We start from the raw sequence: 72,089 nt of genomic DNA on the forward strand, positions 1-72,089 counted from the left end.
TTTGTTGAACTCATACTTGGGGGAGTATGGAGTGAACTCTTTTCCCTTCTTACTTGACGGCTGACCAGTGGAGTCGGCCATCCAAACATCATTTCTCTTCTTCTCTTCCTTGGGGGCCGCTTTCTGTGAGCGACCCTCCTTTTTCTCGGACCTTTTCTGGTCCCCTTGCTTCCCCATGTGACAGAGGTCGACTGCCTGTATGTAGGTCTCGGCCTCCATCATTGCCTCTTGGAGAGTAGCTACTCTTTTTCTGACTAAATCGAACTTGAAGTTCGACCCGTCCTTCAATCCCTTGAAGAAGTCGGTATAGGCTACTTCATCCGGCAAGTTGGGTATTTGTATCCTCATCAGATTGAATCTCTTTATATAGGAGTGTAACCCCTCCTTTTCTCCCTGCTGGACGGCTCCTAGATCAAGAGTCGTCTTCCTGGCACGTATGTTCATGGAAAAGTTTGATGCAAACAAATAAGCCAATGTTCTAAAGTTGTTGACACAGCCGGCTGGCAGATTGCCGAACCACTGCTGGGCGACTCCCTTCAGAGTGGCAGGAAAACACCTACACCATGTGGCATCGTCCAATCCTTGAAGGTACATTAGATTGGTGAAGGCCATAAGGTGATCCTCTGGGTTAGCAGTGCCATCATAGGCGCCTATTAACACATTTTTCACTTTAGCCGGCTGGGCGGCTTGTAAAATTTCCTTTGAGAAGGCGGTTGGCTGTTCTCCTAGTTGGAGCAGCCGTAACTGCTAGTCCAAAGGCTGGACATTCTTAGCCATCTGACCTCCAAAAGGAGTTGGTGGCAAAAAGTAGTGAGTTTACGGCACATATGGCGGTTGAGTGACATATGGTGCCGACTGTTGTTGGTGAGAGCTAGAACCGGAGTGTGTACTGCCTGTCCGGATCTCATAGTTTGACTTTGAATGATTCATAGAAGTGTTTTGTATACTGTCAAGAAAATCAGAAGTGGAGGCCGACTCAGACTGCTGTTGGCTCCTTTTCTACTTAATCAGCAGCCGGGCGTCTGAGTAGGATTTTTTTGAGCCGTCTGGTTGGACCAGGCAGATTGGTTTCCTTCCCAATGAGGCAGGGATACGGTTCTTGGACAAATTGACTAGAGGTACCCGCCTCTCCTCTTGGCGAGGGTGGGGGGTTGCCTCACGGTCTTTCAATGACTTCTTCTTTCCTGAATAGGAAGGCTTTTTGCTCAACTGCCCTTTTTGGGGGACAGCCATCTTTTTGCCGATGAGATCTTTAATCTCACCTTTGAAACTTCTCATGATGGTCATAAGATCATTCCTCGAGACAGGAGCTGTCCAGTCGACCGCTTGGTGAGAGTCGGCCGAAGGTCCGACTGTTTGGCCTGGACCAGCCTGGTCTTGCCGTTCCTGCCTTTCACGAGGGGTAGTGCGTCGAGCTCTCAAGGACCCGTCTGGGGCCGTGCGAGTCTCAACTTCAGGCTCAGTGTCCTGATAAGAAGAAACGTGAGGCTCGTCTTCTTGGTAATCGTCCTCTGGACGCTTGTCACTATTAGTCGGTACAGATTGTGATGCCATCTCAAAGGTATTCTCCCCTCAGACGGCGCCAAAATGTTCCAGGGTTTTTCTGTGTCCCTTGGGAGAGTTACAACTTCGAGACTGGAACCACGCGCCTGTACCTACAAGATAACGGAGACTCCTTGGGTAGGGAGCTCCGCCTCCAACGATCAAGTTAGTAGATGAAGGAGTTGTAAAGCAGAATGTAAATAGGTGCCGGATGCTAGGACGGGTCTAGCAGGCAGTACCGAGTGGTGTGTGATTGTCTTGGGATTTGTGCAATCCGAGTGTTTCTTGTGAACAGTCTCTATCATAAATGAGCATTTATGACCATATTTATAGCCTAGGGAAGCGTGCCAGGTTCTAGGGTTTTGGCCAACCTTAGGACTGACTGGGCTTTCTTGGGATTTGGGCCCAATCTATTACCTGTTTAGGCAAGGCTGAGAGGGCCACATGGCATTTCATAGGAGGTCCATGGGGGACCAGTGGAAGCGTGCCACGTGGCATGTCCTGATAAGTCAACTGGGTGACACTTGTCAAGCCCTGATTGGTCCACGTGGCGAGAGGTGATTAAGGGAAAATCCCTAAATCAACGATAGTACTATACTACTACCTGCTCTGTCTAGATCTGAGGGGACCAAATTTACCCCTTAATGAAACGGTTCTCCCTCCATTCCATGTTAAGAGTCCAAAATGAAATTCTTGTTGTTGTCAGTGTGAAGAGTCTCTAAGAAATATTTTTTGCTATTTCTGGGCTGCCGGGGCAAGTAGGCATTATGTGCTTGCAGAATCACTTTGAGAGAGTTAAATACATTGGTTATTTACTATTATATCACTGCTTTACATTGTGTCACAAGAAAGGAGGTGTGGGATCTTGTTGGTGACCGTGAGGATGCAAGCTTCTTTATTAGTGGAAGCACTGATTGCCTGGAATGTGAACATTTTTTCCTAACGTGTCAACTTTTAATACTGTTGTCTTATATTGGGGGCGTTATGAGTGGCAATATTTTGGGGGTGAGGGGGAATCTTTAAATGTTGGCTATAATGGTTGATGCTGAAGAAAACTTTAGCTGGGTTGGTAAATCTTGTTCCTTGAAAAGCATCCAGTGTCAAACATATATACGAAGTTGAATGTTGCCTGTTGAGCTCTTGGGAGCACTAATTGTCTAGGAGTGTTTATTTGTGTGCATTTACATCTTGACGAGGATATATTAATGATTGTTAAGATTTTGAAACTGATTTACCTTTCATTCACTTCAAAATCTTCCAGATTAAGATATGGGATCCAAGTCTTCGTGGTTTTGAGCTTCGCACGCCACTTTGCAAGGCCATACCGGGTAACTTCTACATCTTATATTTATTTCTTGTTTTCTCTTTGTCTTCTTTACATTTATTGATGTATATTCTTAAGTTTGCTGTCTTCCAGAGCCGCGCGTGCTATAAGCTCTGACTGAGGAGAGATAGTATCAAGATCAGACGATCAATCTCTCTTGGTATGGGATAAGCAAACACACCAAATTCTAGAAGAGCTCAAAGGGCATACTGCACCGATCAGCACTGTGCGCATGCTTTCAGGGATAATGCTCTCTACAATAAGCTCATGTTTGGTGATGTTGTCTAGGATAAAGTCGTCAATGTGAGGGGACATCCTGTTAGGCCCTACATTGTTGGGGATCGGTGTTTTCCATTGCTCTCTTTTTTGCTGACCCCATTTTCTAGAACTGGTAGAGGCACCCCTACCCAAAATATATTCAATGCTGCTCTAAATTGCTCTGATTTGCACCTCTAGTTCATGTTTCTACTTTGTCTATTCTAGTCTTCATGTTGATATTATTATGCATGCTTGTTGTATAGAGCACTAACTTTTAGGAGTGTACTTTACGATTGCATTTTGTCACATTATGTTGGTGAGTTATCTTATTTTATTTCTTAATAATTAATATAAAAAATAATTAACCATTCCTTAGGGGAGTTTGTGGTTTCTAAAATAGTGTAAGTGTTGTGTGTCAAGTATTTGTTTGTAGTTGCATTTTAGTTTACATAGTTTAAAATGTGTTTATCCTAACTTGTTTGATAGATGTATTAGCCAGTGTTCTGATTAATTTATGGAGTGGATATTGAATGCAATCTGCATTGGTGTAGTTAGGTTTATTGAGCTTTGTTCGGCAGGTTACCATTTTTAAAAAAAATGTGTAGGCTTCTCAGTGGTTTAAGAACTATGATAAATATGCTGAATTAGATCCTTAAGTTACGACTCTATGTTGTTGTTTGCTTAAATCTCAGCTTCTCAGTTGTTTAGGAACTATGATAAATATGCTGTTGTTTATGCTGTTTAATCATTAGAGTGTGATGTTAGATTTTTCCCAGTTTAGTGTGATAGTTATTAAGCCAGAAATGTATAGAGTTTGTTTAGCTGAGAGCAATGAAGTAAGAGTGCAACATGTTGTTGGTCTTATGTCTCAAATCACTCGAACTTACCAATGTATGGCTAAAAGCTATGTTACATGGACTTGGGAACAGGTGTCGGACACGGACACATGTCCAAGTGTCCGATCCGGCAAGTTCCAAAATTTTAGGACACGGGGATTCTGTTCGATATTTGGACACGGATACATAGACACGTCAATACGTCACTTAAATTTATATAAATAAATTACATATTACAAAAGCTTTGAATTTTTCATTACGTCCACCCCTATTTTTTTAATCTTAATTCTTTCCTCGGTAAATTATCCTAATATATGACAATCTTCTTCCCTCCATCTTCCCTTTATCAATGGTGGTCTTTGAACAAGATGTGTTTTTCTTTCATGTTTCTCCTCTTTTTTCCTCTCCACTCTTAATGGAAGTGTCCGAGTGCACCATGTAGGGTCGGACACGTGTCCGTGTCGTGTTGTGTCGACACGGATACTTCACGATTTTAGCCGTGTCCGATTAACATAGGCTAAAAGTATGCCTAGTATTTGTTTACTTTGGGTTGTGATCATGATTTGAAGCTCTTACATTGTTTAGGGTGCATTTGAGCAGATCCATTTTGCCCATGTAATTTGTTAGGACAAGATAGCATACCAGTTACATGTTGCTTCATAATTAAGGGGAACAAAATGGGTTTCTTAAGTTGCTTTCTCTCTAACATGATGTGTAATTCAATATTCATACCTTCTTAATTGTCGTGCTTAACTGAAATGGTTTGGTGATTCTAACTGAATAACAATTGCTGCAAACACTGAATTCTGAATGTGTGTTCTGTTGCCTTTTCTTTTACTTATATTCATAGCTTATAGATTCATCTCTTACAGATTTGGGTGTTTTATTTGCCATATTTGTTTTGGGGGGGAGGGGTTGGGGTGAGGCTGTTTTTCTTAAACTGAGATCGTGCAAGTTGCCTCAAATCTCTATTCTTCCTGCTTGTTTTCTTAGGCTGCTGTTTTGTCTGTTTTTTGCTGTTGTCATGGTTTTATGGTCAGGGTTTCAACTTGTTTTCCCTGTTCTGTGCTGATGCCTGACTTGCTGGTGCTGTGTTGCTGTGTTTCTTGTTGGTGGTGTGTGTTTCTATCTTGTTCAGGCTGTTAGGATACCTGGACTGAGCTTCTGGCTTTCTGTTTGTTGTCTGCTGGTCTGCTGTTCTGTTGTTCTGCCTACTGTCTGCTGTTGTGGTTGCGTTGCTGTGTTCAGTGCTGCTTTGCTGATAAGTTGTTGTATGTTTGTGCTGCTGTTGCACTGTTGTGCTGTTGGTCTGCTGGTTTTGACAGCTCGTACTGGGTCTGGTGCTGGCTGCCTAGCCGTAGTGTAGCTTCTGGTTGCTATTTTGCTTGTAGCTGCTGCTGGGGTTGCTGGTCGTGGTGTGGCTGTGCTGTCTCATTCTCTGTTGCAGGCTTGGGGTTAGTGGGAGCTGCTACAGTCTGCTGTTTTTTTTTGTCTTAGTTTTTATTCTATTTATCAAAGATGTAGTGCTCTTTAATGATGGTTAGGAAGGTATTCTATTTTTATTGACTTTGTGGTATATGCTGCCCTCATTGCTTCAATATGCATTTCTGAGCTTGATTTTTCATGTGATGATGATAAAGCTCCATCAGATGTATGACACAAATATTGAAGAAAATATATGTGTTTTATGTATATTATGATTATATATAAGTATTTGGTACAATTTAAGTGAAAAAATGCAAAAAAAAAAAAAAAAAAAAAAAAAAAATTATTTTTTTTGGGGCACTTTTGGTACCGATTTTGGAAAAGAACCGGTGCTAAAAGTTTTTTTAAAATATTTTTGGAGACTTTTGGCACTGGTGCAAAAAGTTTAGTTTTTGGCACCGGTGCAAAAAGTTTAGTTTTTGGCACCGGTTCTCCCCCGAAACCGGTGCGAAATGTATGGGGTTTTAGCACCCTCCTAAATCCCCACCGGTTCAAAACCGGTGCTAAATGGGGGGTTTGAACCGGTGGGGATTACGTATTTTCGCCTAGTGAATTGAGCAAACAATTACTTACTTATTTGTAAAATAAGCAAACATTTCTTTGACCATATGGAAAATGAGCAATCAATTTTTTGCTCATTTAGTAAATGAGCAAATAGTTAGTTGCTCATTTGTCAAATGAACAAATACTTAATTGCTAATTTAACAAATGAGCAAAAACTTAGTTTCTCATTTGTCAAATGAGCAAATAGTTAGTTGCTCATTTGTCAAATGAGCAAAAAAAAATTTAATCATTCATTAAATCAACAAGCATTTCTTTGCTCATTTGTGAAATGATCAATCAATTTTTGCTCACTTAACAAATAAGCAAATATTTCTGTACTCATTTGTCAATTGAGCAAATAGTTTGTTGCTCATTTGTAAAATGAGCAAAATAGTTCAAATAAACGGTAGGTATAAATGACAAAGTATTTCAAGTAAACACAAAAGATCCAATTTAAATACAACCACCACAAAAGTCACCATAATCAAAAGTCAACACAAAAGATCTAATTTCGATTCAAATATAACCACCATTTTTACATCATTCAAAAACTAACAAAAATCTAATTTTGATTCAAACTAATTATCTAATTTCGATTCAAATCAACACTACTAAACAACTTACAGGTTGATAAAATCATTGTTTCTCTACTTCCCTAAACCTGAAAAGCCATATCAACACCACCAAGTATCTAAATCAACACTACACCAAGCAAAATACTGAAGGTTACACTAACAAGTAGCTTTTTCTTCTTCACCCTTTTTTTCTTCAGGTTTTTCTTCTATAGTCTTAACAGAAACTTTCTTCTACTTTTTCTTCTTTTGAGGAATTTCTTTAACGGACTGAATTGTGTTTATTTCACTTGAAATTATTTCCAGGGTGTACTTCACAAGAAGTTTTTCTATGATTATCACATGTAAGAAATAGAAAAGAAAAAAATAAAACAACAAGAAAATTTTAAAAAAATATAAATGCAGGAAGGAGGGTGAAGCAGGAAGCAGAAGAATAGAATAAGTACTAAGAAACCCAAGTCTGATTTCCTTTACGGTTATTTGAAAAGAAAATTAGCTTGAAATCTTGCTAATAAGCTGCACAGACTATTTATATTCATATGCAGCATACTTGATATGTAAGCCAAGACTATTAAATGTTCTTATTACTTTATAAATTATATTCTAGGTTAATCTTGTATCAGAAGTTAAAGATATCAGTAGTAATGTGCAACAAATATATACAGAAGAAGAAAAATAAGTTAGATCCTCTTAAAATTGTGTTATTAATCCGATTTATATTGTGGTAGCATATCAATAAAGAATAATGTTTTACTACATTTAAAGGTTCACTGGGTTCACTGAACTTTGGCTCAATGGCTCTACAGTTCGTAGCCCAAGTTTCAGCCGAGGTGGAAAAGGGAAGGTACATGAATGGGTGTGCAAGGTCACTCCAAAGCATCTACTACGTATATTGGCCATAGCCAAAATTCAATAAAAGAGGAAAATGTCATAATTTGAGCAAAGAATAATTTGCTCATTTGAAAAATGAGCAAAGAACAATTTGCTCATTTGACAAATGAGCAAAGAACAATTTGCTCATTTGACAAATGAGCAAAGAACAATTTTCTCATTTGAAAAATGAGCAAATAATTGCTTGCTCATTTGAAAAATGAGCAAATTATTGGCTGCTCATTTGACAAATGAGCAAGATTTATTTAAACTTCTATTTAAGAATAATAAAATAATACTAACCTACTAGGTATATAAACTTGGTGGTGCATATAAAACTACTAATATCCTTTTATCATCATGAATTTTCTTTATCATTCAAATTTCAAATACTCCCCCCCCCCAACCCTCCTTAAAATACACTTATGCATGTGAGTGACACGTGGAGTGGCTACTGTAGATAAGTTAAAGTAGCTCTACTCCCACTTTTACAAAGGTTATTATAAATTCATGAGCTATCAATGTTGTTCTAAATATCACATAGACACATAATCACAAGGTAGTGAAGGTACCCCTTTACTACAGCGTCATTGAAAAAGTTCCTTAGCTACTACTGTAATGGCTATTGAAGTAAATTTACACTTTACATGTCCATATTCCTATAAACTCAGAGGGTACTAGAAATTAATAAGTAAACATTGTAGGCCTTGTAGCCAACCTTTTTTAGGCTTGGCACACACAAAATTTAATGAAGTCCAGCAAGAAGCCCATATAAAAATAGAATGGGAATCTATTAGGAAGAAAACAAGTATCTAAGGACATTCCATATAATATGAAAGACTTTCATTATTCTTCTTCAAACCTGAAGGCCACTTTGACAAACCCATGTATGTTTCCATAAGCCTCATCAATGCTATTCCGTAATGCAAATGATTTATACCTGTAGACTTCCAAGGAGAATCAATTGCAGAATACTCCATGCGCTTGATATCGCTTGACAACACAGAGCTCTGTACATTTCCTCCATATTGCATAAAATTGCAAAATGCACTTCTCTGAAAATAAACACATCAAATGAGCAAACATAATAGATATTTCTAAAATCTAATCATTTTACTGAAATAAGCAAACATAATGTTAATAGAAATTAACTTTTGAGTCGTACCAAATGTTTTAAAAGCTTTGTGTGATCTCCCGAATCTTCACTATAATCAATAACCTCGATATTACCATACTGTGTGGTAGTGTTGAAACATACCAAATAATAATGATCTCTTTCGTAAACTGGGAAGAAGAAAAGTTGAATGTCCTTCTTTGGGACAACACTTTGGTTGTATAACTTCTCAACAACCTCACAGAACATAGCATTCCGATGACTAACAGAATCAATCTCATAATGAACAAGACACTCCTACACATTTAAGAAAAAAATAAAATTAAATACAACAGGAATACTGTAGAATAATTCAATAGAACAAAATAAATGAAAGAATATGAACTTACAGTAGCACTAAGCTTAAAAAAGAAACGAGCAGGAGAATTTGAGTCTCTAAATTGCTCATTATAATTCACAATACTACACCAAACATTAATGATTTCTGAATCAACTTTATTTTGAGTATAAAGCTTTTCAAGTTGAAATCTCATGATTTCAACAGCATCCTTTCCATTAACTTTGGATAAAAAATACTTGTTCACTGCATAAAAGAATTAATAAAGTTAGTATCACTAAAACAAATGGGAGTTAGTGTACAAAATAGCAAATTCTATAAAAAAAAATACTTACAAATGATTTTTATCATCATCAAACAGAGCTTCCAAGACACTTTTCTGAACTTCTGATAATGTAGAGTAAATGTTGATAATCCGTGCCTTAAAAGGTGATCTAAGAAGAATTGATAATGTAGAGTAAATGTAGATTAAATGTTGAACTTTACGCTTTCTTTAGAACAGGAACATCAGCAGCACCTGCAGCAGAAGGACCAACATCTCCACTCAGAGGAACATCAGCATCAGCAACAACTGAAGGTCGTACAGGAACATCAGCATCAGCATCAACTAAAGGTTGTACATTAGTTGGGGAGTTCTCCAGATCATCACTATTTTGAGAATCAAATCCTAATCTGAAAGTAGGAGTTCCAAATCCTTTTTTAACCGAAGATCTCAAACTAGATCGAATACTTGAACCTCCTTCAACTTTTTCAGTTTCAACTACAATAGCAGGACCTTCATTTTCAGAAAGACTATTTGCTATCTGAACATTTTCAGCGGCAATCTTTGTAACATCAATGGCTTCTGTTACGGTTGGACAATCAGCCCTAGCAAAGACTGAGGATTCAACATTCTTCTCATTAGCTGAAATCTTGGAAAATCTATCCCAAGCTTCAATGACAGTCGAATCTTGCCAACACTCATCGTCTTGGCTTAAAGAAAGGCTATGTTTTTCTGGCATAGCTTGGGAACTCAATCTTTGCTCGTCACAAATACCCATGGTATCTTCCTTCAACGACTTCCGTATTTTCTCATTGTGAGGAAAATGCTTGACAGCTTGTTCATGCTCATTAAAGTCCATGTATGCCAACACCAGTTTAGTCGAAGCTGCTCCAAGATCCATAAGGCATTTCTAGAAATAAAAAAAAACATAAAAAACATAAATATAAATCAAAAGACTAAATAAGAAATAAGAAAAGTGAATATCAAATAACCAAAGTCATATAAAATGAGCAAATTAAATTTGTTTACACAAATCATTAGTAAAGTTTAGGCTCATTTAACAAATGAGCAAAAAATTAATTGCTCATTTGACAAATAAGCAAAGTGGATATGAAATAAGCAAAGTCATATAAAAATGAGCAAATTGAACTTTATTTAACAAATGAGCACTAAAGTTTTTGCTCATTTGACAAATGAGCAAAAATTAATTGCTCATTTGACAAATGAGCAAATATTTATTGCTGATTTAGGAGGTCCATTGATGCGCCCTATAGAGTGCCACATTGCATCATTATCCACCTGCTGCTGCTACTCCACACCCCTCAATTTTGCCAACCAGTTTCCAAACTTCACAGAATTGTACATTGAAAAACAAACTACATTAATATTAGATCTACATTGAAATATTAAAAATCATATAAATACCTTCTTTGGATCTACTTCAACATCTTCGTTGGATTGTGGAGCAGTTGGAATGGATGTTTCCTAAATGCAAAACACTAAAAAAAATGTCAGTATAAGTTGGGACCATTTGTGATCATACAAATACCTCAACAAATTATAGCCCAAGCTTATAAAATGAGATCTGACATATTGATACTTATTCTACAAGCAAAGGAAAGATTTGTTCCAATTTTATTTAGAAGCAATATAAATGAAAAGAGTAAATATCAAATGAGCAAAAGTCATATAAAAATGAGCAAATTGAACTTTATTTGACAAATGAGCAAAACGTTATTGCTCATTTAGGAGGTCCATTGGTGTGCCATATAGAGCTCACATTGCATCAATTTCCTAAAGGCAAGATTTGTTCCAATTGAATTCTACAAGCAATGCCAAAGGCATAGAAAACCTAAGTATTGGTTGAAAGTGAAATACCATTTTTGGTTGTTTGCTGCCAGAATGACCAACAACCTTTAGATTTTTATCAAAAAGTCCAAGCCTCCCCTTAAAAATTTCCAATTTCTCACAACTAGACAACATATTGGTTGTCCAACCTTTGAGAACCGGAGTTTCTCGTTTAGCTCTAACTTCCTCAATGACAAATTGATCAATATATAAAAGCTACAAATAAGTAAGATAGAAAAAATTAGTACATTAAAATTAAACAAATAAATAACAATTAATACAAAAAAAAAAACTTAGAAAATACCAGCCAAACCACCCACACAAACCTACCCACACATTTCAATTCAGTAGCTGATCAAAATTCTGATTTCAGAAACTGATTTCAAAATCTAATTTCTAAATCTAATTTCAGAATCTGATTTCAAATTCTATTACAAGTTGTGAGTGCGTGTATGTATGTGTATGTGTAGGTGTGTGTGTGTGTGCACGCGCGCACGCGCGTGTGTGTGCGTGCGTATGTGTGTGTGTGTGTGTGTGTGTGTGTGTGTATTTTCTTGTTAAAAAGTGTAATGATACTTTTATATACATATAAGATTTAATATTTTTAGCCAATAGTTATTTATCAATTTTTTGCTCAATTTACAAATGAGCAAATAGTTAGTTGCAATTATTTAGTTGCTAATTTAACAAATGAGCAAAAACTTAGGCGATGCTAGGCACGCATGACACGCATGGCTGGTGACAGGCTAAATTCGTATCACCTAATCAAAAGTAATTTCTAAAACCACTAACTAATATAGATAGGGAAGTAGGGTCGAATCCACAAAGAAACAAATATTTCTATTCCTAATTAATTAATATAATCTAAATTATCAAGTAACCAAATTGTTTTTTGTGAGAATTAAACTAATAACTAAACTGAAGCAAGTTAAATAAGGGAGGAAAACAATACAAAAAAAAGGCCTAGGGTATAGGTTCACCAATAAATAATATTCCAAGGTAAAACATAATAATCAATCATCAATGCATAGATTAATCAGATCATAAAGGGCTTTCGCTACATATTACGATCACAAAATTAATCTACCGGTATTAAATCGCATCTCTCGAATCTTGACTTAACCATTTATAAATTAACCAGCCTATTGAAACTAAGTCTAAACATCAATTCTCATCTCTTGAATCTCGAATCAATATTGCAAAACTCATACAATTAAACCTGCGCAAATCTAATTGCATAACATTAAATCAATCAATAGGAAATCAATCTAAAACATCAACAATCAACATTAATAAATTACCCCTTCACTCATATTATTCATGGATCCCCATAAACCCTAGAAAATAAACTACTCGCACATAATTAAACCTAAACTAATCAACGCAATTAGAGGAAGCATATTAACTCAAAGCAACTAAATTACTGAAAATAAAAGGGGAAGAAATCGTTACCAAAGTAAACGGAAAATAATGAATTGCATAAGTCAAAGGTGTAGAGAGAAAATAAGAGTATTAACCAAAGCTTAAAATCAGAAATCTGGTAATTAACTAACTAAAGAAGAAGTAATCGTATCTAGCTTAAAAACGTATTTATACTTAAGCACAAAATCCTATAAACAAATTAAATCGTCAAAACTTCTTCTTAGAAACATGCGCCTGGTCGGGCGGAGCTTCGCCCGGCCAGGCCCACCTTTTTGTTGGTGGCTTCTTCACTTGCGCCCGGTCGGGCGCGAGACAGGGTGAAGGGCGCCTTTCTTCTATATGCCTCGCCCGGCCGGGCGCTCCTCAGGGCGAGGGCCTACCCGGTCGGGCGAGCTCTTCGGGCAACCATGGACATCTCAATTGGGCTATTTTCTTAGCAGAATCCGAATTTCCTCTTGGATCTTGAAACACGGTCCATTGCCCCGAACTCTTCTTCTTCACCGAGCCCTTAATCATCGGTTTGATTACTCCAATGCGGTCTTGGGCTACGGAATATGGTCATATAATGAGACCTTACTCCAATGCTCATAGCGGCTCCAATTAATCCGGGAAAATGCTCCAAATCCGCAATTTCCTATAAAACAATACCAAATCTAGGAAAATCCTAGAAAACGCATATTAGTAATAAAAGTGGCTCCAAGGAGCCAACAATACTCCTAAATATTCCCAAGGGACGGGTGTAAATCTCTATATAAAATGAACATATCAAACTCCCCCAAGCCAAACCTTTGCTTGTCCCAAAGCAAAGAGCTCATCAATGAACATGAAAGGAATGGTGTCCTTCCAACAAGTGTATTCTTCCGGTAGAGGGTTCAAAATTATTACAGAGCTAATTCTTCAGTAAGGTCAAGTGATCGGAATGCCTAGGTGGAGGCCACTTCCGATCAATAATATCAATGTGCAATTGATGTTACAGCTTAATCTTAACTGAACCCTTCGGATCGAACCAAATCGAATCACCGATCCGAGACGACAAATTAATCCAAAAGGATTTAATGAGTCGATAGAGTTTTACGAATACAGACGTCGGACATCGAGCCTAGGGCGTCGAGACCGAGCGTCGCAAAATTACAATCGACAAGTATGAGCGTAGCCATAACTAGGCTAGGCTAGCTCATCATAGGCACTAGGCGCGCCATAGCAGCCCTAGCATCATGCCTAGGCACTATCGCAGCCTTAGCGTGATGGCTAGGCACCATGGTTGGCTATCGCTAGCACCAGGCGCGCCAACACAGCCCTGGCATCATGCATAGGCGCTATCGCAGCCCTAGCATGATGTTGGGCACCATCGCAGCCCATCGCAAGCCAAGAGCATCACTAGGCGCACCATGCGTGCCCTAGGATGGCTGGGCACCATCGCAGCCCAGGCAGCATCACTAGGCGCACCATGCGTGCCCTAGGATGTCCTGATGTCGTAGCGGCCCTAGAACAATGTTGGGCGCATGGCAGGACCACACGCACCAAGCACAACTAGTGCTAGGCACTAGCGCATGCGTGGTGCGTGGTGCTTGGGCGAGGCATGTGTGTGCATGGTGCACGGTGCATGGCCGAGGCTGATGCGTGTGGCTGTGCGAGTGTGTGCGAAGGGGCTAGCAAGCTAGCAACGTCAAGCCAAGCATGCGTGGCTTGCTAGCAGCACGCATGCTAGGTATTGCGTGCGAGAGGGACTGATGCGTGGCGCGCATGATGTGCGAGTGTGGTGCGAAGCGAGAGGCCAGCATGCGAAGGTCGCTAGCAGCACGCATGCTGGGCCATGCGAGCATATGGTGCAGCGATGATGCATGGGATGCTGGCACCAGCGCCAGCACGCACCAACATGCACCAGCGCCAGCACGCACCAGCAAGCACCAGCGCCAGCACAAGCAAGCACCAGCGCTGCTGCTGGGCTTGTGCTAGCATGCTGGGCTAGCTGGCACAGCCAGCTGGCAGCTAGCCAGCAGCCTTGGGTGATGCGGTTTTGTGAGGGTGAGGACCAAGGCTTTGGGAAAGCCTTGGGGAGCAAGGCATTGCCCCCCCCCCCCACCTCTCCATGGTCCTCACCTAATGCTCTCTCTCCCTTTGACACTTGTCGAATTGTGATTGCATTTATTTATTAATTTATTTTAGAAATAAATTAATTAGCAAATTAAACATTCTCCCACATTGGTTGGGGAATGAAATACAAGGGTTCATTTCCCTATAAATACTAAGCTTGGGTATTGGGAAATGAATAACCTTGAGTGGAATTAAAAAGGCAACTCTAAGAAAGAGTAAACCTTTGATTCGTAAAACTTATAGTTATTTTGTCCGGGTCTTGACTAACCTTCAAGACTTAGGACGCTCGGGTCGGGTCGAGGGTACGATCCGTCGGAGATCTCGTCTTTTCGGGATTTTGAAGTAAGAGCTCTTTGGGAGCGAAGCACGCATCAAAGGTATAATTCTTGTTCTTAATCTTGTTTGATTAAGTTTATTATGCTTGTTAATTGCTTTAATTAAGGGGCGGGTCTTGATGGGTTTCCTTCCACGTAGTGTCGGGTCACTACGAAACCCTACAGAACAAATAAAACATACTTCACCCCAAAAATCAATTAAAACCAAACATAACCAATTCAAGGCAAATCTAACAAATATGCATCAAAATCAACCAATCAAATCCATCCAACTACTCATCCTCCCTAACAATTGTCAAATAAAGCAAACCACAAGTGTATATGGAATTCAAGACTACTGTTCACGCACTCTTCACTCTTTTATGTGGCGGATAAAAAATGTATCCGATCACTCTCCATCCAACCCCTTTAATGTGAACAATGCCCTCCCAAACTCACAACACTGGTGTGTTTAAAAGACATACACTCAACCTAGTAGTCGACTCGAAATATATCAAATCATTCTTTGCATTGATAAACAACTAATATCACATTCATACAACTCTATGCATGAAGGTCGGAAGGTCTTCAAAGCTTCTAATGTAAGGCTTAGGTAAAGGGTAGGATAAATTTGGGAAAATGTGAGAGTAAAGCCATACTTAAGGGAGCCAAAATCCTAATAAATAAAACCAAGGTCAAAATTAAATAATGACCAAATCATCTCCAACACAACTCAACTCTACCAAAAATTCACCAAACATCCAATTATATCAACAATATTTCCAACACTTACAACTTCACTCATATATACAAAATATAAAATTATAGAACTTGAGTGAACAAACAAACTTTGAACTTTCTTTTTTTTTTTTTCCTTTTTTTCCTTTTGATCAATCTTCACTTAGAATATTTGAATATTGAAACATTTTTTTCTTTTGATCTTTTTTTTCTTTTTATCTCACATTGGAATTTTTCAACTCTGAACAACAATTTCTCAATTTTCCAATCCACGAAAATAAGAACAAATAAATAACTTCTCAAATCCACCCACATTGTGAAAATTATGTGCACACTACAACTTCCTCACCTTACTCACTAATAGCTCCCCCAAGCCAAGCTTGGGACTAGTAACCAATGGGACTTAAATAGGCTTGTAATGTGGCAAATAAACAATAAAAGGGCACAAGCAACAACATGGGCAGCAAGAAGGGAATAAATGTATCTAAAATCATCTGAAGGCCACCTAAAAGAACAAATGCCTTCGTCCTCCTCAATGTGCATAATAATGAGTCATACAAACATTACTCAAAGTTACAAATCAGTACTCAACTTCATTGACATACCAGGAACTAACACACATTCCTAACCAAATCAACTAGTCAAGCACTATATTCACAAGCAGTTGGGCAAAATTGACGCATGTTAAGACATCCAAGCAGTCAAACATCAAATCATGGCTAACCTATCCACAATACTCATCATTATATACCAAGAATCAAAACAATTTCATGAATGGGGCACAGGGAAGTATGATTTATCATTCGTTGGATCGTATTTTTGTATTTTTTTATTATTTTTATAAAGAAACATAAAATCTAAACTATAAAGCAATAATAATAAAATAAAAATAAAAAAAAAACTAAACTAAGCACACCAAAGAAAATAAAAAGAAAAAGGAAAGAAAGAAAACCTATATATACAAGAAATTCCCCCCAAGCCAAACCATACAATGTCCTCATTGGCTTAAAGAGAAGTTAGTAACCCAAGTAACTACCCCTCATCATCAAACTCGTATCCACCACCATTCCAAGCATTGCAATGCATCACCTTGGTACAATTCTGGACAAGAAAAAAACAAAATGTTAGTAGGTAAAGAGGTAAAAATGAGTCAGGCTCACTATTTTGTTCATAACTTGTTTTATACAAATGATAATGCAGTGATTCTAATTGCATTGGAAAGTAGAATTGAAGAGCTTTCCGAAGATAGGTCACACGCAACATTTCGTAAAGAAACGCAAAAGTTATGGCGTCTTAAAGTTGGCCCGTTTTGCTGTCCCGCTCACGCGCCCGGTCAGGCGAGTTTAACTCGATTTTCGACCTTTGTTCTCGCGCCCGGTCGGGTGAATTTTGGGCAAAAATCCTCTTTTCTCTTGCGCCCGTTCGGGCTCCATCTCGTCCGGTCGGGCGAAATTGCTCATATATGGACTTCCGCTTGCGCCCGGTCGGGCGAGCTACAACATTTTGAGTCCGTTTTTCTTCAAGTTGCTCCTTTTTCTCCACTTGTTCATCTTCAAGCCTAAGCCCTACACAATTTAGAGCCCTTTCTATAGCATCCACTTCATCCTTCCATGTAGTGGCTTTTCCTGTGGAAGATGTGACACAAAATACCGCCTCTAAGGGATCTCTAACGAGAGCTTGGGGCCTAATAGAAAAATTATTTACATCAACCACATCAATACTATAGCACTTTTCTTCCAGCATGGGGCTTTTAGGAGCATCATGTAGATTAAAAATAATATTTTCATCCCCTACACATAATGTAAGTTTACCACTCTTCACATCTATTATTGCCCCTACAATATGAAGGAATGGTCTACCCAAAATAATTGGAATTTGCAAATCTTCCTCCATATCAAGGACAACAAAATCAACAGGTATATAAAATTTACCTACTCTACCAGGAACATCTTCTAAAACACCTAAAGGATATTTAAGAGAACGATCAGCCATTTGTAGAGTAATATTGGTAGCTTTTAAATTACCCATATTCAATTTAGAGCTCACAGATAATGGCATAACACTTACACTAGCACCAATTCACAAGCTTTATCGATCATCAGATTACCAATATGACAGGGAATAGAAAAACTACCCGGATCTTTTAGCTTAGGTGGAGATTTATTCTGTAATATAGCACTACATTCCTCAGTAAAAGCAACTGTCTCTACCTCGCTAATAGATCTTTTTCTGGTCAAGATTTCTTTCATGAATTTAGAGTATGCAGGAACTTGAGTAATTAAATTTGTGAAAGGAACCGTTACCTGCAAATTCTTGACAACTTCCAGAAACTTACCAAACTGCTTATCTAACTTACTCTTGAGATGTCTATTAGGAAATGGTAGTTTGATAGCTGGCTTCTTTACATCTCCACTCTTGTCTTGAGTTTTACCCTGCAATTTATTATCAAAAGAGTTAGTTTTACTCTGGGGCCCTTCAAGGTTAGCAACAACAAGATTTGGTGTAACAGAATCAGAATTAGCAATTTTTGTAATAATAGGTTCATCATCTTTGGGCATAGAAGGCCCATCGTATTTTGATCCACTTCTCAGCGTAATTGCATTCACGTGATATGTGGGTTGCACCGGCTGTGATGGTAGGGCTCCCTGCTGGCGAGTTTGCAGACTAGAAGAAAGTTGCGCAATTTGATTATCCATGATTTTATTATGTGCTAGGATCGAGTCAATTTGGGCATCTCTAACCTGCATCTGTTTTTGTATATTAACTAACAGCGTTCTGATTTTTGCTAAACTAGAATCAGGGGTAGGAGTAACAGTCTGTTGTGATCTCTGATGTGGAGGTTGGTAGTACCTCTACTACGGTTGTTGTACCTGTGGTGGGGGGTTAGGCACATTCGTACTGTTGTACGACATATTCTGGTTATTTTTCAACCCTGCATTGTAGGTGTTAGAGTATGAACTAGTTTGCTTATAGGCCTGAAAAACATTAATCTTCTCTAGCGAACTGGTACATTCCTGAGCCCAATGACCTACAAGTCCACAATTTTCACAATTAATTGCAGAGTTAGTACCAATAGCGGAAACGTTAGCAACGGAAGATGAATTAGAATTATTAATATTGTCTAGTTTCTAGCTAAAAGCAGTTAATTGTGCTTGCAAAAAGGATATAGAATCAACTTGGTGCTTTCCCTTATTTGCAATTCCCCTGGGATTCCCATATTGGGAATTATGAATAGCCATCTCTTCAACAACATTGATCGCTATATTCACATCTAAATTCATAAATCTTCCAATAGCTGCAGAGTCCAAAATCATTCTTGAATTATATCCAATCCCGTTGTAGAAGGCTTGGATTATCTGCCATTTTTCTAGCCCATGATGAGGGCATTCTCTCTGCAAATCCTTGAATCTTTCCCAAGCTTCATATAAAGACTCATCCGCTTCTTGGGAAAAATTTAGGATCTTACTCCTTAATAAAGTTATTCTCTCTGCAGGGTAGTATTTGTTATAGAAATTCAAAACAAGAGTTTCCTAATCAGTAATACCAAGTGCAGTTCTATTCAGTCCATTGTACCATAATTTAGCTTTATCACATAAAGAGAAGGGAAAAAGAATCTCCATGATTTGATCCTGCGTGACCCTAGCTTGTCTAATGGTGTTGCAATATTGGCAAAAATCTAATATGTGCAGATTTGGATCTTCACCCTTAGCTCCGCTGAATTGGTTCCTTTCAATCATAGTAATGAACTGGGGTTTAATCTCGAATTGTACTCCCTCGAGATTCGCTGCGGGAGCAAGGTGTGGAAAATCTGCTAGGGACGGCTACGAATAATCGCTGAGCTTGCGAGGTGGTTGAGCCGTCATCTCTGATTCTGGTTCTAAAGAAATTTCTGTATCGCTAGAATCAGATAGGGGTTCCAAAGGTGTAATACCCTCGGAAGTAGCTTGTACCTGTCTAAAAAGATTCTTCTACTTATGAAAAGAACGTTCGATTTCAGGATCGAATGGGATTTAACCTGATCTAGAACTCTTGGGCATAAACACGGAACTAAACGAACAAGTATGAGAACTGTCCCAAAGAACTTGCGTTCTCTGAGACTAAAGGAAAATAATCTAGACTATAATAATAATCAGAAATAAAAATAAAACCCGTTTCCCCAGCAACGGCGCCAAATTTTGACAGGCTAAAGTCGTATCACCTAATCAAAAGTAATCCTAAAACCACTAACTAATATAGATAGGGAAGTAGGGTCGAATCCACAGAGAAACAGGTCTTTCTATTCCTAATTAATTAATATAATCTAAATTATCAAGTAACCAAATTGTTTTTTTGTGAGAATTAAACTAATAACTAAACTGAAGCAAGTTAAATAAGGGAGGAAAACAATAATAAAAGGCCTAGGGTATAGGTTCACCAATAAATAAAATTCCAAGGTAAAACATAATAATCAATCATCAATGATAGATTAATCAGATCATAAAGGGCTTTTGCTACGTACTACGATCACAAAATTAATCTACCGGTATTAAATCGCATCTCTCGAATCTTGACTTAACCATTTATAAATTAACCAGCCTATTGAAACTAAGCCTAAACATCAATTCTCATCTCTCGAATCTCGAATCAATATTGCATAACTCATACAATTAAACCTGCGCAAATCTAATTGCATTGCATTAAATCAATTAATAGGAAATCAATCTAAAACATCAACAATCAACATTAATAAATTACCCCTTCATATTATTCATGGATCCCCACAAACCCTAGAAAACAAACTACTCGCACATAATTAAATCTAAACTAATCAAAGCAATTAGAGGAAGCATATTAAATCAAAGCAGTTAAATTACTGAAAATAAAAGGGGAAGAAATCGTTACCAAAGTAAACGGAAAATAATGAATTACATAAGTCAAAGGTGTAGAGAGAAAATAAGAGTATTAACCAAAGCATAAAATCAGAAATCAGGAAATTAACTAACTAAAGAAGAAGTAATCGAATCTAGCTTAAAAACGTATTTATACTTAAGCACAAAATCCTATTAAAAATAAAACAAATTAAATCGTCAAAAATTCTTCTTAGAAACACGCGCCTGGTCGGGCGAAGCTTCGCCCGGCCGGGCCCGCCTTTTTGCTGGTGGCTTCTTCACTCGTGCCCGGCTGGGCGCGAGATAGGGCGAAGGGCGCTTTTCTTCTATATGCCTCGCCTGGCAGGGCGCGCCTCAAGGCGAGGGCCTACCTGGTCGAGTGAGCTCTTCGAGCAACCATGGACATCTCAATTGGGCTATTTTCTTGGCCCAATCCGAATATCCTCTTGGGCCTTGAGACAAGGTCCATTGCCTCGAACTCTTCTTCTTCACCGAGCCCTTAATTACTGGTTTGATTACTCAAACGCAATCTTGGGCTACGGAATATGGTCATATGAATGCGACCTTACTCCAATGCTCGTAGCGGCTCCAATAAATTCAGGTAAATGCTCCAAATCCGCAAATTCCTATAAAACAATACCAAATCTACGAAAACACTAGAAAACGCATATTAGTAATAAAAGTGGCTCCAAGGAGCCAATATTACTCCTAAATATGACCAAAGGACGGGGGTAAATCTCTATATAAAATGAACATATCAGTTGGTGACCTCACTTAGCCTAGCACTCGCATGGCTAGGCCAATGCGAGGCTATGGCTTGACTCGAACTTGTCACTTGTTGAATCTGCATCTCGTCGTATTCGAAGTTTGACTTGACTTGCGACGCTCGGTCTCGATGCTCTAAGCTCGATATCCGACGTCTTTGTTCGTAATACTCTAATGACTCATCTAATCCTTTAGATTGATTCGTCGTCTCGAATCGGTTATTCGATAGGGGTGCGACCCGAAGGGTTCAGTGAAGATTAAGCTGTAATATTAATTATGCATTAATATTACTAATCGGAAGCGGCCTCCACCAAGGCATTCCGATCACTTGACCTCACTGAAGAATTAGCTTTCTAATAATCCCGAACCCTCTATCGGAATAATACACTTGTTGGAAGGACACCATTCCTTTCATGAAAATGAAAAGACTACCTGACATTAAAGTGGAAACACAAAGAACTACAAAATTCGTTTGAACATTGGCCCAGCTGATTTATGGTCCTTCAAATAAATTGAAAGCTCCCCAATGTTGACAGATAATGATTTCTTTTTGAACTGTTTTTTCCATTGGGTAATGACTTTATTATCCTTTGAAAAACCATTTGCATCCATCTCCATGCCTCCAACTGGCAGCCCTAGGACCTCATGTACATGTTGTTCTGTATTTTTGAAAGGCTCGAATTCAGGAATATTCAAGGAACAACTCTGAGCATCAAAGTGCTTGACCAACCAAAAACCCAACTGCAAAGGCAGTTGGGACACTTTCAAAAACTCCAAGGACCCAAATCCTATAGCTCTAATAGCAATCAACTGATCTTCTAAAAGCTTCTTAACAACATTAACGACAGATGAAGGCGACATCCTATTACGCAACGTCCCATAAACAACAGACTTTGATCCCTGCACTTCATCAACAGCATCTTCACCATCAGGAACCTCATACTTCACATTCGGTTTTTCTTTCATTCCTTTTTTAACCTTTTTTCCCTTACCCTTAGTAGTGACTAATTTGAATCTCTTCTTCTTCTTTTCTGGGTTTATAGATGCACTGAGCTTCTCAGACTCTACAACCACTACAGCCCCTGATGAACCAACATCGACAGCACACTCCTTTTTAAGTGTCCTGCTCATTTGTCAAATAAAAAAAATGTAATGAAGAGGATACTTTAGGGGAGGTTCTAGAGTATGTTATGATAGAAAAGCATAGGTCGATAAATTATCTAATGAACAATTGTCAAATGAGCAATCAATATTTTGCTCATTTAGCAAATGAACAAATAGTTATTTGCTCATTTGTCAAATGAACAAATAGTTACAAATGAGCAAATACTTATTTGCTCATTTAACAAATGAGCAAAAACATAGATGCTCATTTGTGAAATGGGCAAACATTTGTTTATTTGTCAAATGAGCAAATAATTAGTTACTCATTTGCAAAATAAGCAAACATTTCTTTGATCATTTGGCAAATGAGCAATCAGTTTTTTGTTCATTTAGCAAATGAGCAAATAGTTAGTTGCTCATTTATCAAATGAGCAAACATTTCTTTAATAATTCATTAAATCAGCAAGCATTTAATAAGAAAATATAGAATGAGGAAATAAGAAAACACATACATTATCCTTTCCAAAGGTACATCCGTAAAATCTTTAGCATTGGTAGAATCAATAGCAACCGAAGAATCCATAGCACTGAACAATTCTACAATTATAAAAAAAAAAAAACCCGAAAAAAATGTAAGCTAACTAAAAAAGGAAAAATCCAATTAAGAAGCAAATTTTTAAGAAAACCCTAAACCAAGATCTTCTAAATGAAAAGATGTGTTTACATCCTACATGGCTGCATAACCAGCCCAAATATCACAAGGTACATATATGAATGATATGCTTATTTCTCCCTTTAAGATGGATTTGAGTCATTATCAATTTCAATGATGCTTGTCAGCTTTTAACCAAACAACATCCCTTAGCCCAACAAAAGCATCAAGACACAAGCAAGAATTGACAGCATTATCAACAACTGTAACTGTAATCACAGTTACATTCCAATTTACAATTCAACATATTAATAATCACAATTGCATTCCAATTTACAAACACTCTCTGCAACTGTAATCTTCTGTCACAGCTACTAACTAATTCTAATTCTTGCCAGTCAAGCTAAAATCCGTCACACAACCTTAGCCACAAGATTGACAGCACACTAGGTGTAATGCAACCACGAAACTTTTCACTAAATTCAACACTTCAAGAATATTATCTATGCAAACTTTTAGCTTACAACAGTGTGAAAAAAGTATTCATATATCAACGCAAAGGAGGATGGCATGCATGGGAAAATATATCGCATAATATGAAGAGAAATAAAAAGGGGGAAGGGGGGATTCACCACATTTCTAACAAGAAGCAAAGGATCCTAAATGTGAGAAAATAGTGTCCTACCAACCAAGAAAAAGTAATTCAAAAGGAACAAATTTGGGTAGCTTCTATACTATAATGGTATAATGAATTAGAAAACTACCCATTTTAAGAACCTTGTGAGTTGTGACAATGTTAACATATAATATTTCAAGAATAGGAATATTTGGGATGTTATTTGATTCTTTATGGGTGAAGTGGGTGCATGCATACTATTTCAAGAATAGGAATATTTGGGATGTTCCTGCTCCTCAGAAGAGTTCTTGGGTTTTGAGGAAAATCCTTAAATGCAGGGAAGTTATTGATCAGATTGGTGGATAGGATAAAGTTCAATATGGGGGGGAAATGCAAATTAAGAAGGTTTATGATCTCCTTAGATTCCAATCCCCAAAAGTTATTTGGAAGAGAGTAACTTGTAATAACAGAGCCTCTCCCAAAAGTCTTTTCATCCTTTGGCTTGCAATCTGGAATCGGTTATTGACTAAAGATAGATTGATGAGGTGGAACTTGAATTGTGACCCTAGTTGCTTGTTGTGCCTGCAGGCGCCTGAAAACACTCCTCATCTCTTCTTTGAATGTAGTTACTCCCGGAGAATTTGGCAAAAGGTCTTGGATCTTCTAAAATGTAGGAAAGTAGTCCAGAACCTTGATTTGGAAGTTGAGTGGGCAACCCACCATTGTAGGAAATCTAAACCTAGTGGCCGGTCACATTTAATGTTCCTGGCTGAAGCGGTTTACAGTATTTGGTGGCAAAGGAATACACTATATTTCAAGGAAATGTGATCCAGTAGAATTTGTCTTTAAAGAAATTGTTTTCAAAGTTGCTTGTCGATGTTTGGAGGATGATCGAAAGCTACGTATGATTTCTAATTGAGCTTTTGGGTTGTTTTGTCTATATTTTGGTTGTTACTGTTTGCTGCTTCTTGTGCTGTCTTTCTCAGCCTGGGGTTGGTGTTGTTGGGTTGCTTGCTGCCTATCCCGGCTGTTCTTGTTGGTTGTATGGGGTTCTCTGCTAGTGCTCTTGTTTGCTACTACTACTGTCCTATTGCTGCACCGGGGCTGGTTTACAACCAGGCACTATAGAAGGTCTCTGTTTCTAGTGTTGTTGGGTGCTGTTTCTGCAGGTTCAGGCTACTGCTTCCTGTTTCGCAATTCTGGCTGGTGCATTTGCTCCTTGTTGTTGGTGTTGCCTACTGTATCGCAACTGATTCTGGGGCTACTGGTGGGGTGCTACTGCTGTGCTGGTTTCCTACTGCTGCTAGTTTCTCAGGCTGCTACAGCATGCTCCCCTTCTTGCTGGTCTTTGTTGATACTGCAGCTTGGCTGCTGTCCTTTATTGCTGCTGGGTGCTACTTGGAGCTGCTGCCTTGGTTCAGCTTGCTGGGTTTAAGTGCATAGATTATTTTTTTGTTGTTCTTTGTTTTATTGCTGGTTGTTGTCCTGTTCTTTTGGTCGGGGGTGCCCCTCCTAGAGGGTAACCCTCTTCCTTTGAGTTTAGGGAGCCTTGTTTTTGGTCCTTGTCCCAAAGGAACCCTTCCTAGAAGATGGCTTTTGGTTCCCGGACCTCTAGCTTCTGTTTTGTTGCCCTTGGACTTGTAGTCTTTGGGGGACGGTTTTCACCTTCTGGCCATGTGGGCTTGTACTTTTATTGCCGTTTTGGCTTTTCTTTATGGTAATGTTATTTCTATTTACCAAAAACAAAAAAGTTAACATATAAGCAAAGGCAGATAAACTGAACATAGTATCCTAGTTTGGGGAATTGGAAATTTTCAAAATGAGAAAATGTAACTTTCTGCCCTAAAATCTACCAAGAATCACATATTTCCTAAATGATTGTTCATTTTGGATAAGGCATGAATATCTCAGAATCATATTCCTCCATTCTTTACTCAGGTACAGCCTCCTCCAACATATTCTCGAGATCAAGCTCCTCCAAGCTACTCTCAAAATCAAGCTCTTCCAAACTATTCTCAAAATCAGGCTCTTTCAGAAAAGTTGATGAACAAATTGAAAAAATTGAACACAAACTAATAAAATTAAGCTGAAATAATCGAGCATAACTGATACAATTAAGCAGAAAATTAAACAATAGAAAAAATTAAGCCGAAAAATCAAACAAAAATCAAGTTAAAAACTGAAATAAAAAATAATTACTCAAATAAAACTAAAATCAACTTAATAATTATTCAAATAAACCTAAAATCAAGCACAAATTATCAATGATTTCTAGGTTTCCAAAAAAAAAAATTAAAAAAAAATGGAATATAACTAAAATTAGGCAAAATAAAACTAAAATCAACTTGATAACTACTCAAAAAAACGAAAATAAAACTAAAATCAACAAAAAAAAAACAAACTAAAACATAATCGACACAAAGTAATAAACAATGTGAGCTGAAATCAACAAAAATTAAACGAAAACTAAAACGAAAATAAACGATGAATGTAACCTAAAATTAATTGAAAAACAGCAAAATATAAACAATAAACTCACCTTGACGAAGAATTGATGAAGATTAAAGAAATTATGATGAAAAATCAGAGAGAAAGAGAGTAGAAAAACGGATGAACTGAATGAGGAGAGAGAAAATTGCGCGTGAAAGAGGAAGGAGGAGTGAGAAAAAACGCAGGTTCTTGATTTCAAATGAAATTGTTTTGTTTGACTCGAATTGTATTGTGATCGTTGGATGGTACGCAGGCCGAGGAAAGTAATACATGGCCATTCGGCCGTAGAAAAACAATTCAAGGCTTAAGCTTCAAGAGGGGGCTTCTCAGTGTCAGCAGCTACATCCTTCTTTTTCCCAGCCGGCTCCTATTCCTTTTCAGCTTCCGAATCCTCTTCCTGGTCAGACCCCTTGGCCGGATCAGACTCTTCCTCCTCCTCCTTTTCCTCTTGAACTTGATTCAGGAGTTACATTGTACTCTTGAGAGGAGGCGGCGAATTGATTCTTCCAGCCTTCATAGCCAGCATTCGGGAAAAGAGCCTCCCAAGTCATCTTTATGATGGCGTGTAGTCGTCCATCATCTGTTTGACCAGGGCCTCTTTCTCCTCCTCAGCCCTTGAAGTATACTTCTTGGCGAGTTGGACCTCCTTGTTTTGCAGCCTGGCCTTGAGTTTGTCCACCGGGGTGCAGAGTCCGGTTGCTTCAGAGTCCGCCTCTTTAAGAGGCTCAAGCGTAGCCTTGAGGTCCTTAAGCACCTTCTCCAGCTTGGAGATCCGCCTCTTCGCCGCGTCCAAATCGGCCTTGACCTGCAGATTGGCGGCCGCCTGATAATATAGGATGTTAGTGGTCAATAATTCATTCTGAGCATTCTAAAACATGGTCGTATCTACAGAAAAGGCGGAGCGAGCATTTGCAGCTTTTACCTCTTTGGTCTTCTCGTGGATGGGCTTTCTAAGTCCATGCACTCGCAGCATAGACTGCATTCGGCAAAGAGCAAAACATTAGTACAGGCGGCAAAAATAGTTGCACAAAAAAGTAAAAATTACAAGTTAAAATATCTTAGCGAGAAGAGCGAGGATGGCATCAAGATTGACGGTGTCGACTCCTCTAAACGACTTCTTGTCCTCAAGGGAGATGGCTCTCAGCATAGTCTTGGCCAGCTGTTGAAAATCCGGCCTCTGAGGGGCATCTGCACAATCAACACTTTGTAAATACTTGGTGTAAATTCGACCTATAGACCGGCTACTTTCAGAGGTACTGGTCGACTGCTGATTGAATTTGACCCTACAAAGGTAAGGCAAAGGATTAAAGCTTGTAATACCTTCGGCTGCCTCCTTCTCCTTTTGGGGTCGGCTACTCCCAGGGGCGGCTGGGGACTTAGGAGGATGGGTTCTTCCAGGCCTCTGGGCCGCCACATGTTTCCTGGACTTGCCAGGAGTCGTCACATCGCCGGCCGTCTGCTTCAGAAGCTTCGGGTCCGGCTAAGAAGAAATAGAGGGTTTGGAGGAACCGCCCTGCACGTAAACCAACTTGAGTAAGAAGAAGGCGAGAAAAATAAATCAAAACTTAGCCAAATTGAAGAAAGGCTCACCTTGGGTGTCTGAGCTGCACGCGACTCCTCGCCCTTCCGCTTGCCCAAAAGGGAGCGGTAGTAGGCGGCTCGCTTCTTGGTGGCCGAGAGTTTTTCCATTGCTTTGTCTGCATAAGAAGAGTCAAATGGTTAAGTAAGACACACAAAACAAAACAAGTCTTACTAAACATCTTAACACATTCGGTCCTCACCTCTCGGCCTCTCAACGCTAAGGCCACAGGCGGCAAGATAATCCCCATCAGATAGCCAGACATATCGGGGAATATAACTATGGGGAATGACTTCCTTCAACTCAGTCTCCTCATTAGGCTTGATGGTCACTTTGAAGAGACCCTTATCCAAGATCTCCTCTCTGGCCTTTCCGGGAACAGGCGGCAATTCAGATCCGCCTGATAGCAGAGGTGGGTTTCGGTTCCACCTGTTGTATTGTTTGTTCTTCACTTTGTCAGGAGAAGAGACAATGTAGAACTTGCTCCTCCAATCCTTTCACTTGTTCTCTTTTCCTATTGTCATCATATAGCCTTTGTGGCTAGACAAAGTGTACCATCCAGACCCGCTTGCCTTTGGGATCCGGCTGAGATAATGCATGTGGGCGAATGCCTCGAAGCTGGGATCCACCTCCAACATTTCGCAGGCGGCAATGTAGCCCAGAATATTTACCCAAGAATTTGGGGCCAGTTGCCAGATACCCAGCTGATATCTATTAAGAATGCTCTCTACGGCCGGATGGAGGGGGAACCTGAGACCAGCCTGAATGGCCGCCTCATAGCAGCCAAAGTATTCATCCCCGTAGCTTGACTTTTCTGGCTAGACTATGGTGTCCTCGGCATCCGGCACGTACAAAATAAAACCATGTCCCATGACATGTTCAGCTCTAAAATCCCTATTTTATCAGCCATTGCTTTTCATCTACCCGAGGGAACGTGATGATAGTAAGCAGCAAATTCCTCTCGGAGGGTAGCAGACGGCTCGGCCCAGTCCTTGCCCTTTTCCACAGAATGGGACTCTCTCGCTGTCTCTAGACGAGAGCGCATTTCCTCAGAGTCATTGGAGGATCTACCAAAAGTATTAGGCTCTGACTCACTGTCTAAGCCGTCGGACATATCGTTTGCCTGAGGGTCCTGTTGAATAGAGCCGGAGGCATTACCCTCCAACTCCTCCCCTGATTCTAGCAAGATTGAATCATTGGGGGTACTTGGGGTGCTAGGCGACACGTCCGAGATTTCGCTAAGAGGCGCCCTAAAGGAGTCGTCCGTGCATTGCTGCCTAACTATTTGCTTAATTTTGGCCATGGTGTCCTGCGCAGACACAGCGACAGTCGACTTGGAGAAGTTCGCAAAGGGTGGTCCAGCAAGGGGCAGTCGGCACTCCTAGTTCTAGATTCAGCCGTCCCCGGTGATCGGCTGATCACTAACCTAGGCCGTGCCGTGTGTTTTTGGGAAACCATTTTCAAAAAGAAAAGAAACAAAGTAAATACGAGAGAAAAGTAGGCGGTTACCTTTAGTTTGAAGGTACGGTTGACGTTTGAAAAGAGTCTTAGGCGGCTGTAAAAAACAGGTGGTCAGGTAGCCGGCGACAGGTGCTTTTCTCATAAAAAGACAAGTTCTTTTCTAAAAGTCAAAGATTCTATGTCCGAAAATCTTAAGAATGTGTGAAAAAATGATTGGGGCATGACCCTTATATAGGGGGGTGAGAATTTCAAGGGGAACCCTTGAGAAATGTTCCAAAAGAAGAAACGGTAAAAAACAGTTCGCCTATACGCATGTGACACATGTCACAGGCGTCACGTGGCAAGCCACGTCACCCCTGTGTGGGGCAAATGATTAGGGGATTTTTACCCCGCCACGTGGACCAATCATGGTTCGCCACGTGGACCAATTAGAGCCTGCCACGTGTCATCTTAAGGAGAGCCCAAAGTAGACGTACCAGGACATGACACGTGGCAGACAGATATTTGGCAGCTTTCAAGGCCCAAATCCCCAAGCAGCCCGTCAGTCCTAGGTTTCTTAACCTAGGAAGGGCACGCATTTCGAGACCCTATAAAAGGGAGATGTTTCCTTAAAAGAAACACAACATAGAATACAACCAGAGCATTAATTGCATAATTTAATTACACACGAGAGTTTACACTCGGATACTGAGGCTGTCTGAGATAGTCGGATGATCGTTTCTCTCCAAAGAGAAACCTGATCCCATTTACATTCCACACCTTTTACATCCAAACACGTTTTAACTTGATCGTTGGAGGCGAAAATCCACGCACCAGGAGTCTCCGTTGTTTTGCAGATACAGGCGCCCGAAATCCAGTCTTGGAATTGTAACTCTCCTGCAGGACACTAAAAAACCCCAAAACACAACCCATCAGTTAAACTAAGTCCAGGAACCAGGTAATACACACTCTCAACCTTTTTTTGTCTCTCCACAATCCTTCCCTAACATAATTACGTCCCAGTAACATAGCTCACCAGGGTCTACTTGCTTTGTCTTCCCTTTCCCTCCTTCATACACTAACTGCCCATTTGCAACATGCTTGAAAACCCCCCATGCCAAAACTTCAATGTATATTTGTGAAATTTATCACTCATATCACCCTGTCAATATGACCATAGCAACAACAAACCACAATTCAAACAAAATCCAACCGCAATTCATACAAATTCAAACCACATTTGTAGCAAAAACAAACAACAAACTCAATTCTTTTACACCAAAATTAAACCCCAATTAACAGTCAATTATTACCAAATTATACACAAAACATACCAAAAAATGAAGCTTTTGGGTATTTGTACATGTAATTAGCACCAAACAACTACGATTTAACAGCAAACCACTCAATTAAACATGCAAAATCAACTAGATTAAGGGTTACCTGCAATGGTAGTACTTATTGCGTGTGCTTTTACAATTTCCCTTCGCAAATTCCAAATCTTTGCTTGAAATGGAAGCTCTGAACCAAGGTTTAATGGCGTCACCATCCTTTTCGAAGATTTGCGAGAGATACAGGGGTTGGGTGTGATGTTGACAGAGGTGGTTGGGTATTAAATGACCCTTATAATTACTTTAGGTGGGAAATTAGTAAACTTAGTCAACAATTGGGAAGCTTGACTTTCTTACGCGGTTATAGTCACCCAGGTCTGTTAAAAATTAAAGGGTGGTAAAGTTGAGATTATTTAAAAATAATCTAAAGTAGGGATTTCTTGAGCGAACTGGGCGAAATTGGGATTATTTTTAATAAATTTTCCTAAAATAAATTGCAATTTATTTTAAACCAAAAAATTTATATTAATTATAAAAATAAAATTAGCACGTTTTTGTGTGGCTGGCCATGTCGTATGACCGGTTGAGACATACCTAAACACTGACCGACCAACCCCTGACCGTCCGAGTAACCCTTAACAAACCAAGTAACTCCTGACCAAGTAATTCCGACCACACAATGTGACTAGCCACATATGAAAGTTTGTGAAATCAAATATTATCTTTTTATATTACGTATTTTATCTAAATATGATAAACAAAGTAAATAATTCAGTTTATAAAAAAAAAATCAAGTTGTAAGCAAGCGAATATCACAAAGTTTATTAGATAAATATATATTATTTAACTATTTTATTCGAAAAAATACAAAAAAACCGTGCATCGCACGGGTTTCATCTACTTATTATAACAACTATGATAATAACAAGAACAACAATAATTATAATAATTAATACCATCTTTTAATAAATTTTTATTGTTTATAAAATTTGTAGGAAGGGGGGTTTTGAATTAAAAAAAATCATTAATTGTTTACAAAGTTTATGGTATGTCAATTGAATTAATTAATTATTTTCAAAAAAATTGAATAAGTTAAAATAACTTTCAAAAAATAAAGGGGGGATTACATTTTTGTTAAGATTCGATCCTTGGACCAAATGCGCTCCATAAAGTTTTAAGCAAAATTGAAATGCCATTGGGACAGTACTTTGACTATAGTACATAGTAATATAAATAATATATAAAGTTTTATTTTACTTAACACACCACAAAATTTAAAACTTTTATTATAACATCGCAAAAAAACTAAAAAATTTGATTTCACCACCATTCTACTGATGCCATTCAACATTAGTGGGCCCTATAACGTACATGTGTCACTAATCTAGTGGATAAAAATTAAAAACAAATTTAATTTTAAAAAAACCATAAACTCTAACCCAGCCACCACCGCCAGCCCTACAACCCACCGCCGGCACCCCCCTAGGCCCTAGTGCCGCCAAACCTACGCTGCCGCGGAACCCCCTCCTTCATAATCGAAACAACTCCTAGCCCTCCTTACCCCCCAGTGAACTCCACCCCCTCCCTTTCCCTCGCGCCTTTTAACCCCCAACTCGCAACTTCCTAAACCCTAACCAACCAGAAACGCACGCAAACTCCCATTCCACCACCTAAACTGCCACTAGCGGTTGAAGTCAGTCAGTTAGGGCCTAAGTGGTCGAATTCGGCCCTAAATTTATCGATTTCGGCCGCTAGGTGCTCTTTTATTTTTGGGGAGTCAGAAAACAGGTAGATGGTTGTTGGTGAAGGAGGGAGGGTTCCGGTGGTTGGGGTGTGTCGGTAGTGGCGTGGGTTTCGGTTGCTGTGGGTGTGTTGGAGGTGGTGCAGGTTTTGGTGGCTGTGGGAGTGTCAAGAGGGAGGGTTCCGGCATGGAAGGGGGTGCCGATGGTAGGGATGGGGTGGCTGGGATTATTGTTTTGGGGGTTTTATTTATTTATTTTTTAATTTCTAATATGGTGACAAGTGATAGTGTGAACCCCACTTAACGGATCCCATTCAAGAATCTGTTAAGTGGTGGTGAAATCTATTTTTTTTGGATTTTATGTGGTGTTATAATAAAAGTTTTAGTTTTTGTGGTATTAAAATCCATTATTGTGCTTCTTTGTGGTATTATAAGTCAAAAAATCCAAATATATATACTGTAATTTAAAAACAACTTGATACTGTCTAAATACAATATTGATATTTATAAAGATATTAATTATTTTTGTATGGGATGGTGCCTCAGTATGACTTGGACAAAGGCCAGGTCATCAACTCTTTACCAATTCCGTTATCGGCCTACTACCCATAATGGCCTACTACCAATCGCAAACAACAAAGAAACACTGGAAACCAAAGACTATCCTGTACATTTGTAGGTTCACCTATGCCTGGATTTAGGCAAATTTGACTTGATTATATTCAGTTGGGGTTGTTTTGCCTGTTTATTTTACTTTTAAAACTCTTGAAAGAAATGATCATCAAGAACAACAAAAGCGTAAAATGAGTAAAAGATACGGTATAAATTTTGACAAATATTTCCAAATTGTTAGCACTATTTAACTAGTGTTTATTTTGGCACAAGAGGAAACCATAAATTTTCAAGTCATTTGACTAAATTCTCATTGCAACACAAAGTATACACACCCTCGGCGAAATTGGTACAGGTTTAAAGATATAGTTCCCAGGAAGTCAAACAGCACCCTTCACATCCAAGTTAACAGCATCATAACCATCAAGAAACACACCTAGGAAAGAAAGTTTGACCCACATAACCCCCAGCCATAGCTCTTCTCACATTAGATTCAAACATTTTCGGATTATCCCTCAACACAGCAGCGGCATCATGATTTAAAGGGTCTTCATAGTTTGGTTGCTGCACACACAAATAAACATGCCACTATAATGCAATGCATGTAGCAATAAAAGAAAAAACAATATCTAGATAAAGGGAAATGTTAGTACCGTGAAGAGATGATACAACCCATAGATGACAGTGTTTACATTCAAAACAGGTTTCCAGTCTTCTCTTAGAATGTTAAGGCAGACATTACCTTCTAAATCGATGTTGGGATGGTATACCTGCCAGATGCATACAAAAAGTTAGGAAACAAAAATTCAGAAGTGCACTTATAACTTGTCATTTTATGTAGCATAAGACGGTTTTACATTGAGAATCACTCTATTTACCTTTGTCTTGCACTTAACCTTTGGAGGTTCATGAGGATATACAGATGGAACTTGAAAGGTAAATACAAAGGTGCCGCCTCTGCAATCAAAAGTTCCCTTAGTATATCAATACACTATGCAATTATTCCTCCGTCTCTTAAAGTTCTACCTATTTTAATGGTGTGACTCACCACAAAAAAAAAATAAAAAAAAAAAGTCAAGGAGAACTTTTTGAGATGGAGGGAGTTGATAAGATGAAAGAAACAAGTAATGCAAATAAAGCATAGCCAACTGAATTATTAATGAAGTTCAATGATCCAAATAAAAATATACTAAGGGGCCGTTTGGTTTGCACAGGGGAATTAGAATGGAATGCAGAAAGGGAATGAAGGAGAAAGGAAAGGAATTCCCCTAATTTGGCCTGGTTGTTTGGTTGCGTCTAGGAAACAGAATGAACTGCTCATTGATTCACTTTGTTATTGTTTGGTTCAGAAATTAGAATATCAAATCCCTCAAAAATAAAAAAAAATTAAAAAGATAAATTATTGGTCAAATCTCATCTTCATCGGCCTCAAATCTCATCAAAGACCACTGCCTCAATGTCGCCGAAAACGGTCTCACGCCGCCGCTTCCGACTCGATGCGCCACCACCAATGTGCCGCTTCCAGATTCTCCGATGGTAACAATCTCGGTTCTTTTGGAACCTTAGTCAGCGAATTGAAGTTGAAGAAGATACGAATAGAGTATGGTCGGCGAGGTTCATCTTCCTCGTGTTCTGGAACCTTGGTCGGCGAGGTTCATCATCTTCCTCGGCGAGGCTTCCGGAACACGAGATTCCAGAACCAAGGTTCTCTTTCTCACTCTTCGTTTCTGATCGGCGAGTTTATGCCATTCCGGTGAGTCGACTCGGCTTACCGACCTGGTCGGAGAAGAGACGTTTATCGGTGGTCAGAGGTCGACGCCGGCCTAGTTCTTCGAATCTTCATGTGAGGGTTTGAGAGGAGAGAGAATGGTGGGTAATGAAGAGGGGAAAGAGAATGGAAAAGGCTTGGGGGGGTGGGGGAATGAGAGTAGAATTAATTTGGGTAAACCCAAAAATAAAAAAGGGGAAAAGGAATGAAAAAAATTGGCTAACAAACAACAACAAAGGGAATGATTCCCTTTCCCTTTGCTTAATATCCCCAACCAAACAGCCCCTAATCTAATTGCCCTCCACACTAGTATAATAACTTCCTCAGTAACAAAATACATGTATTGTTTGGACCTTGGACTGTTGGACACTATTCATTTATTAGCTTTGACTATGCTTTTTTCTATTACAATTAATTATCAAAAATAGAGTTTAGGCAAAGGCAAAAGTCAAATGATGCGTTCATTGTAAAATGGAGGAAACATAGAGATATAGATTTTGACAAAAACTCCACCCTCTCCATACCTCCATAATTACAAGAAAAAAAGAGAAAAAAGAATAAAGCAATATTGATGGTTAAGAGATGATAATAATAATTAAAAAATAAATATAAAAAGGGAAAGAAGCAAAGTCAAGAATCAATGACATAGGTACAAAGACGAGCAAGAACTACACACTAGTTAGCAATAGCCTATGAATTATGACTGGTATTAATAGAAGATGTCAATTATGAGACTTGTGATGCAATCTAGGTGTTGGCATGATTTAGTAGAAGAGACACTTACAAATAGTATCCCTCATCAGGCCGGATAGTAACTTCAAAATTCATCAGGTCATCCTTCCCATTAGGAAATGATATGGTACACGATTTGGGCAGGTTCAGTTCACTGATATCTAGAAAGGGTCAATAGTTTAGAGCCACAATATGTAAACAGAAGAGGTAACAGTAACGTGAAGCATAATAATATGTTTGATCATACGTCTCATAAAAACCTTCAATCTCCACAATGCAGATTTAGTGGATACAAGGAGTCCGGGACCAAATGCAGCAGATGATGTTAATAGATTTCCACATGAAACTATTCTAATTAAGGATAATGTGTTTCTTTTATTATACAGAAAGATCAGTTTACTGGCAAAAAATTATGAAATAAAGCATGAAGCTTGCAAACACTTTTCAGTGCAAATCATGACATAAGCAATCAACAATAAATCTGGTCAGAACAGAGCAACTGATGAACAAGAATCTCACCAATCCATCCAATCCACACACACAAAAAGAGAGAGAGAGTAAAATCTCCATCCCAGTCTCTTACATATAAATATAACTAATGACATGTTCATATATGCATGAGTCTAGGGTAATCGAACAATAGAGTGAGGAACCCCATATAATTCATGCGCAGATAATGAAAATGAAAAAGAATGATACAAAGTCAAATAAATTTTTTCCCCTTCTTGGATCAGCGAGTCTCATTCTTTAGTGTGCTCGTCGCCTAAATAATATTTTTTCATTACTGGTGTACCACAAATATGGAGCAACATACAAAAAGGATGGAAATTGTGAATTTTGAGCTAAAACTCTAGTGCTTAATTGAAAACCACTTACACAAGACCAAGACTAGAGCAACATTAAATATGACCATATGAGTACCAATAACTACAACAATTTTAAGAATGAATACCTTTATGAAGACGTAGTTCGCCAGCTGATTGCTTCTTGACATGGGTCTTTCCATTAAGATTTTCAGCATTTTCCTTTTGTTTTGCTTTCACTCTGAATAAGTTAATCATCTTCTCTGAACAACAAAAGGAAAAGGGTGAATAACAACCTCAATTGACTAGATACCAGAATTCATTATACAAGTACAATTATAAAGTTTCATTGCTAACATAGTCATAACAAATGAAAGGTACATACAATTGTTATCGGAAACCTTTAAATCCAAGCAAACATACATCATACTTACTCATTCAACATTAATTGATTTAATACAGCATTAATTAACAAAAAAAAGGCACCAAATTTAACATTTTTTTTTTAGGAAACCAAATTTAACAAATTTAAATTGGGAAAGAATTTACAAATCCAAACGCCAAGATCTTATTGCAGCATCTACAATTTCATATTAGAATATAACCTTGCGAGTTTATATAATCAACTAATATTAAATTTTCAACAGTAAATACAGTAGCATGAACCCTAACTGATCTTTTTTCCATAATTCGTTAATCCCCTGATTAAAAGCATAATTAGAAAAAACACCTAAATAAAATTTACAGAACACTGCACCTGAACTATTTTTTATGCAAAATTTCGTGAAAACCCCTATTTAGAACCGTAATTAGAAAAACCTGTAAAATTTTTACAAATTACCTGAACGAACAATCCCCAAATCTGCCGGAAACTTCCAATGAAGTCACAAAATTAGCACAACAGCGTAGTTTGAGGAGGAATATTTAGTTTGATAACATTGAATTGTCGTCGAGGAGAGAGAATTGGTGTGATGATTACTACTTTGGTCTAGGGTTCTTTGTGAGGAAACCCAGAATTAGAAAATAAGAGAGCGAATTTTAGATTCTAGAATCCAATCCAAAATCTAATACGGGGTATATATGGAGTTGTTCTCTCCACCTAAACAAGTAGATCTGGTCTGATTTTTTTAAGGTCTGATCTGAAGTTTTATTATCTGGTTTGGTCTGATCTGTAATAAATTGACTAAACTTTGATCGCATTTTAATACTAATATAAAGAAAAACATCATCAAAATGGATCTTGTTAAATTCGTTTCAGAATGAACTTTCAAATATGTAATTTTTATAATTTTTTTTAATACGCAATTAACGATATTTAACGATAAGTAAATGATAATCAAAAGTTCTGATCTGAATCTTTCTGATCTGATCTGAATTTATTAAGAAATAAGTAATAAGTATCTAAAATAAGTCGATGAGAACAAATCTTATACTTAGGACATGTTCTTTCGAGCTCCTATGCATAGTAGAGCAGATTTTAGCAAAATATTTTTATTTTATCAAATTCAAGCTTAATTTGGATTCTTAAACGCTAAGATGATTTACCAGAATACCTTTCATGACGTAAACCAAGAAAATAAAAAATTACTCCCTCCGTCCTAGAATATCCAAGACTTCGGGATGGACACATAGTATGAAAACTTTGAGTGAGACCATTTAATACATTTGTGTAATGTAAAAATATTGCTTTTGATTTTTTTATGTGGCTGAAACTGTTTTCCAAAAAACAACGGGTCATGAAAGAGTAGTGGAAAATTGTTTTTAATTAGTGGTCTTATACTATGTTTAGTAATGTGCTCGTTATTCTAGGACGAACGAAAATGGAAATTGTGTCAGTAATAGGTGGAGGGAGTAATAGGTGGAAAGTAGCCCTATTGACGCCTTAACGATAATTAAAAAAAGAACATAAGCTTGTTAACGGCTACATGACAACAAGGTCATCGTATAGTTATTAATTGTGCTATAGGTGAAAGGAATGGTGTTCTTCGAACAAGTGTATATTCTAATAGAGGGTTCGGAATTAATTAGAAAGCTAATTATTTAGTGAGGTCAAGTGATCAGAATGCCTAGCTGAAGGCCGCTTACGATTAGTAATATTAATGAATAATTAATATTACAGCTTAATCTTGACTGAACCCTTCAGGTCACACCCAATCGTTTGACCGAACCGAAGCGACGAATTAATCCGAATGATTAAATAAATCAATAGAGATTTTACGAACTAAGACGTCGGATTTCGAGCTTAAAGTGTCGAACGTCGAGTCGAATTTAGGAATCAACGAGACGAAAAAATCAGTCCAACAACAAGTCAACACGCGCGAAAATCCTAGCCTCGCAAGGGCTAGGTAAGCTAGCATAGCTAGCCGAGCACCTTGTTGCAAGGTAATGCTTGGTCGCAAGCCTAGCATGCATCGCATGCATTGGCTAGGCAAGCTAGCCTAGCAGCCCTGCTAGCAAGGCGTGGTAGCATGCCCGAGCATGCATGCGAGCTGGCATGCCCAGCAGCTTGCGCGCCAGGCACGTGCTAGCACCGAGCTTGGTGCTTAGCAGCAGTAGCGCCCAGCAACAAAGCAACCCGCATTTGCAAGGCTTGCTGTTGCGGGGTAGTGCGGGAAGGCCTAGCTGGCAGTCCCAGCTGAGAGACCAGGTGTCAACATGGTTGCCTTGGTGCTCAAGGCGGGCTGCCACTTGGTGCCATCTTATTGCACCCGTTTAGTGAAGGGGTGGCTTGGGAAGCAAGGGGAAGGTGGTCCTCCCCTGTGGTCCTCACCTACTCCCTTGTTCTCCTTATGCCACTTGTCGTTTGATGATTGTTTTGCTTTTTAATTTAATTTGGAATTAAATTAAATCTTATTTTTGCTTTTTACCAACTATCCCACATTGAAAGATGATGGGAATTCTTGGGGACATTTCCCTATAAATACACATCATTAGGTATTGCGAAATTCACTTAAGTTGGTGAACTTTAGGGGATCTCCAAAAGCGAGAAAACCTTTGTTCGTAAACTCTAATTTATTTTGGTCTAGCCTTGACTAAGTTTCGAGGTAAGGACCGATTACGGTTCGGTAGCGAGGGTGTGAGTCGTCGGAGGTTCTCGCACTTGCGGAACTTGAAGCTTTCAAGTTCGAGCTCAACGGTTGAGCGAAGCACGCTTCTAGGGTGAGCATTGTTTTTCTCTGTTCTTTCTCTTCACTCATGTTTATGTTTATTCGCATGCTTTTATTTATGTTGTAATTATTATGCATGCGATCCGGGTTTTGTTTCCGCACGGTATCAGACACCGCGAAACCCAACAGCGGTATAAGAGCTCTTGTATTTATTTTTTACAACTAAAAATTAATTAAGCTGATTTAAAATGGATTTAAATTTCTGGTTTAGCTTCCTAATTAGATTAGGAGCTCATTTTTTAATTGGATTAAAATCATATTTATGCTATTTTTGGCTTGCGAACTCTGATTTTGACTCAAAATTAGTGAATTTTGGGTGGAATCGACGTTCCAAATCATTCTTTACTCATAAAGTGATTAAAAATTACCTTCCAAAAGCCAAAATCCACCCAGAAAGTGGTTTTTCGAGGGGTTTTTTGTTTTTGACGAAAATTTTTAAATCTTTAAACCTTGATTAATTATGGCATGCAATTGTTGGATTATGTGTTTGATTATACCATTAATCTTCTGCAATTCTAACCCTCATTAAGCGTGTTTATGAAGTCATAATTGGTGCTTAATTTGGTTAGCTCTTATTTTCACATAAACTTGCAATTTCACATTTTTGCTAATTAATTGCTTGGAGTGTGAATGTTTATGGTGAAAATGTATTTTTGAAGCCCCTAAAATATTAAAGATTCAATCTTTAATTGTTTATTTGGTTGGATCTTAACTTTCTAAAATCCATAATGAACAAGTTTTTGGTTTTAATCATTTTTGAGTTGGTTAAAATCTTAAGATGTTCATACTAATGCTTGAAAATTATTGTTCTTCATATTGGAAGATTACAATATTCAGATATGCACAAATGAGTGTTGAATAAAAATTTTCATTAGATGAATGATTTTATTTATTCAACTAAATTGTCAAATCTCATTATTAATTTATGTTGGTTAAATTAATTGTGAGAATAGCTCTCAATTTTTTGTAGCATCAAGTTGAGCCAAAAACAATTTAAAGAATGGTTCTTGAATTAATTTTGGTTTGTGCACTTAAATTCAATTTAATTAAGTTCGACTTGGTTTAATTTCAATATTGCTCAAATATTAGTTCTAAAATAAATTTAGAATTAATTTAAAGACACACACAAAATAGGAATTTAATTCCGAAGCATGAGCATAAAAAAATCGAAGCGTCAAGCTTCGAAGCACCAACTCGGCTAGCTAGGCTGCTTGCACATCCCACATGTGGCTGCCGAAGTAATGCGTGCGAGTGTATGCGAGTGTGTGCGAGCGTAGATGTGTGAGGGCTGCCATGTGCACGCCGCTAGGCAGGGCTGCCCAGCAGCGCCTGCCAGCCAGCTAGCACGCAACCACCAGCCAGCCAGCAGCACGCAAGCATGCTAAGCATGTTGTGCGGCTGCCAAGGCCAGCCAGTGCTGCGCTGTTGTGCTATGTGTGGCTAGCACAAGCTAGCAGTGCGCTAGGGCTACTAGGCAGCACCCAGCCCGAGCTCCAACAAGGCTGTTTGGCTAGGCAGCCTAGCAGCACCCAGCCCTTGGCTTAGGAGGCTAGGCTTTGGTCTAAGCTTGCGGTTTTGCGATGTTGTTTAAAACGAGGCTAGGCCTCGGTTTCTCACCTTCTTTCAAAAATTATTTTGACATAATTTTTGGGTTAACCGACTTAATTAATTTTAATTAGATTAATTTTAATTAAGTTGGATGTGGAATTTAGTGGGAGCTTCATTAATCGTTTTGAGCTATTATTATTGCATTAATTCACATAATCGGATAACATCTTTGACCAGTTTTAATTAGGCGCGTTAATTGGATAACCACCTAAGTTAGTAGCTAGTTTTGCGCTCGTTTTGAATTGTTGCTTGAATTATTTGTAAAATGCATGGGGCCATTCACTTTAGTAGTGAATGGATGAATGGAATAGATATTCTAATGCAGGTTTTACAAAATGGCAACTTGTGGGCCCCGACTAGGATAGTAAATATGGACGGCGTTCCGTTTTGTATTTTTGTAAATCTAAATACGTACTGCGTGCCGTTAAGTATTTTTATACTTAAATTATTTAGATTAGTCCTAGATTTTCTAGTAGTTGCATAATTGGTGGTGATGTCTCGAAGACGGCGTTTCTAAGAAGACAAAGCCAAGAAGATGCAATAAAGGCCCTTGAAGATTTGAAGATTCAAGTTTCACGGGGTCATGCTAGTTGCCAAATGCATCTCTATTTATGCCCTATATATTTTGCTTATATATAATTGCGATATTAGATGCATGTTTAGGATTTCGAATGTTGAATGATTAATTTAGTTCACTTAAATTAACCAACATAGAAACCCTAAGTCCCAAAGAATATTGAGTTAAATTTGCCATTCCAAAATGACACTTACAAAACTAATGAGAATAGTAATAGGCTATGCCAAAGCAAGACATTACTACTTTCCTAGGGAAGTAAGGTATGTTGGTGGGCTTGCCAAAGCAAGGAATCATATACACGTTAGTTTTGGTTAAACTCAACAATATCAGTACGGAGTCCTTAGATTTCGTGGCAAAGGAGATAATCGTCAAGGAAGCATTGGATGCGACGATTTATCAAACTAAGAATAGCTTAGAGCTATTAGCAATTAGATTGCTTACCTTAAAATATTAAGTGTTAAGACAAACCAAAGCATGCTTAATCACTTTTTTATTTTTGGGGTCTTAGAATCGCTTTATTCTCGCCAAATTGGGACAAATTTCTAAATGTGTGAATAGAACATTAATAAGTTAATTGAAATTGCTAGTTTGCATGTATTTCAATGCTTATTATGTTATCTTGATAAATGGTTATACTTTGCACTTATATTTGTAGAATTCTAAATCAAATTATAATGTTTCCAACGATTGGTAAAAGGAAATCTTTTGAGAATGGTTCTCAAGGAAAGAAAAGGCATTTCTACAACTTCTCATAAATGACTTTTATGGCTTAGTCCGAAAGGACGATTGAACATCATGTATTCAAAATACTAGGTAGTTTTGATAAACGTGAAGTATTGAGTTGTAAAACTCAAATTGTCAATAGTTGACAACCAACATATCTTTTCGCTTCATACACTAATGAGTAGGACTCATTGATGTAGTAATTCAAGTACGAATTAAAGGAAAAGATGGAACTTTGTTTTACGGCGCATTAAATGCTTAATTATGCCTAACAAAGTATAAAAGTCAAAACACTAAAGAAATGGTTCTTAAAAGTTATGAGATGATGTATGATAAGAAATATAGGAAACAAGGAACATTGGAAAGGAATACGAGATTTCAATTCTACCTAAGAGTTCATGTTATCGTAGTTAAACTTAGCAACTCATTATCTTTACAAGTATCAAATACTGCTTGAGTGTTCCATTTTTAAAGTGACCTCAAACCATTGAAGTTAATCTAAGTTATTGACTTACAAGCTTGGAATGAAGAAAGTAGTGCTACATCAATTGTAAGGTCATCTGGTTTGTTTAAAGACCTTTTAAAGCTAAGGCTAGAACAAATAAATGGTTATTGTGTTCCATAATCAGCAAACGTTCTGTTTAAACACGGAAAGACTCACATTCAAAGTAAAAGAACAATAGTTGGTTTTATTTGAATGACATGGTTGAGTCAAGGATGCTTGATTATAAACAAACATTTCCCTAACATAAACTCACAAGGTTCAAGTCATGGACATGATTAGTGTTCCGCCTATCTTTAGCAATGTCACATCAACAAGAACATACTCAAGGCTCTATTAGATAGACTCTTGAAAGTAGATCGATTCGGAACCGTTCTAAGGCAAGCAAGTTTTACTTGTTGAAACCGACAAAGAAAGGACCTATTATGCTTGGTATAGACAATTGACTCCAAAAGCTAAAGAGGATTCCATTACTTCAACGTTTTCACAAAATATGAAAGAATATGACTATATTCATCAAAAGTGAACAAACTGGATTTTGAGTAGTTCAAAAGTTCAGTGAAGTATAGAATTGACTTGGCAAGATATCAAGACATCTAGATTAGATCGAGCGATGTTTGCTTGAGCCAAAAGTGATCATCTCAATGTTATGAAATTGAAATTTCATAAATAGCTCCACAAAGAATATAGTATGTCTTCACGGAGACCTCGATGCCATTTGGATATGACTCAAACGATAATGGATCACATCCCTTCCAATAAAATTCTTAAAGATTTACACAAATGACTAATGTTATACACTAAATAAAATGTCGAAGCTAAGAAAGGACACCATATTCAGTCATGGATAGAAATAGTTTCTAGCGTCTTTTCAAGTATATGTCTAAGGCTCTTAGCTCAGCGGGAGTTCATTGGCTCAGTGGGAGCTAAGTGGCTCAATAAGGGCTAAGGTAGCTCGAGTGGGAGCTAACTGTTTGTTTCACAACGAACTTTTACCCAAAGATAATATACATGTCTCTTTGTAAGCATTCAAGTGAGACTACGAGCATTACTTCCACAACCAGATTGAGAACATAGTATTTGTTGCTCTCAGTGGTGTCTTTTTGGAAAATAACACATTTCCAAAATGACAAGTGGGAGGAAAACGAACTCGATGACCATCGAGATTAGCAACAAACTAGAAATGAGAATCTCGGAAGACTATAGAAGGGTTTCATGAGAATGATTGATCATGAATACTCAAAGGACTTTACAAGTGCCTTATAAGAGAATTCATTACTCACAAAAACTTTAGAAGTGTGGGAGTAAGATCAATATAATCAAAGGGCTTTAAAAGTACCTTGAGACTTAGTGTTTAATGCAATTACCCTGTATAGGTCTAGAATTCACCAAAGGCTTGGATTGAATCCTATAAATTTCTATTAAGTTAGAAATAAACCTAAGACTTACAAGCATACTATTTACTATTAGATGGTAAGGGAATAGTGTCTTGTAAATTAGCTACGACAAATCCAAATTCTGAATAATGGTTAGAGGCCATAAAAATCCAAAACAGACTCCATGTTTGAAAATCATGTTTGAAACTTAATTAATTTGCATGAAGGGTAAAGACTCATCAATTGCAAATAATTTTTCAAGGAGAAAACTAACAAATATGGAAATGTATATGCATACATAGCTAGATTGGTGTTATAATTAAATTCACGGCTTTGATTTAATAAAACCTGTTTCGGGGTTTTTGGAGTCCCTCGGGAGAGTTACAATTCCGGGAATGCGCGTCGACTGTCTGCACCTGCAAAACCACGAAACTCCGGTTGGGTGGAGTTCCGCCTCCGACGATCAAGTTAGAACGTTTCCGGATGCATTAGTGTGCGAAAAGTAAATGGATTTTCTCTCGGATTCAGAGAGAATTCTGCAATTAATATTGCTCGGTTTTTTGTGTTTGTATTTATGAATGTGTAATAAATGAGGATTTTCCTCTATTTATAGTGGAAGGGGATCAGTTCTCCTTTTAGGGTTAAGGTGCCACGCGTCAGCAGAGGATTGGCTCTCGTCGGGCCTCTCTGAGGCTAACACGTGTCAGCATACCATTGGGACACGTGGCATAGGGTAATTTTATCCTAAACATTTGCCCCTCACAGGTGTGACGTGGCTTGCCACGTGGCACCTGTGACATGTGTCACATTCTGGGAAGGTGACGATTGGTCTCCTTCCCTCCATTTTTTTTGAATTCGAATTTCGAATTTGAATTTGAAGGGGAGGTGACGGTTCGCCTTCTGCCTTTTTCTATAAATAGAAGCCTTCCTCCTCTCATTTCAACACTTTACAAAATTTTCGCAAAACTTCCTGAGAGAAAAAGCTCTAACACCGGCTGCTTTTGTATTCAACCACTTCTTTTCACACTCAACCGGATACCGTCTGAGTGCTCTTTGCTCAACCTCTAAGGTACCGCCTGACTTTAGTCAATTTTCTTTTCTCACTTTCAATATATCCACAGCCAACCTTTTACCGTCCGGGGCATCTTTAATCCATTTTCTTCAAAACCGCCTGACCTCCCGTTTATTTTCTTTAGCTTTCAAAACACCCACGGCTGGTCTCTACCGCCTAGGGTATCTTCAAGCCACATTTTAGGAAACGGTTGAGTCTTCTGCAAATTTTAGTTGCTCTTCAAAGGGGTACGTCCGGGACACCGTTTGGGGCATCTCCAAGCAACAAAGAAGATTTCCGCCTGCTAACCTAAGCAAGTCTACCGTCTTCAAAGTTTCTTACAACTTCAAGGTGTCGTCTCTGCCCCTTGCAACTTTTTTGAGTTTTTTTTTGTTGTATAGGTTGTTAGAGAATAATGGACTCACCCAACACACACACGATACGGCCTAGGGCAGTTGTCAACCGGTCATCGGACACGGCTGAATCTAGGACTGGGGATGCCGTCTGGGGGTGTTTGGACCACCCTTACTCTTTTGCGAATCCGACCGTCTCTGTTCATGTCTAGGACAGAATGACTCGGACTAGATGGACGGTTGTAGACCCCGAGTATCAGTCAGCTGATTCAGTCGAAACTGCGGTTGATGATGCACCTTATAACCAGCAGGGCGTACCTAGTACGCCCGGAGATGAGATCTTGGAGGAGTCCGGGAGCTCAGATGGCGAAGAAACCGTCCAACAATCAGACTCCACTATGTCAACTATGGAACCGGATGCCCCTCAAGAGGACGAGGAGGCATATAATTGGCCCTCAATAAACAATCCAATAGAGGCGCATATGAGCGCCCGGGATGTAGTAACTTTAAACGCCACCCTTCCGGCATTTTTGGAAAAGCGCCCGGTAGGGGCCGAATAGGAGATCGTTGTGCCGCCTGTTGAGGCATCCATCGTCTAGGATGACGACTTAGATCATGCCGATGATTACTTCGGCTACTATGAGGCGGCGTTCAAAGCCGGTCTCCGGTTCCCCCTCCACAACACAATAAAGGCCATTCTAAGGGGTTATGACCTTGGCGTTCGGCAGCTCACACCCAACTCATGGGTGAACATTCTTGGATACATTGCCGCCTGCGAGATGTAGGACATAACGCCTAGCTGGGAGGCGTTTGCACATATGCATTACCTCAGCCGTGCCCCAGCTGGAATGCGTGGTATACATTGACCACACATTCGGAGTATATGATGACGCTGGAAAAGCCGTTTAAGTGGAGCAGCTGGAAGAGCAAATTTTACATGGTCTCTTCCCCTTCTCTGTCTATTAACCACTGGCTGCATCGTTACAACAAAAACCCGGCTCTTTTGGGAAAGAAGTGTGCCCTCCCCAAAATACCGGAGAGGGCCTGGGACCAAATTATGGAGACGGGTCTTTTTAAGAAGACCACCTTGCCTCTGGATGATGGGACAGAAGTCATTGTCCCTAAATACTGGGTCCCTCATCCGGATTGGCTTAAGGACGAGGTGTTCCTTTCCGCCTGTGGCCTTAGCACTTTTTGGAGCAAACGTATGTTGACTGTTAACCGGCACTTTTTGCCGTCTGTATGATGCTTGAATAGTTTCTGATTTTGTATTCTTCTTCTTTGCAAAGAAAGGACTGGAAATGGTTTCTCAAGAGAAAACTTCGGCTAAGTCAGCCGCTGAAATCCGGAAGGAACAGCTGGAGAAGAAAAGGGCCAAGCTAGCGGCCAAAGATGATGGGGTAAGCACTGGCTGATCTCTCAACCGTCTGTATTGTTTGTAGCTCATTTTGATACTAACTGGTTGCTTTGTTTTATTCTGCGGACGGGGAGCAAGAATGTTCCTCGCTCCATTAGACAAATGTTGAAGAGGCCGGGAGAGGAGCCTTCCATGCCTGCTTCACAAAGGCAGAGGGTTCCAGCTGCCCCTGCCTCTGCTGAAAGACCGCCGGCTCCTGAGAGGCCTACCTCAGTAGGCAAAAGCCTAAGAGATCTGGGCTTGAGCTCAGGGCCGGCTGAGGCCGGAACTGGGGAGCCCAAGGTTCCCTCAAGCCGGGTGCTTGCTTTAGCATCCGGTTCCAATGCGGCTGGGGGTGGTGAGACCCCTCTGCCTGAAAATCAAGGTACTGCTCTCACCTTTGATCCCCCCTGGCCGCTTGGGCCTGTGCGAGTCAAGTCCTAAGCTACCCAGTCAGGGGATTCTTCAGGCAGCCGACAGAATATAGGCGCTGCTTATGCTCAGTACTTAACAAATAAATCTCATGATGCAGATGCCTCTTCTCATTGGCCGGATCTGCAAAACTATGCCAAGAGAATGCTGAGGACCCTTATCCAGTCCGAAAAGAAGGCGGTACCGGGTATAAATTAGGTCAACATTGACCGCATCAACTCACTGCTGGCTGAGGTAATTCACCGGTTGGGGTGCTTTTGTGCCATTTTGTTCATTGCCGGTTGTAGCATAACTGAGAAGCTAACTTCCTCCCGGCTGACTTTGCAGGTGATGTTGAGGGTAGATGGGATGAAGGTCCCCTTGCGAAAAAAGCAAGAGGAGGTAAGGGATTCCTAGAGACGGGAAGCCGAACTCATAGATGTTACCCAATATAACTGCCTTATGTATGAAATCCAAACTAAAAGTCGGGAGATGAAACAGGAGGAGCTGATCAAGGAGCTCACGGCTGCTGCTGATGTAGCCAACAAAAAAGCAGCCGACTTCGATCTCCAAGTCAAAAAAACTCCAAGCTAACGTCAAAGCCTTGGGGGAGGCTGATAAGGAGAACACCGAGCTGCGGGCTGAGGTCAACCGGCTGAAAAATGAGTTAGCCCAGACCTAGGCGGAGCACAAGGACAAGTTGTCAGCTGAACAAGACCGGCTAGTCACCGAGAACAAGCGCGATTGCGAGGAGCGCATGAAGATAGCCTGGTCCATGATCCATCTGGACACCGACTATGCCTTCTTCGACTTGAGGTACAAATACGCTACGGAAGTATTTGACGCCCAAGTTCTCGGGACCGAGAAGCCGGCGCCCTTTGAAGAGTGGGTAAGCATCCCAGAGGAGGAGGAGCATGCGGAAGAGCTGGTGCCGAGTGAAGCTGGCGAAGCCCAAAACCAGCAAACTCAAGAAGCCCCTCATGCCGGCCAGGGTCAGCCGTCACAACAACAGCAGCAGCAGTAGCTTAATTTATTTTATTCTTCCTGTCTTCATCCGGCCTGCGTGCCGTGTATTTTCTTTGGATCTGTTTCCCCGGACGCGGGTCCGGCTAACATTCATTAACTTCTTTAATATATTTGCCGACTGAGTTGGTTTTGACTTAATATTTTTGCTTCAATTTTTGCAATTTTGCGATTTTTGCCGATTTTTGCCTCGTACAAATCTCTCTTTTTTTGCAATTTGAATCGATACACTCAGTATGCTGGATGCATTGGCTCTGTCTGCCCCTGGACGGTTGTTTGCTTATAGTTAATCCAACTCTAAGCAGGCGGCCGTCCATACAAGCATCCGGACTAATAAATAGGTAGTCCTTGACCGTTTTTAAAATAGAATTACTCTTAAGTTGGATTTGCTGGCGGTGCCGGCTAAGCCCAACCTAGATTATTCTTTTAACCAGCTGCGGATCACCCTTTGGGTATCCGGCAGTGCCGTTGATTAGTATGCAGGCGACTTGTGGCCGAACGTATGCATCTTAACCAATAGCGGATTTAAATGACAAGGTTTTGACCTTGCTTATGGAATTTGTAGCCGGTTGTAGTGCTTTTTGGCAAAAGCCGGCTACAGACCAAGATTTAATTTACCGTCTGCGTTGCCTTGAGGCAATGACTGGTTGTATCTTTATTTCGATTGATCATTCGAACGGCCATGAGTTATCTTTAACCTAGATAGTCGGTTAAAATCGTTTGAGTTATGACCTGTAGAACAATGTACCACCCAGAAGGGAGATGTTCTCTTCGACAAATTCACCAAAATGGGCGTCGCCGGGTTCCTGCTCATGTTGGAGCAGGCGGTTTAAAATATGTTCGGCCATTGGCCTTATGAATAGCTAAGTTCGATACTTAGCCTTCTACTCAGTTTAGAGCAGGTGGTTGCCCGGTTGTGCATTGCACAGATGGGACTTGGTAGTTGCCCGGTTGTGCATTGCACAGATGGGACTGTATACAAAAGATAATAAAAATAAAGTACTTCTTTCATTAATATACTCTAATTACAAAAAATTTACAAGTCCTTATAAGTAGTACTTTTTCAAGTTATCTACATCCCAGGTTCTGGCTAGCTGCCTGCCGTCTGGAGTAGGCGGTAGGTGCCGCCTCTTACTTCTTCAAAAATCCATTAGGGGCCCTCCCAATTAGGGGTTAGCTTCCCTTGCTCATTTGCCCTACCAGTTGCCTCCATTTTTGGTAGCACAAAGTCCCCCACTTTGAGGGGCCATTTGTGTACTCTTTTGTTGTAGGCCCTCGTCAATCTCAAACGGTATATCTCATGACGCAAGGTGGCATTGCCCCTGCACTCCGGGAGTGAATCCAATGCTAGACGCATGGCCTCCCAATTTTCCTCTTCATCATAGAGCATGATTCGAAGTGTTGGCTTATAAAGTTCAATTGGCAGGACGGCTTCAGTGTCGTATGTCATGAGAAACGGGGTTTCACCGATTGCCCCTTTTTCAGTTGTTTTGATGGCCCATAGGACATGAGGCAACTCATCCGCCCATAGACCGCTAGCCCTTTCAATTTTTTTCTTAATGTCGTCTGAGATGAGCTTTTTGAAGGCTTCAACTTGGCCAATTGCCTGGGGGCGGCTAACTGATGCAAAACAATGTGAGATCCCTTGATCACCCAACCAACTCTTGAGGGTAGGCGTTTTAAACTGAAGGCCATTGTCAAAGGCCATAGACATAGGAACCCCAAACCGGGTGATGATGTTTCTCCAGATGAAAGAGATGACATCCTTTGTCTTAATGCCCTTGACCGCCTCTGCCTCAACCCATTTGGTGAAGTAATCTACAACCACCAAGATGTACCTTCGCCTGCCTGTGGCAGGCGTATATGGACCTAAGATGTCCATGCCCCATTTTGCAAATGGAATCGGGCTGTAGATAACCGTCAAATCTATGGCCGGACACTGTATAAGCCGGCCAAATCTTTGGCACTTGTCACACTTCTTCACCATTTCCATGGCGTCCACCTCAAGAGTGGGCCAAAAGTAGCCTTGCCGCCTGGCCCTCTTTGCTAGAGTTCTGCCGGCTATATGTGATGCACAAAAGCCCGAGTGCAGATCCTCTGGAACCTCTTTTCCCCTTTCAGGGGTAACACACTTCAGCAACGGCTGGAGGTAACCTTTTCTGAAGAGTTCCCCCTTGTAGATTTCAAAACTTGAGGCTCACTTTTTCAACGTAGCGGCTTTTGAAGGGGCATCCGACAAAGTGCCGTCTACCAAATAATCCCGGATGGCATCCATCCAGGTAGAGTTTCAGTCAAGAACTCCAATGGGATCATGTTCAATGCTTCTTTTTTCCATGACTTCCCAAAAGATTGACCTAGGCGCATCACAAATGGCGGATGATGCCAACTTAGACAACGTATCCGCCTGATTGTTTTCTGACCTGGACACCTGACTTAGATGAAATTCGTCAAGTGTCCCGGCCTCATCTTTGACCGCCTGCAGATACTTGATCATCGCCGGATGGGTGGCCTCATAGTCACCATGGTATTGACTAACGATCAACTGAGAATCTGAGCAGGCGTCAACCTTTCTTGCCCCTGCGCCTTACACATGCGTATAACGACTAGCAGGGCCTCATACTCCGCCTCATTGTTTGAGGCTTGAAACTTGAACCGTAGTACTATTCATATTTGTCCCCTTCCGGTGACTTGAAAATTACGCCTGTACCACAGCCGTTCATAGTAGAGCTCCCGTCTACATAAACCTTCCAAACCTGATCGACATTTTCCGGCTGAGCCAGCCTTGTCATTTCAACAATGAGGTCGGCGAACGCTTGACCCATCATTGCCTTTCTTGGTACGAAGGAGATTTTCAGACTTTGCATTTCAATAGTCCACTTGAGCATTCTGCCGGATGACTCCAAGGTTGTCATTGGCCGCTTGAGGGGTCGATCTGTGTAGACCACCACCGGATGTGCCAAGAAGTATGGTTTCAACTTCTTGACTGCCATGAATAGGGCGAGGCCAAATTATTCAACCAAGTGGTACCGCAGCTCAGCATTTCAAAGAACATGACTAATGAAATAGACCGAGAGCTGAATGTCGTCTTTCTCAGCTAGGAGGACGACACTGAGGGCAAGATCTGAGACGGCCAAGTACATATAGAGAACCTCTCTTACTAGAGGGCTGACCAGCCGTGGCAATGAGTGGAGGTGCTCCTTCAATTTCTGGAATGTCGCCTTAGCATTCTCCCTCCATTCAAATCTAGTCTTCTTCTTGATTGCCTGGAAGTGAAGAATCTCCCCAGTGCCGCCAGGCAACCGGTAAGTTTTTGGACTTCCTTGACAGTGCGGGGTGACTTCATGTCAATCACCGCCTGCACCTTTTCCGGATTGGCCTCTATCCCCTTTTGATTAATCAAGATTCCGAGAAACTTCCCACACTCAACACCAAAGACACACTTTTTAGGATTAAGCATGACCTTATGCCACCTGAGGATGGTGAAGGTTTCTCGAAGATCAGCCAGGTGATCCGTCTGGAGCTTGGATTTGACTATCATGTCATCAATGTATGCCTCTACATTCCTTCCAATTTGATTAATGAAGACCGTATTAATCCTATCATCCATTGGAAGGTAGCAGGCGCATTCTTCAGCTCAAACGACATCACCGTATAACAGAATAGCCCTTGATCTGTGACGAATGTCGTCTTCTCTTGATTTTTTTTTCCACAAGGGTATCTGATGGAAGCCTGAGTAGGCGTCAATGAAGCTCATCAAGGCATGACCGGCTGTAGAGTCGACCAGACTGTCGATCTTTGGAAGTGGATAGCTATCCTTCGGGCATGCCTTGTTCAGATTTGTGTAATCAACACACATTCGCCAGGTACCATTTGGTTTTTTCACAAGGACAACATTGGCTACCCAATTCGGGTAGTAGCATTGCCGAATGAACCAAGCATCTAGCAGGTTCTTGACCTCGACGGCTGCCGCCTGAGATCTTTCCTCGCCGTGGTTCCTTTTCTTTTGCCTAACCGGCTTCTTTTTTGGATCCACGACAAGTTTTTGGACATCAAGATCCGGGCTGACGCATGTCATCTCTTCCACTTCAAAGGCAAAAATGTCTTTGAATTCCTTCAGCAGTTGATGCAAGCCTGAACCCAACTTTGCAAAAGCAACCGTCCCCACTTTAACGGTTCGTTCAGGACGGCTGTCATCTAGAACAATGTTGATATTATCACCAGCCGGCTGGGGACGGAGATCATCTGATCGTTCCCCGATCAGTGATTGTTATTGCTTCTCTTTTTTGACGGCCACCAAGTGGTCTGCCTTTCTCTTTTTCCTCGTTGCTTTGGGATCAGGCGCGACTTCCTTGAAGTCATCAAGGTCAATGGGTTCCTCGCCTTGGCCGGCTGCGGCCACAGTAGGCTTGACGTCTGAGAGGTAACACTCCCTAGCCGTCTTCTAATCCCCGTTCAGGGAACCCACTGACCCGTCATCCCTCTCATATTTAATCAGCATGTGGGATGAGATGATGACTGCCTTGGCCTCGTTGAGGGTTGGACGGCCCAGAATCAGATTGTAGGCGGTCAATTCCTCGACCTTGCGCTGATCCTTCTCAGAGATGAGGACCTCAGGGAAGGTGTCTTTCGACGCTTGACCCTCATCCACTAAGTTGACCAGCTTTCGGATGTTGTCCTTAGTACCCCGGATGGTAGGACCCCCTCTCGCGAAGCCGCCTGCTATGGTAAAGATGTGCTCTTTATTAGTGTTAGAGTTCACAACCGGCTTCTTGGACAGTTGTCCATTGTTTGCTTTAGGGTTACCCTTGGACTTCACCAGATATGACTTTAAAGCCCCCTAATCAGCCAGACGGTCCAATAGCCGCCTGAGGCTATAGTAGCCATTGGTGTCATGGCCGATATCCTCATGGAATTGACAGTACTTGCTCTTGTCCCGGATGTTGATGGGACTCTTCATCGCTGCCAGTTTTTCAAGGGTCAACCGGTCTTTGATCTCCATGAGGATGGAAGAATAGTCCTTGTTGAACTCATACTTGGGGACGTACGGCTTCAACTCACTCTTTTTCTTCTGGGACGGCTGACCAGAACGGTCCGCCGTCTAGACTTCTTTTCTTTTCTTACTCTCTTCTTTTTTGGCCGGCTGAGCAGACCGGCTATCTTTCCTGTCGGACCTTCTAGGTTCCGAAGAGTGCTTGATGGCGCAAAGTTCTGTTGCCTGTATGTAGGCTTCGGCTTCCATCAATGCCTCTTGGAGGGTAGCAACCCTCTTTCTGACCAGGTCGAACTTAAGGGTCGACTCGTCTTTCAGACCCTTGAAGAAGTCTGTATAGGTAAATTCGTCAAACAACCCTTAAATCTGAATTCTCATCAGATTGAACCGCCTGACATAGGACCTTAGTCCCTCCTTATCTCCCTGCTGAATAGCCCTTAAGTCGAGACTTGTCTTTTTGGCAGGGATGTTCATGGAGAAGTTGGACGCAAACAGGTATGCAAGCGTCTTTAAATTGTTGATGCACCCGGCTGGCAGATTGCCAAACCATCGTTGGGCTATGCCCTTCAATGTTCCCGGGAAGCATCGGCACTAGGCGAAATCATCCAACCCCTGTAAGTACATGAGGTTGGTGTACGCCATTAGGTGGTCTTCCGGGTTGGAGGTACCGTCATAGGTACCGACCAACACATTCTTAACCTTGGCCGGCTGAGCCGCCTCGGTTATCTCCCTAGAGAACGCCGATGGCTGTTCACCGAGATTTAGCAGCCGGAGCTACCAGTCCATGGATTGGACCTACTGTGCCGCCGGACCCCTAAAGTGGGCTGACTGCATGTATGGTTGTTGGGGCACATAAGGAACCGGCTAGATAATCTGAGGGCCAGTACGTGCGGACATGCCGCGTGACTGACTCTCTTAGTTTGTCTCCGAATACTTCATTGAAGTATTATGAAAATTGTATGGGTAAGTCGACGTTGAGGCCGACTTAGACATTTGTTGACTTCTCTTCTCCTAGATGAACATCTGGGCGTCAGAGTAAGTCTTTTTTTACCCATCCAGTTGAACTTGCCGGATGGCCTGATTCAGGGAAACGCAGTCTGGATAGGTCGATCAGGGGCCTATCCGCCCCCTTTGGTTTAGGGTGAGGAGTTGGCACCCGATCTTTGAGATGCTTCTTCCCGGAGGGATCGGAGAAGGCTTCTTGGCCGACTGACCCTTGTTGGAGCCAGTTGACTTCTTTATTATGTCTTTGATTTCCCCCTTGAAACTCGTCATGAATTTCATGAGCTCGTCTCTAGTGACGGGGGCAGTACCCTACGCCGCCTGGGGTTGCCCAGCCGGCTTGCCGGCTAGGTTGCTTGGACCAGCTTTGTCTTGGCCCCGTTCCCTTGTTTCTTTAGAACGGGTGCGCCTAGTTTGGAATGACCCGTCTGGGGCCACATAGGTGTCGACCTCAAAGTCATCACCACTATCCTGGTCCGTATGGACCTCAGGCTCGACCATAGGCCGCTTTCCCTCACCAGGTGGTACAGAATCGGATGCCATATCGGAAGTACTCTCCTCACAGACGCCGCCAAATGTTTCGGGGATTTTGGAGTCCCTCGGGAGAGTTATAATTCCGGGAATGCGCGTCGACCGTCTGTACTTGCAAAACCACGAAACTCCGGTTGGGTGGAGTTCCGCCTTCGACGATCAAGTTAGAACGTTTTTGAATGTATAAATGTGCGGAAAGTAAATGGATTTTCTCTCTGATTCAGAGAGAATTCTGCAATTAATATTGCTCGATTTTTGTGTTTCTATTTATGAATATGTAATAAATGAGGATTTTCCTCTATTTATAGTGGAAGGGGATCAGTTCTTCTTTTAGGGTTAAGGTGCCACGTGTCAGCAGAGGATTGGCTCCCGTTGGGCCTATTGAGGTTGACACGTGTCAGCACACCATTGGGCCACGTGGCATAGGGCAATTACCCTAAACAAAACATATTCATTAATCGGAATGCTTAAGTCTTTTCGTGATTATTCTAGCGAAATTGCGCATATGAAATATGGTAGAATAGATATCGAAACCGCCTTCCTAAATATGGGATTTTGGAAGAAGCTGTGGATATAATCTAAGGGTTTTGTAAATCTAATAATGCTAGATTTGAAAGCAAGCTCAAGCAATCCATTGGCGGATTAAGAGAAGCATTGCATGTAGGAACTGGAATGTGTTTTCTCATAAAGTAGAAAAAGGTTTGACTTATGGAGAAACATAGAAATTCTTATAGATAAGAAGTTTAGTGGGAGCAAAAGTCAATTTTGTGAAGGTCTAACAAGAAGTTTACGAACTATGTTGTGAAATGACTATCAAATGCTAAATGCTTAGATTTGAAAGTATTTTCGACAATGGACCAAGGTAAGTCGACACTTAGTACATAGTGAGAATTAAGATCTATTAGATAGACTTAATAAAATGTTTGAACAAGTAAGGGAATTTACTGTTAAATATGAAGGACTAACTTGAAAAGTTTTCGACCCATATGTATAAAATAAGTAAATGTTTGAACGAAGTATAAGCTAGGCAAATACTAAGTCAAACAAGAAAGACTCTAGTAGAGACTTTCAACCGTATCACATAGCAAACAGTTTAGCAAGACTTAGTAGAACTGGATGAGCAAAAAGTTACATGAATGGGATGAAATTGGGAATTATTCTGCAATTGAATCCATCATGTATGCCACGATATGGAATCGTCACATGACTTGCATGCTTAGGGCATGACAAGTATAAAATACCAATCGACTTGAATCTAAGCAATGGATCGTTAGATTATGATCAAGAACATCCAAAGTACTTGGTTAAGTAAGAGGATGGGTTCTTGATACATGGAAACAAATATAATTTGAGTATTGATGTTGCGAGCACAACCTTAACAAGGATTAGTTCCTTAACAAGGAAGTCATTTATGAGCACGAGCTTAAATGCGTCGTGGCTTGTGAATGGCAACATGAACTTATGTCCATGTGTATTGTGCGAAAATTTAAGGAAAAATTTCCACGATCGCAAGTGATTAGGGTATCCTAAAAATTTTTCCAATTTGTTGGAGTAAAATCCAATCAAAGCATCATTAGGAAATCTACTAAAAGTATATGTTAAGAACATTGCTGCCTTAGAGGCAATAATAAGGATGTTGTTCAATGGATAGTTCGTTGTTGAACTTTGATGATTATAGGTTGCCAAGTTGAAGGTCTCAAATCATGAAAAATGAGTGGGAGACATCACTTGGGCAATAAATCATAGATAACATGTAATCCATAACACACTCAAATTTATCATCTCATTATGAAAGTGTTCGATGATGAAGATGCTAAGATTTGCAAAGTAATGATAACTAAACCTATGCAATAAAAGAACCACAACATTCACAATTGCATAAAAGAAATCAAGCATATTAGATATGGGTATGATTTCTATATATGTTTTTTAAAGAGTATTACTCTGAAAACATTTGGGGAAAACCATTTATCATAAGCTGAAACATTGAAAAGTTTCATAGTGGAATAATTTTTTTTTTTTTACTAACAATTCCACAAACTATTTAATTGTGGTTTAGAATTAAATAATAAGTCCATTCGATTTGACGATATTTAAAATAGGGTATCAGATCAATGTCTTGGATAAAAAAACACCTATTAAGTGAACGTTGAATATCATATCGAAACTATCCCTAATCGTGGTCAATTGAAAGTTGGGTGATTTATTAATAACCGCGTGAGATTAGTGTGTAGTATGATTTATAGCACCGTTTCTTGTGCTACAAGGAAAAAAATGTCATAAATCATTTGCACAGGTATAAGTTTGGAACTATACCGGATCGACCTACGAGAATACTTTAAGAGATTTAACAATCGTCATAAGTATATTACTCATTATGGCTATCGGAACCTCTTTCCTTAACCATGAGTATTGTAAGTTCTCTTGTTTGAGTACTAGTCCGCTTTGATGTTGACAAACGTTCCGCCGTACAAGGGGATTATAAAGGCAACACTCGGGCGGCTAGGGCCTCTTAGTAAGGGAAGCTAACAATGCAATACTGGTAATGTCCCCCTATTAACAGTAAGGAACATGTCTTTATTGTTTACAAGGCCTCTCAAAGAGTGGGACTGTAAAAATGCATGGTTGTGCTCAAATGGATTTTAGAAATCATCTGCTTATTGACAGTCGAACTCGAAAATTGAGAAACACTTCTAAAAGTAATGAGGATGACGATGAATCTTACCTTATAGTTCACAAACATACATTAAGTGGCATAGGAAACAGGCTATACACAAACAACACACTTGTCCGGAAGGACAAGTGGGACATTGAAAGGAATAGTGTCCTTCGAACAAGTGTATTATTCCGATAGAGGGTTCGGAATTAATTAGAAAGCTAATTATTCAGTGAGGTCAAGTGATCGGAATGCCTAGTTAGAGGTCGCTTCCTATCAGTAATATTAATGAATAATTAATATTACAGCTTAATCTTGACTGAACCCTTCGGGTCACACCCAATCGTGTAACCGAACCGAAGCAACAAATTAATCCGAAGGATTAAATGAGTCAATAGAGATTTTACGAACTAAGACGTCAGATTTTGAGCTTAGAGCGTCGAAAGTCGGGATCGACGAGACGGAAAAATCAGTCAAACAACAAGTCAACGCGCGCGAAAATCCTAGCCTCGCGATGGCCTAGACAAGCGAGGGCTAGGTAGGCTAGCATAGCTAGCCGATCACCTTGTCGCAAGGCAATGCTTGGCCGCTAGCCCAGCATGCATCGCATGCATTGGTTGGGCATGCGGGCTGGCATGCCCAGCAGCTCGTGCGCCAGGCACATGCTAGCACCGGGCTTAATGCGTAGCAACAGCAGCGCCTAGTAACAAAGCAGCTCGCATTTGCGAGGCTTGCTGTTGCGGGGTGGTGCGAGAAGGCCTAGTTGGCAGGCCCTGCAGAGAGACCAGGCGCCAACATGGATGCCTTGGTGCTCAAGGCGGGCTGCCACTTGGTGCCATCGTATTGCACCCGTATTGTGAAGGGGTAGCTTGGGGAGCAAGGGGAAGGTGGTCCTCCCCTTGTGGTCCTCACCTACTCCCTTACTCTCCTTATGCCACTTGTTGTTTGATGATTGTTTTGGCTTTTTAATTTAATTTGGAATTAAATTAAATCTTCTTTTTGCTTTTTACCAACTATCCCACATTGAAAGATGATGGGAATTCTTGGGGACATTTCCCTATAAATACCCATCATTGGGTATTGGGAAATTCACTTGAGTTGGTGAACTTTAAGGGATCTCCAAAAGCGAGAAAACCTTTGTTCGTAAACTCTAAGTTATTTTGTTCTAGCCCCGACTAAGCTTCGGGGTAGGGACCGGTTACGGTTCGGTAGCAAGGGTGTGAGCCGTTGGAGGTTCTCGCACTTGCGGACTTGAAGCTTTCAAGTCCAAGCTCAACGGTTGAGCGAAACACGCTTCTAGGGTGAGCATTCTTTCTCTCTCTTCTCTCATGTTTATGTTTATTTGCATACATTTATTTATATTGTAATTATTATGCATGCGATCCGGTTATCGGGTTTTGTTTCCGCATGGTGTCGGACACCGCAAAACCCAACAGAGTTACAATGTGTAACTTTCAAAAAGAGGGGCACAACTTGGAAAAAACAATAGTTGAAGGTCGCTAACTCACTATGTTGAGTTTTTAAACTATATTTATTTCTTATAAGTCACATCTTATTCAAAATTAATTAAGTAAATAGTGTAAAAAGTCAAAACGTTTTACTTAGAAAATATGCAAAAGAGTATTAAGTTGATAATTGGAAACTATACATTGAAACAATATTTACAAATATCTACATGAATATATTTAATCTTATATATAATGCACAAACTGAGGTTAATGTTATGACATTTATTTTCAAACAAAGGGAGTACCTTGTAAGCTAAAAGATTTATCCTTTTATCTTTAATTTTATTTGTTTACTCCCTTCGTATTATTACACGTTCCACTTTCCTTTGGCGGCCATATTTTATTACTTGCTCTAATTTCTTTTTTGAAAATCTTAAACAATATTACACTAATTTCCTTCCAATAATGGTCCACTCATATCATATTTTAATATTTTTCATATTTTCTCTACTTCCAACTTATACTCACTGTTGCTTTTTTAGATTTTTTTTTATTCTTTAACCAACCCCACTTCCATCATATTTTATTACTTTCCATTATTCCTTCTAAAACTCCGTGCATGGAGAAATGGAGCAAGTAATAAAATATAGAGGGGGTATTTTTTTTTTAAGGTAACATAAAGCGAAGGACCATGTTTATCTGTACCTCAACCCTCACGTTTTTTAGGTACGATAGTTACAACTACAAGTCATACACTTTGAGAGTGATGGGGGGAAGGTAAGTGATCCATACCTTCAAAGTGTCTCTAATGGGAATTAAACCTCCCCCCCCCAACCTCAAGGTTAGAAGGTGCAATATTTCCCATTAATTACACCAATTTTAGCTTGGAATCTTATTATTTTCTATTGATATTAGTATGGAAGCTCATTTGACTTGTAAGTAGACCGAACCCCATGTCCTATAACACCCCAATAATTCTCTCTTTAAACCTGTAAATACCTTTAATAAAATCCAAGAGAATTACTGACATGCGACCGCCACGTGTTCAAACGTTAAGGCTAATTCAAAATTTAGCAGCGGAAAAAACAACTCAGTTATAAATAAGTTTCAAAACCAATGAACAAAACCAAATTAAGTCTTACAAGTTGGAACCATTAAGGCCCTTATTCAAAACCCAACAAAGTAGTAAATAAATCAATCCAGAGTCTAAATAAATTCAAACTTATGGAATGAAATAAACTGTGAACAATAACCAACACTCCACTCAAAATCCCACCACCTTGATGCAAGTCCAGACTACGTAAGCACCTGTGATTAATCTGCTCCCTAATATTACAAGTGTAAATTTTGGATCATTACAGGGTCATTGATAGGCGAAGGCCAATAACCAAGAAAAGACACACAAAAGCACGCAATCAGCAATGATGAGTACATACAAGCTACGAAGTATAACAAAGAATTCCTAACATCCTACTAATTAAAATCAACACACAACAATTTTATTATTGACTCAATATATGACTTAATTGTTAACATTACTAAGACTTCTCTAATTAGCACTGATTATTTCATGTCATTTTTTTTCATTGGATTAAGCAATAGACAAGGTTGTCTCCCATACTCCAATTCAGAACATCAATTAAAGAAAAACCCTATGCCTCCTTTCGGAAACATCAATAAATATCCAATGGCAGACGGGTGGGACTTCGTGGCCATAACTAATATGAGATCTCACCTAACTCCTTATAATTTTAAAAAGTATTTGAAAACAAGAGACTCGTAGATCAGACGGCCTCTACAAAAGTGCACAACTAATACCTTGTGTACCCCAACCCTTGTTTGTCATTACTCTAGATGTGCAGAGATCCAGAGTTTTATTGTTCGTCCATCTTACACTTTACGTGATTTACATGTTTAAACTTGATGATGACTCAAATGCAAAATAATGCAACCAATCAAACATTAATCATTCAAGCAATTCAAATTTTCAATTCAATTCTTGATTTATTAGTGATAACAAATTTTATCATTAAATCATTTAACTACCTCGGTGTATAAACACCTTAAGCGCATAAGGCACCTCAAATCTTCAAACTCGTCTCATAAGACTTCGATTCTCCCTTTACTCATTCCATTTCATAAACATGAACGAGTAATAAGATAATTCATTCCACGTATTTATGTACCTTTGCCTCTTAGCTCATATTGCATGTTAATCCATAAATAATACATACAAGATAAATCAATACGCATTTCTCATACATGAATCAAACCAATGATCACACTAATCACCAATCAAACTTACTACCATACAATTTCAACCAATCCACAAGTTTCCTGACATGATTCTAAATTTTCCAAATCCTTAAACATGTTCCTAAAGTCAAGGTTTTTCATATCCTTGTACGTACCTTGAGTAAACGAGTTGGGTGGCCACTTTAGGAACTAGAAAATCGCCCTCTACGAAGTCCTCTCCTAAACCAAACAACAATAATTCAATCAATACCTAAGCAATATAATTTACAGCAATACTAAACTACTTTAAAACCCCTTAAACCATTGAAATAATGCCTTTAAATTATTCACAATAGTCAAAGTTAATAATTTAATAGTTCAACTATAAGTTTATATGTTAAAATCATGAAAATACAGCTTATAACATAAAATTCCAGCAACTTTAAAGTAAGAAATATAATTTGAAAATTTAGTTTAAAATTATAAAACAACCTCATAAACATCTCTACTTGAAATAATCACTATGTAGTAGGTTAGTATGTTAAAAACCTAAAAATCCATCGTATAATCATGATTTAAAACCTTTAAAACCAAGACTAAAAATCTTGAAATTAAATTTAATAATAGAATGTATGAATACAACAATCTAAACTTGAAATATATAATTAGAATTCAATTAGTTTCATAAAAACTTAATTAAACCTTCAAATTTCACAACTTAAACCCTAAATAAACATAATTCAAATCTGAAAATTAATTTATAATCAAGATAATTGAATTTAAACATAATTTACACATGATATAATTAGATAACTTAATCAACACGTTATAAACCCTAAAATCATGAAAAATCAAGCTTTAAACCCTTAATTCTTAATTAAACCAAATTTGAAATTTTATTCCATAAATCAAACATAGTATAATTCATAAATTTGTAGTCTTTTGTAATTCATAAACATAATCAAACCATAACAATAAAAATTAGAAACAAAAATTTATCAAAGGTTGAAACTTGAATCAATTAAACAAAACAAAAGAGAAATAAAGAAAGGAGAGAGGAAGGGGGCAAATGGTGGTTAGCTAGCGTGCGGTGGTTGGCGTGGCAACAGGTGGTCATCGGAGGTGGAGTGCGCTGGTGGCTTGTGCGTCGCAAGCGTCAATTTTTTTTTTGTTGATCGTGAAATAGGAGGAACAAGAAGGAAGGCAGTAGCAGCAACACTTTTGTTTTTTTTAATAAGAAAAATATTTCATTAATTAAAAGTCATACGACATCTACAATAGAGATTCGACGTTAACAAATACATAAGATATTGAGTCAAATTAAATTTTCCTTCATAAAAACTACGATCGTCGAGTAGATCTTGCACTGTGGAACATCTCCCGCTTATATCGCTAGAAAATACACCCTTGTTGGAGAGACGATCTAACGATCCTTTGTAGCTGTGAGGATGCTTTCCTTCTTATTCATTTGTCTGTATTCGAAAACTTGATAACTTTTTCACTGACGAAATAATTTCACGATAATCCATTAGATCTAATATCATGGATCAAAACTAAGAAATTTCTCCCTCGAAAAGAGAAGATAAACTTTGTCTTTCGAAGGAGGTCGAAAAACCCTTGTCTTTCGAAGGAGATCGGAAACCCTTTCTTTCGAGGGAGAAATGTTCCTCCCAAAAGGAAGAAGCATTATTACAGTAGCAGCAGCACTTGAACGTGAGATTTAGGAGTGAAGAGGTGAAAAATTTTAGGTAGTTTTAAATAATAAGAAGTGGGGTTTTGGGTTTCCTAATTCGAATTGAATTAGGATGACATGTTTAGGCCCGAGTACATACCAAGGGTTAGATATAAGATGTAAAGTTGGACTTTGAGATAATTTGGACTACACACTTAATTTGTATGGGTAGAATGATTATTGACAATAGTTAGGAAGTTTTTTTTTTATTTTTTATTTTTTAATTTTTTAATTTTTTTTTAAATAAGGAATAATGACTAAATAACTTAGAATTAATTTATTATTTCAAAATATTTATAAAAATATATAATTATCGTAAAATAATCATATAATTAATAATAAAATATAATTATAATTTACACAAAATCATGGGTGATTACATGTCCTATCTAATGGCTTCCAAAAATATGTCCAACAATTATATTCTTCAAGCTCTTGAACACAATTAGAGGAATAGGCAATGAGCATGGCATATTTAGGGAGCTTTATATACGATACTCCCTTCGTTTCATAATGTTAGTCACATATGGAATCAATCACATAAAATAAGAAAAGAAGAATATTTGGAATCTAACATTAAAGTACAAAATATTTCATAATTAGTTTACCTTATTTAAGTTTTTTGATTTTTTTTTTTTTTTTTTTTTTTTTTTTTTGGGAAAGCATAAGTCGTAACGCATAATTCAAGGTAGAGATTTCTTTACTTAGAGCCATGTCTTCAATCCACAATCAATTAAATCCAAAAAAATTAAGTTAAAAATGAACATATTCAATATGGGTAGATCTTCTTAAAACCCCCAAAATAGTACATGGGACTAACATTATGAAATGGAGAAAATATTAATTTTTGATTGGTAAGAAAACTTCAATTTGTGTAACAACTTGTAATTCTTTTTTCCTAATATATTTATTTCCTCCATTCACTTTCAGCTACAATATTTGAAAATTTGTAATATTCACCTTTTTCCCTTTGACCACTTTTGTATATATATATTTGTATGTTGGGAAAATAATTAATATATGAATATTTGAATTCATCTCAATTTATATGTTCGTGCTATCAAATTTTTATATCTTTCAGTTATATATATATATTAAAAAATGCATTGGTAACATACAAATTAAAATGTTGCAACCAAAAAAGAATGAAGGAAGTATGTATATTATATGGAAATTCGTGTAGAATATTTAAGTATTTTTACTACCATCTTCTTAAAATTTGTACTCCGTTTTAAAATGAGACGTTTCCTTAAGCAGGAAATTTAAGAAAATTATGGATGGGGAGCATAAATGAGTTGTTTATTGTAAAGCAAAACTAGTCAATTTAGTTTATATTACTTTGACTTTGTTTTTTTGCAACATTACTAATTTTCACGTTTGCCAATGCATACAACAACTAAAACAAAGCCTTAATCCCAAAATAATTTGGGGTCTACTAACGTTTGTGTCAAGGTATAACTTCAACAAATTATATTCACAAACAACAACAACAAAAAAACCTTAGTCCTGAAATGATTTAGGGTCATAAAAAACCCTCCGAAAAAGTAAAAAAAGAACATAACAAGGTAATCAGTAGAAAATTTTGATTAAAAAAAGGTGTGTAAGCTGAGAATAGGAAGAGTATATTCAAATGAAGTTTAAGAGAGTTTTAAAATAGTACCAAAAAAAAAACAAAATTAAGAGAGTTTTAAAGGATTGGTGAAAGTGTGTGAGTAATAACATAATGATTTGATAAAATCATGACACATCGTTAGACTATTTGTAAAAATTAAAAATTAAATTTTGATTGATATATAATGTAAACTTTGATACGAATATAATAAGATTGAAATAATCACGAAATATAAATAATCACGAAATATAATTGTAATAAAGCATGTGAATATTGTATACTATCCAAAATATTGTACACTATCCAAAATGAGAAATAAATATGATGATGGAAAAAGTTAATGAGCCATAAAAGCTAGGTATGGTAAATATAATCTAATAGGGAGTAATAGTTAAAAAATTTTATTTTTGACAGTGTAGGTTTTTATTCTATATTAAGTGAAACGCTAAATGACATCCTTATTTTACCGGGTAACGTCAACAAGTTAAAATGACTGGACGAATTTACCCTTTTCATATACTCTATGGTTTTCACCTCTCTAACTCGAGAACATTCGCTCTCCTCCTAACATATTAAACCACCACCGATCACCACTAATTAAGGGACATTCACCGGAGAAAATGTGGTGATATTTTTTTTGTATGTTCTGACAAAGTCGTAAACATTTTATTTTAAAACCAAGGTTGAATACACAAAAATTCGTAAACCCGCATGGTTCTACGAAATTTCTGGGCTGTTTTACCATGATATTCTTTAAAAACGGCTAGAAATTTCATTTAACCGTGTGGTGTTATGAAAAAAATTGGCGTTTCTGCCATGATAGTCCAAAAAAACAAACCCAAACGCCTAAACAATTAGAACTACCAGGGCAGAATCGCCCAAAACTTTCGTACACCCACATGGTTATACGAAATTTCTGGGCGTTTTCACATATAACTGTGCGAGTTTATAATTTTTTTTCGGCGTTCACCCATGATTTTCAAAATAAGTAGACACTTTGGTATTTCAAGAAAAAAAAATAAAAATTATTGTGGTGGTTTGTGTAGTGGGATGGTGGTAGTTTGTATGTTAAAGGGAGGAGGAGGAGGAGGAGGAGGAGGAGGAGGTGATGGTGGTGGTGATAGTAGTTTAGAGAGAGAGAAGGTAGTAAAATAAGGGTATATTCGTAAAATAACTTCTTTTTTTTTGCTGGCGTTAACTGGAGAATTGAGGGTGTTGTTTAACAACCCTCTAAATTAACTGTTGGTATAAAAATGCTAATAAGTCAATGATTTCCTTACAAAAGTTATAAGTCTTATGTTATACGTGTTTTAGGGTCTTTTTAGTTATTTTCAAGTCTAGTTCACTTGATTTTTTTCTTAATTAGTTTAATTCGGTTAATTATAGCTTAGTTTAGTTTCAATGTTGTTTTTTATGGGTTGTTCGGCGCTTTAATTTTATATGGTTTTCAGATCTTTTGGAGAACTCTGGAAGTACAAGAAGATTTTAGCACTTGGATCATGAGCTTTCAAATATATATCATAAGGCCAACACATTGGAATTAAGGAAGATGCTAAGTGGATACTAAAAGTTGCTCAATAATTAACAATGCTTCACTATTTTGATCATAACATATTATTAATTGCAATTCTAATTGGGTTGAAAAGTAAATTTCAAGAACTTAATTACCAATAATATATTACACGCATCAAACAAAGCTCCAAATCTCATGTTATGACCGTTGAGATGAGTGATATGCGAAGCAGCTAGAGGAGCACATCCGCGTGCTTTGAGAAGCATGCCCATGCTTGACGGAAGCATAGAGTGGCACGTTTGTGCCTTAGTGAAAATTATGAAGCTAGGAGAGGCACGTATGTGCCAGATTTGGACACGTCCGTGCCTGGAAGCATGCTATGGTGGTTTAGTCAGTCATTTTCCATCTTCTTTTTGCTAGCTCTTTCATTTTCTTATAAATATTGTTTCAGTTTTCCTATTTTATCTATCAAGCATTAGACTTAGTTTTCTCTCTAGACTTTTATTTTCATTGTAATTCAATATTTATGCACTCAAGTTTCAACACTTTGATTCTCATAATTCAAGATATGCTATTTTCTTATTCTCTTTAATTCCTTTAACTGTTAAATATAATTTCTATTATTTTTATTCTTGTTTCTATTAGGCTTAGGCCCTGTTCACTTCACCTTATTTCGCTGAATTGAAATTAAATTTACAAAAGTTAAATTATTTATATTGAACTTAAATTATTTTAAAACTTTATTTTTGCGGAACTGAAATATAAATTATTTGTAGTAATTCTCTATTATATTTCTTCTTTAAAGTTACTGAATTTTATTGAAGTGAAATTATATTTACCGAATTCATTTTTTTTTAATGATTTGAAATTGTTTATACTGTACCAAAATTATTTTTACTGAATATTATTTTTGTAGGGTGAAGTGAACAAGGCCTTATTCTTAATATGAGTGAGTAAATTTTTATTCTGAAATCTAGTGGATCCCGATTATGATTGATGCCTGAATTAATCCATTAAATTCTCTAATAATAATTGCAATTGAAATGTTTTTTGGATTCTGTCCATACCAATACTAGATTAGTGATGATTAATATTGTTATCAATCTATCGTTTTAATCACAACAAAAGTTGGGTTTTAAGGAATTTGAATGGATCAATTAAAGGTTTGGAGTTCTTCACATAAATAGTTGAATGGATGATTAGGAAGATGAATGATAGATTTGGGGAATACTCCTCAAATTTGAGTGTGTACCATTGATTAATTAATATATTAACCCGTCTTGTGTGTGGCTGGCACACTGTGTGGCCACTTATAAAAAGAACAAAGTAACGCCTATAAAACTGACGAATTAACCCCTGTAACACTACCCGATTTACCATAGTGGGCTATCACGCGCAATTGCTCAACTAGTTATATGCAATTATTACTTGCATTATATTTGTAGGTTTTCTTCATTGTCATTTCATGAATTATAATTTCAATTTTTGTATTGCTGCCGTCTATGGTTACGACTTACGAGTATGTATTATTCCTGTTAGATTTTTTCATTTTGAGTTTATGTGCTATGTGCTATGTGGGGTGCTTGAAACTGCGACCTAAAGTTTAAACACTACGAATTTTTCTAATGATTTATGCCATAATAACATATCTCACCTAAGTGTAGTTAAAACATCATAGCTTAGCTCAATATTGCCTGCTATAATTTACGTTGAGGTTACAAGTTCGAACTCTACCAACTGTATTTGCTTGGGAGTAGGGGATTCCCTTACCTCCCCCTCCTACTCTCAATCGTTATAACTTTTATAACACTGACGAAGTAACCCACCAAGTAACCCCTATTACACTAACGACATAACCCTTATTGCACTAACGAAGTAACCCCTATAATAATTGGCCATACGGTGTGGCCAGCCACATATGAAAACTTTGTGTTAATTTGTATAGGATTACAAGACTAGTGCTAATCACGTTATACGATAAGTATGCAAAATGTATCTTAAATCTGCGACAAATATTATCTTACTATAATATCCATTAATAAGTAGTGTGTTTAATGCCCTAAATTTGCATGATTCCACAGAAATAAACTTATTGTGATTAGGAAAGCCATTGATAACTCAAAAAAGACCTTTGGTATAATCTAGAGATTACTTTTCCTCTTTTTGATTAAATTTATATTTTGTTGATAGAATGACTATTGCATTGATTATATTTCATTCCTGGTGATGTTTGATCTTATATGTTTTTATAATTTAATTTCTCTTATTATTCAGATGAAATTTTGTTATTTAGTTAATTAGCTAGTTTTTAATTCTCAATATTTTGTTTGGTTACTTGCTTAGTTATTGCTCGAGTTTGATAAATTATCTAAAACAATAGTCTCTTAGAATCTGACCCTTACTTGTCCGCCTACATAATTAGTTATCTAGTTATGTATAATTTTTTATAGGTACGTGACACTTATGTAAAAAGGGAAATAGTACCTTAGGGGTATTTTGTTAAAAACTACTAATCTTTGAGTTAGAGGCCTTACTAGTGTAACAAGTATGTAATTTATGATAACCTAGACAACAAGAATTTAGAAACAATAATAAATGATTAATCAAAATTAGAGCGCAAAGTGCAAATAGAAAACTTTTTAGAGGAACAAACAGGCTAACGATTAAATTAAAACCGAGGAGGAAAGAATACCTCTATGATTAATCCAAATCGGAAATTATAACTTCAATAGAGGAAATGATTTTGGCACACTACAGTTGATTTTGGCACACCTTTTATATGAGAACACAGTTTTCTATGCTCTCTCACATAGGGGTGTGCCAAAATCAATTAATGGTGTGCTAAAATCAATTTCCCAATAGGACCAAAGCCTGCTAGTGCGTGCTTTCACAAACTAAATCTAGGCTACTAAGCCTAAAGTGTTAGGAATTAAGAATTAAGAAATTGAAATCAAATTGGAAATGTAAGTATTTGATATAATGTGTGATGATGCTGAATTCTGCTGGTTGGTTGTGCTTTTATAGAGATTTTGGGGGACAGTTTTCTAATTATGAGTTTGTAATTTCTCTTGTAATGGTTATTTTATCTTTGACGCTTCTTTCCTCCTTTTGTTTTAATCTGACTAGGCTTCTTTTATTTTAAACTCATTGACTTTACTGTTCCAAGCCTCTTTGACTTTTATGGGGCGTTTGGAATGTGAGAATGGGAGTTTGGAGAATTAAAGGTGGGAATGAGATTGAGAATTAATTGTTGAGAATAAATGAAAATATGCCAAAACCTTGTTGGATAGTAGTGGGTGGGAATATATGGGAAACAAATAATAATTTTACAAAAATACCCTAATTAGCATTTATTTTTCATTCTTTTCATTAATGGCAAAAATGTCATTTTATACTTGTTCCCACTCCCATCCATTTATTATCTACTCTCCCTAGGTAATAAAATGGTGGGAATTCACTCCCAAATATTCCCATCCCTAAACCTCCTTTTATTCTCATTCCCATCAAACAAACACTTTTTTTTTTCCTTCAATTGAGATTAAAAGTCCCAATCCCACCCTCAATTCCCACATACCAAACACCCCTTATTTTATGTAATTGTGTCATTGGGGTTGTACGTTGGTCCATTCTCCCAATTGGGTCCAGACCTTTAAAAATCAACAAAATTAAAATTTGAGACTAACATCGACAAAAAAGTACTTCCTTCGTGTTTTAATAAGTATTACAGTTTGACCAGCACATAGTTTTAAGCAATTAAATTAACTTAAATAAAATAAGCAGAAGTGGGGTAGTTAGAGTATAAAAAATTGTAAAAGAAAGATAGCAGAGTTAATAATTTATTGAAAAGTAATGAATGTGATAGTGATAAAGTTCTTAAAGTTTGAAGAACTTAGAACAAAAAAAAGTAAGAAGAATTTAGAAAAGAAGAGAGAATCGATTTTTATTGATTTCAGAGAAAATGGAATTGAATCAATGAATCTAACATCAACTAAACTCAAGCGTATTTATACTAGAACAATACAATTTCTAGAAATATTACAAGCTTGTAACAACCCCATAACAACCAACTAAAAGTTAGTTACAGGAAAGAATCAATTATGTTATGATGCATAACAGAATCTGTTATGCCTTCTGTTGACTTGTAACTTGGCACACGGATTGATGACTTGGCAGGAATGCTTGAGTCTCGGATTGCTGACATGGCTCATTATCCAACTCAGCTGTATGCAGTAAACAGGCAACTAAGGTTGTGATAAGTTGATCATGACTAGCAGCTTCAGCATATACTTCAATACCCCCCCTCAAGCTAGTGGGTGATTGAGTATCAATCATGCCTAGCTTGGATAAAAGCTGATTATGTTGAGGAACATAAAGAATCTTGGTAAAAACATCCGCTAATTGTTCCTTAGTTGGCACATAAACCAATTCAATCAAGCCTTCTAACACTTTCTCCCTTGTGAAGTGACAGTCCAATTCAATATGCTTGGTTCTTTCATGATGAACTGGGCTCTTACCAATGTGAATTGCTGACTGATTATCACACTTCAACTGTATGGGACCCAAATTAGGTACACCTAACTCTTGTAGCAGCCTGACTAACCAAGCAATTACTGAAGCAACAACTGCCATAACTCTGTATCCAGCCTCTGATGAAGACCTTGAGATAGTGCCTTGCTTCTTAGACTTCCATGATATAGGACTCTGACCTAGAAGCATAACAAAACCTGTAATAGACCTTCTAGTATCAGGGAAAGCAGCCCAATTTGAGTAAGAATATCCTTGCAAAACAAGCTTACCAGTAGACTGGATCATGATTCCTTGACCAGCTGTATATGCCACATATCTGAGTAGATGATGCAGAGCTTTAAAATGAGACATCCTAGGATTATGTAGATACTGACCGAGTGTTTGTACAACATAACATAAATCTGGACGAGTATGAGTCAGAAAATTCAACTTCCCAACTAAACATATGTACTGTGCAGGATCACCATAAGGTTCTGAATCATCTGCTTTCAGCTTCAAGGAAACAGGTAAGGGAGTTTTTGCAATTCTTGAGACATCTAGCTTACAATCTGTTAACAATTCCTTTGTGAACTTTCTTTGTGTAAGAACCACTCCATTTTCAAGCCTTGAGACCTCTATCCCCAAGAAATAATTCATCTCACCCAAATCTTTAAGGAAAAATTCAATTTAATAATCACAACTTTTCCCAATTCACTTTAAATAATCCCAACTATCGATTATTCTGTAATAATCAAAACTTTGATATGCGTTTTCTTTAAACAATTCCAAACCGGTCAACAAAAGTCAACAACCCATTATTATAGGTTGCTTAACACGTGTCAACACGTGATTGGTCCGATAAAATAAAAATAAAAAAAGAAACAAAAAAAAAAAATTACAAAATTTAAACAAGCAGCCACCAGCCACCAACGGTGGCCACCTTTCTTCCCAGCCAAACCCCAACCACCCCCTCCTAGCCTCGCCACCTATTTACGACCCCTCTTCCGTTACCCCAACACCGAAAATTTGTCCCCCACTCCAACCACAGCCACCGGGAAACAGCTACCTGAAACACTTTAAAAACGCTTGAAAATTACACCCGAAACAGCACCAAAATCGCACCAAAAAACGAGATAAATGCCTGAAAATACGCTTGAAAAAGTCCACCAAATACGTCTGAAAACCGCCAGAAATCGAAGCCCTTCGCTTGAAATCCTAACGTGAACAGAAACATGAACGCGCCTATGCCGTCGCCTGAAAACTACAGCCTGAATCCCAGAAAATTCGCCCAGAAATTGAAACCTAAAAACGAGAAAATTAGACCTGAAACTCGCAACCTTTAAACGTGTGAAACCACCGGATAACCGTAGGCGTCATTCGAAGCGCTCCTACGTTAAAGCATGCTGTGAATAGGCTTGGCACTCATAGGAAGTGAGAATTGACATACGATTAGGGACAAATCAAAGTAGGAAGCCGCCAACAAGTTAGGAACTTGTAAACCATTCACGGATCATTAAAAGGCAACCACGAAAAGGGACAACGATAGGCAACAACGATTGACCCGTGAAGGTTACACCCCAATCATAATCCATGAGATTACTAACTCCATATGGTTCG

General features: G+C 38.6%; 3 protein-coding genes across 7 annotated transcripts; all 3 read right to left on the reverse strand.

The window, feature by feature from the left end:
* Window positions 1–7,915: 7,915 nt before the first annotated feature.
* Window positions 7,916–10,775, reverse strand: LOC110684781. The gene is made up of 5 exons (XM_021861210.1): window positions 10,569–10,775; window positions 9,217–10,053; window positions 8,934–9,127; window positions 8,596–8,841; window positions 7,916–8,485 (listed from the first exon to the last, which is right to left on the reverse strand). The coding sequence occupies exons 2-5, from the start codon at window positions 9,233–9,235 to the stop codon at window positions 8,243–8,245; spliced, it is 702 nt and encodes a 233-aa protein (XP_021716902.1). The 5' UTR covers window positions 9,236–10,053; window positions 10,569–10,775; the 3' UTR covers window positions 7,916–8,242.
* A 5,715-nt stretch (window positions 10,776–16,490) lies between these two features.
* On the reverse strand, window positions 16,491–30,745 carry LOC110684847. 5 transcript variants are annotated; one of them, XR_002503858.1, is made up of 5 exons: window positions 30,517–30,605; window positions 27,645–27,751; window positions 27,375–27,567; window positions 26,977–27,242; window positions 25,899–26,877 (listed from the first exon to the last, which is right to left on the reverse strand). XR_002503858.1 is itself a non-coding variant. In XM_021861278.1 (3 exons), exons 1-3 carry the CDS (start codon window positions 30,620–30,622, stop codon window positions 21,652–21,654), a joined length of 855 nt encoding a protein of 284 aa, XP_021716970.1. In that variant the 5' UTR covers window positions 30,623–30,745; the 3' UTR covers window positions 21,533–21,651. The 5 variants fall into 5 exon arrangements, 3 of the variants coding, with proteins under 3 accessions (XP_021716972.1, XP_021716971.1, XP_021716970.1); XM_021861278.1 differs by lacking the exons at window positions 25,899–26,877; window positions 26,977–27,242; window positions 27,375–27,567; window positions 27,645–27,751 and adding exons at window positions 21,533–22,315; window positions 22,809–22,893 and having other exon boundaries at window positions 30,517–30,745; XR_002503857.1 differs by lacking the exons at window positions 25,899–26,877; window positions 26,977–27,242; window positions 27,375–27,567; window positions 27,645–27,751 and adding exons at window positions 29,500–29,980; window positions 30,110–30,235 and having other exon boundaries at window positions 30,517–30,736.
* A 2,204-nt stretch (window positions 30,746–32,949) lies between these two features.
* On the reverse strand, window positions 32,950–37,119 carry LOC110684848 (NEDD8-conjugating enzyme Ubc12-like). The gene is made up of 6 exons (XM_021861281.1): window positions 36,902–37,119; window positions 36,210–36,323; window positions 35,310–35,418; window positions 33,636–33,714; window positions 33,411–33,527; window positions 32,950–33,321 (listed from the first exon to the last, which is right to left on the reverse strand). Exons 2-6 carry the CDS (start codon window positions 36,316–36,318, stop codon window positions 33,181–33,183), a joined length of 555 nt encoding a protein of 184 aa, XP_021716973.1. The 5' UTR covers window positions 36,319–36,323; window positions 36,902–37,119; the 3' UTR covers window positions 32,950–33,180.
* Between the last annotated feature and the right edge of the window lie 34,970 nt (window positions 37,120–72,089).

The sequence above is a fragment of the Chenopodium quinoa genome, unplaced genomic scaffold (assembly GCF_001683475.1).
Source record: "Chenopodium quinoa cultivar QQ74 unplaced genomic scaffold, ASM168347v1, whole genome shotgun sequence".
Taxonomy (NCBI): Eukaryota; Viridiplantae; Streptophyta; class Magnoliopsida; order Caryophyllales; family Amaranthaceae; genus Chenopodium; species Chenopodium quinoa.

Bases quoted from the DNA above. Each gene is read 5' to 3' on its own strand.
- LOC110684781 (XM_021861210.1), bottom strand. The intron at 8,842-8,933 runs GTAAGTTCATAT...TTAAATGTGTAG, and splicing joins TTTTTAAGCTTAGTGCTACT to GAGTGTCTTGTTCATTATGA. The intron at 8,486-8,595 runs GTACGACTCAAA...GTTTATTTTCAG, and splicing joins CAAAGCTTTTAAAACATTTG to AGAAGTGCATTTTGCAATTT.
- LOC110684847 (XM_021861278.1), bottom strand. From the start codon at position 30,622: ATGGTGACGCCATTAAACCTTGGTTCAGAGCTTCCATTTCAAGCAAAG. The intron at 22,894-30,516 runs GTAACCCTTAAT...TTATAATTGTAG, and splicing joins AATAAGTACTACCATTGCAG to AATTGTTCAGTGCTATGGAT. The intron at 22,316-22,808 runs GTATGTGTTTTC...ACAAATGAGCAG, and splicing joins GTACCTTTGGAAAGGATAAT to GACACTTAAAAAGGAGTGTG.
- LOC110684848 (XM_021861281.1), bottom strand. From the start codon at position 36,318: ATGATTAACTTATTCAGAGTGAAAGCAAAACAAAAGGAAAATGCTGAA. The intron at 33,715-35,309 runs GTAAGTGTCTCT...TTTTGATTGCAG, and splicing joins CCTGATGAGGGATACTATTT to AGGCGGCACCTTTGTATTTA. The intron at 33,528-33,635 runs GTAAATAGAGTG...TGCATCTGGCAG, and splicing joins AGGTTAAGTGCAAGACAAAG to GTATACCATCCCAACATCGA.